Source organism: Ceratotherium simum, chromosome 21, assembly GCF_057802395.1.
Source record: "Ceratotherium simum simum isolate JZ-2026a chromosome 21, ASM5780239v1, whole genome shotgun sequence".
Lineage (NCBI taxonomy): Eukaryota > Metazoa > Chordata > Mammalia > Perissodactyla > Rhinocerotidae > Ceratotherium > Ceratotherium simum.
In genome coordinates, this window is record NC_141920.1 from 929,637 (window position 1) to 992,189 (window position 62,553).

Below are 62,553 nucleotides of genomic sequence, written 5' to 3' on the forward strand. Positions count from 1 at the left end.
ACCGCAAAACACAGCGCAATCAAGTCTGGGGCTGAGAGCGCTCCTGGTCAGCCGGGGGCCTGAGAGCTGGTAGCCCAGGTGGGGCATGCTGTGCTTACTATCCTGTGTTCCTGCCTCCTGGGCACGTGCCAGCTGCGAAGTCACGTCACACAGGGAGCCTGCGGGGCAGCCGCCGGCTGTGCTGACTGTCCCGAGATCCACCTCCTGGGCACCCTGGACTGTTCCTCCCAGGCGGGGCGAGAGGCGACTCCCAAGCCCCGGGCCCCTGAGCCCCTTCCCTGGAGGCAGGAGACCTGGCGTCACATCCCGCCTCTGCCATTCTTGAGCCGCAGGACAGCCACTTAACACGTCTGCGCTTCAGTGTCTGCGTCTGTAAAATGGGAGCATCGATGGTCCCTCCCTCCAAGGTTCTTGTCAAATTCATCGAGATGATAGGAGGAGGATGGGGGACGGAAAGAGGCCACTGCCACAGCTCCTTGTTAGTGCAGGGAGGGGCCCCCAGGCCTCCCTGTCACTGACCACCCCCCCACAGAGACAGAGAAGCAGAGTCTTCTGGATGGGGCATTGCCGTTTCTTCCTCAAGCAAAATAAAACTAACTATGGAAGAACATGTCAGCTGCCAGACGTTTCCTGTGCTTCCAAAGCCGAGGGTGCAGTCAGAGGGGTCATTTCTGAGTCCTTCCCGGTGCTGCCCGAACAGCAGCTTGATGTGATGTCCATGTGCCAGCTGGGGATCATAACGCCACACTGGGGCCCCCGTCGAGAGAGACAGAGACAGAGAGAGACAGAGACAGAGATAGTGAGGGAGAGAGACAGAGAGAGAGAGACAGAGAGAGGGACAGAGAGAGAGGGAGAGAACCAGCAGAGGACCCAGCAGAGGGAGGGCAGCGCACGGGCCTGCGGACCGCTTCCCTCGCCCTCCGGTTTTTGCAGTGTGTTTAATGCACCAAGTGCTTAAGAAAGAAACCGCATGGGGCCGGCCCGGTGGCACAGTTAAGTGTGTGCACTCCACTGCGGCGGCCCAGGATTCGCAGGTTCGGATCCTGGGCACACCCTGACGCCTGCTTGTCAAGCCCTGCTGTGGTGGCGTCCCATATAAAGTGGAGGAAGACGGGCACGGATGTTAGCCCAGGGCCAGTCTTCCTCGGCAAAAAGAGAAGGGTTGGCATCGGATGTTAGCTCAGGGCTGATCCTCCTCACAAAAAAGAAAGAAGCTGCAGCCCCATCTCCACTTGGCTTTCCTCTTTGGTCCCTGAGTTGCTGAGAGTAATGATGAGGTCGCTAAAGAGACCTGCCGACTGTCCCCTGGATGGCTGCCCACCCCTGCGCTCCCCTTGAGAGGGTCTCGGAGCTCCAGGCCGAGCCTGGACTGCTGGAGCTCTGCATCTGGATCAGGGCAGTGGGCCGTCTCCTCCCTCTGAGCGCCTCACATGGGGGTCACGGGCTCTCTAGGGCCTGCGGTGGGAGCTCCTGAGGCTTAATGCCTCGTCTGTCACCCGTCCTGCTGACCGGCACCCTTGTGAGGCACTAAAGTGTCTGTCACTTGACTGAGAAAATAGAGGAACCAGTTTGGTGTCTGTTTCCATCCATGACGCTGGCCAGCGCTGACCGGTGGTCTCCACTCCCTGCGCTGTGCAGCCTGTGGCGCTGAGTTTGCTCCTGGAAGGGAACCCCAGGGGGGCCTGAGGCCTGCTGCTCAGTCCTTTGCAACTTGCATGACTCTAGTGATGGCAGACGGCCGCCTGAAGGTGCAGCTGAAGATGTAGGGACTTGTTCCCGGCTGTCATCCTCTCCCAGCTATGGGACCTCGGCTGCTGGTCCCCCCTGAGGCTGAGCCTCCTCCTGGAACGAGGGTCACGTCGCCTCCCTGGCCTGGGCTGTAGGAAAGCAATAGACAGAGCAGAGAGCCAGTGTGCTAGCCCCTTACTGGGGCGCTAGACCTGGGGGTCCACATTAGCCCAGCTGTTAATAACCGTGGGCATTGTTACCCCTCGTAACGATGGCCTGTGATGATGTGACAATGGCGCCCGGGCCAGGGAAGGCTGGGATGGGACTTGCAGGGCTGGGGCCATGCTGTGGGGCAGACAAGAGGAGCCGAGCAGGCCCCGGGCTCTGAGCTTCCCCTGTTCTTTCAGTGCCCAGGGGGTCTGAGCCCCAGATCGGTAGGTGTGGCCCAGAGCCCACCCTGCACCGGGCCGAGGGAGGAGACCACAGGGCCTTGCCGTCCCTGGGCCACTGCATGTCTCAGCAAAGCCCTCTGTTCACGTCTGTGCCCCTCTTGGCCGTAGCTCCCCTCTGCCCAAAGGCTGAACGCCAGAGGGCAGGGCGGCTCGGGGCTGTGTGGGATCACCAGAGACGGAGGGCGTCTTGGCTTTCTGCTGTCCCTCAGTACAGCTGTGAGGGACACAGGTGGGGGCGCCCGCCAGCCTGAGGCCCGGAGAGCAGGCTCAGAGAGCAGACAGCTCGGCGAGGACGGGGGCAACGTTCCCCTCTGCATCCTGGTGCCACAGACTCGGGCTGGAGAGGGGAAGGAGGCGGGTTCCACAGCATGAGACAGCTGTCAGCGCACGGGCTCCCCTTGGAGACTGTGGCGGATGGAGAAGGAAGTCAGCAGAGGCCTGAGGGGGAGGGGTGGCCGTGTGCCAGCAGCTGCAGGGGCTTCCCAAATTCACAGCCACTTAGCACTTTTGGGGAGAGACGACCCACGTGTGCGTGCAAACCACTGTGATCTTGTTAGTCGAGGTCCCGTGGAAGCCACACGAGGAGGAGAGGTGTGGATCTGCTGGAGGGGTGCGGGACAAGCTGCTCTGAGACGGGGAGGGCAGACCCATGGAAAGGAAGAACGGAGAGCCCTGCTCAGGGGCTCTGCGGTTGCCAGCAACAGGAACCCGCTTGGCCACCTGAAGCTCAGAGGGAATTCATGGAGAGGACACGGGAGCATGGAGAACAGGCTGGGGAGACAGACCAGCTGGCTACAGGGCTCCTGCACTAGAGCTGCTGGCTGCTGGGACCATGGGGTCATCTCAAGACCCACAGTGCCAGGCGAGAGCCCAACTGGCCTCACTTGGCCCAGCGCAGCCCCTTGTCTGGACCAGCCCAGAGAGAGTGGTCTGTACTGCCAGCCCCAGGGGCACCATCGATGTCACGTTCTCCTTGAGATTGTGTGTGCAGCCCGTGTGGCCTCATGGAAGGCCTGTCTCTACGACCCATATGAGGAGCGGTGATTCCCCAAAAGGAAATCAGGGTGCTGTTGGGAAAGAAGGCCCCAAAACTGAAGTGTGTCTGCCTCAGGGAACAGATGGCTGTGGCGGGAACAGGGATTTTGGGCTAAAGAACCATCAGAAGTGGTGAGGGGGACACGGTGTGTGCTGTGGGGTCAGGAGTGGGGCCAGGCTGGATGGGGGTGGTTGGGTCTGGTGGGTCCAGAATTCCAAGGGTCCTGCGTCTACTCTGAGGCTCCAGGGAACAGGAAGCTGGCCCCAGCGAATCTGGGATGCAGCCCGCCTGGGCGCCCTGAGGTTCAGGGGCACAAGCCCTTCCTTGTGAGAAACATGTTTGACTGCTGCTGTTGGGGGTGGGGACTGTCCCTCAGGATGGGATGGTGGGCTGACCCAGGCCAGAAAGGGGCTCCTCCTCTTCGCTTTTCTGCAGTAACTGGAAACCCGCCAGCGCTATTTTCTTTCAAAGGAAGAATAGGATCGAAGGTGCCGCTGGCAGGCGCCTTTCATCCGGTCGGGATGAAGGGGTCAGGCTGTGCTCTCCGCGCAGTTCTGGGGATTGGCCTATGTTTTTCTGGGAGTGTTTGTTGATCGTTAGAGATTTCTCCCAATTTCATCTGAAAATATTTGTGCACAGGGAAGTTTCTGTTGCTCTTGGCACGCAGGGACCTTGAGGCGTTTTGATAGTGGAGAGGCTGTGAGCTGACCCCTCACAGGCCCTGTGGACACAGTGCCCTGGCCGACAAGGGGGCTTTTCCTGTTGTTTCTGCTGTGAGGGGCCGGGATCTGCAGCAGAGCACCCCAGAACCTCAATCCTGCCTCTGCAAGTGCAGTGGTTGATGGTGGCCCCCAAAAGATACATTCCTAATGGCTGGAACCTGTGAATATCACCTTATCTGGAAAAAGCGTCTTTGTAGATGTGACTGAGTTAAGGATCTCCACATGAGATGATCCTGGATGACCTGGTGGACCCTAAATGCTGTCACAAGTGTCCTTGTAAGAGATACGCAGGGGAGAGACAGACGGAGAGGAGGAGCCCTGTGAAGATGGAGGCAGAGACTGGAGTGATGCGGCCATAAGCCCAGGGATGCCTGGAGCCATGAGAGCTGAAGTTGAGAATGGATCCTTCCCAGGAGCCTGCAGATGGAGCAGGGCCCTGCCAACACCTTGATTTTGGACTTCTGGCCTCCAGAATTGAGAAGACAAACCTGTTGTTTAAGCCACCCAGTTTGTAGTAAATTGTTACAGCTGCCACAGCAAATTAATACATGAGGTTTATTAAGGAAGAAAAAAGAAAGAACACAAAAGTCTGGCCTGAAGGAGCTCTGGTGTCCTGTGGCCCTCCCCCTGGGGCGTTCTCCAAGCAGATTGCTCCCCCAGGAAGAAATGGCCCCACATGCCTCCATGGGAACGTCCGCTTTCACCCTCTGGAAATCAGGGGCATTGTCCAGTTGTCCCCGCTCTGCCCCGCAGACCCCAGGGCAGGGCTCCTCCTGATCTGTGTCCGTGTAAGCCTGTGGCCGTGTGCACATTCCCAGCCTCATTTTGAGGACTGAAGCAGCCTTGTCCAGGGGTCAGGCTCCTGCCCATTCCCCCAGCCCCTGGACTGTCTGTCTGGGGCCTGGAGACAGCCCACCTCTGCTCTCTGGTTGTGACTCACAACACTGCGATCTCCTGCTGCCCCGGAGCCGGCTCGGGTGAGGGCGAAGCAGCTCTGACTGGTGTCTCGCCTTGTGAGAGTTGATACAGAAGGGAGATGTGGCACCATTCAGCTTTCAGGAACCGTAATGCTCAGCCAGAAGGAATGCGAAAGGAGGTGCTAGGTAAAATCTCACCGCCTAGAGGCGGCCGGGTCCCAACACTGCTCTGTGTCTCCCACCATGTGACCTGGGACGAGTCACAGCCTTGTCACCCGTAAAATGGGCACTCTGCGTGCACCCCAGGGGTCCCACTGCCTGGCCACAGCTGTGAGCACGCCCCAGGACAGGTGGGGTGTGGGAGTATGAGTGCTCTTGACCCTGTGCAGAGCCCCGCATATACGAGGTCAACGTCCGAGCTGCTCTGGTTGACCCCTGACCCCTCCATTCCTGGAACAGGTGATGCCCAGGCTGGCAGCCAACTCTGATCCTCCGTGGTGCAGCAAGGGGAGGCTAACCTGGTCCATGCTCACCTGGCATTTGCTTTCAAGAGCAAGAGCAGACAGCCTCCGATGACATATTTCACTTAGTGTGATGTTTTCAATGTTCATCCATGGTGTAGTATCCATCAGTGCTTGGTTTTATAGCTGCTTTTTATAGCTGCATAATATTCCATTGCGTGGATACACCATATTTTAAACAATCTATTCATCCACTCAGGGACACTTGGGTTGTTTCCACTTTGGGCTGTGATAAATAATGCTGCTAAAAACATTCGTGCACAAGTTTTCATGTGGGCGTTTTCATTTTGGGGGGTCTATACCAGGAGTAGAATTGCTAGGTCCTATGGTGACTTTATACTCAACCTCCTGAGGATCTGCCAGGCAGCTTCCACAGCAGTGGCACCATTTCACACCCAGCAGCCGTGTGTGAGGGTTCTGGTTTCTCCACGTCTGTGCCGACACCTGCTCCTGTCTGTCTCTTGGATCCCCGCCGCCCTGGGGTGTGAAGTGGTGTCTCACATGGTTTTGATTCACACTTCCCTTTCCAGGTGCTGGTTGGGAACCATAGCAACTCAGTCTGTCTCCCATGAGGGCATTGGACCGTCCGTCTTCTGTCTGCAGACAGTGCAGTGACAGCCATCGCCCATGCACCCCAGCACAGGGGGCGAATGTACCTTGGGGGACATTCCCGGAGTGACGCCGAGGAACCCAAGGGCTTTCACACTGCTGATTGGTGGCCGGAGCTGCCGCCCCACCCCCTGACCCGTGCCACCCAGGAGTCTCCACGGCACTTCCCTTTTGATAAAATTGAGACCACACTGTACAGTGCGAGGGGCTGTCCCAGGGGACATGTGTGCATGTCTGGAAGCATTTTTGATTGTCGTGACTGTTGGGGGTGCCACTGGCATTTAGTGGGAAGAGCCCAGAGCTCTTCAACCCCCTCAACACACAAGAACCCCCCAGCAGAGAGTCACCGGCCCCACATCTATGTGATGCTGCTGTTGAGAGACCCCATGGCACATAATATTTTGTCACCTGTTCTTTTCACTGAATAATTTTTCACAGACATCTTCCTGTGAAGTTCCAGCATCTTCACTCAGCCTGTTCTGAAGGTCAAGACCTTGGGCGGTGAGTCCAAGCTTCCCGTGTGAGGTCCTGTCTCTGGAGCCCCACCCCCCCACCCCCAGGCCTGCCGAGTCACCTGTCAAGAACGGCACCTCACACTCAGGGGCTTCAGAGGCCCCTCTGCTCCCCTGGCACAGCCCCCCAAGGCTGTCCTGAGTGGTCTCCAGGGCCCTCCCTGGGCCCCACCCCGCATGCTCCCACCCTCACTCCCATCAGCAAACAGCCTGAGGACCCCCCACTCACCAAACCTTTCCAATTTGCTGGGTCTGGGAGTTGCGCCCCTGACAGAGTCTGGGTTAGGGGTCTGGGGCAGCTTCCTCCCCAATTCGCAGAAGACCTCATGAGAACTTGACCTTGTTCTTCGCTAAATGGACTGATAACCTTTGCCCCGCCCACTCCGAGGGACTGTGGGACAGTCAACCAACATCATGCAGGCAAAAACTCTTGGTGGTTTGTAAAATCTTGTGAGTGGGGTCAGGAACGCGGCTGTGGGGGAAGTTGACCTCAGCTCACCCCTCTGTGAAGGAAGCTGGTGATGACACGGCGGCCAGAGCTCCAAGTAGTGGATGTTCGGAGAGCGCTCTGCAGGGGCCCCCGCCTCGTGGTGCTGCTCAGCCACGGAAGGGCACTCCTGTCACCGGTCACTGCCGTCACAGCAGGGTGGGACCCTCTGGCCCTGGACTGCTGGAGCCAAGAGCAGCGGCCCCGGGTGGAAGTGCCACGGGCTGGGATGCCCCGGAAGCAGAAGTGCTTCCTGTGTCCTCACCTGGTGTGGACCTTCCTTCCCCCACCCCCATGTGCCCCTCTGTTGGGGCCCTGCCCCTCTCGGGGGCCTGACCAGGACCACCTCCTGTTCCCAGCACAAGATCCACTTCCTGATCAAGGGCAGGTCTGACCATGCTCACTCTGATCTAGAACCCCAGCAGCTCCCGGTGACCCACGGGATGAAGTCCAACCCAGCCTGTGTGCAAAGCCTCTGGGCCTGACCTCACCTGCCTCCCCTGTGCCATCGGCCCCACACCTTGCTCAGTCCCACCGCCACACCTTTGCACAGCGGAGTCCTCCCCCAGGCTCCCTCCACCACACACACAAGCCATGTCTCCAGGCTGCCTGCAACCCCAGGGTCTCCCCAGGATCCCTCCCCCTCACACCTGACCCTGCCCTGGCCCAGTCATAGTCAGAGCAGACCTGTCCTCTAGGTCCCCCACATTCCCTGGGCAGGTGAGCTCCTAGTAGGCCAGCCAGCCCCTCCTCCTACTCTGCGGACCTCATTCATCCCCAGAAGGGGGACCTCTGAGCTCTTGACCTAGGTCCAAAATACCCGGGAACGGGGTGCTCCCCAGGCCCACTAAGAAAGGGGTTGATGGGGGGGAGGGTCACACCTAGGGCCAGGGGCAGGCACAGTGCTGCCTAGGCAGGAGGTTATCCTGGGGGGACGGAGCTGTCGCTGGTTAACCTGGACTGTGTGGGATGGTCTATCTGGGGGCCACTGGTGTGGCCCCTCGCTACTCTACGCCGCCTGAGAAGCCACGTCATCGCCCCTTTAAGAAGGGGTCCCACGCTCCCACCCCAGCTGGCGCGAAGCCCCCAGAGGCCTCGAGCTGGGGGTGGTGGGGAGTGGTGGGGGGGGGGGGGTGGCGCGGGAAGAGAGACGCGGCGCAGCTGTTACTCGGAGTGGCGGAGCTGGGCCGGGGGACCAGCCTGGGCTGCCGGGCGGAGCGGGGCGGCGGAGCGGGGGCTGCAGGGCGGGGCGGGGCGGCGGGCCCAGGCGCTGGGCGCCTCGCGTGCGGGCGGCTGTGGGTCCAGACTGGCAGAGGCGGCGCCAGCGGGCCGGGCCGACAGCATGGGCTGCTGCTCCGGCCGCTGCACGCTCATCTTCCTCTGCACTTTCCAGCTGGTGAGTGGCGACCCCTCCTCGGGTCCCGCAGTCCCCGCGCACTGGGGGATCCGGGCCACATCCCCTGCCCCCAGCCCTGCCCGCTGGGTCCGCTCCAGGGGACTCCCGGCAGGAGAAGCCTGAGGACCCACCCACTCGCCAAACCTTTCCTATTTGCTGGGGTCTCCTGGCAGGGAACGGCTGGGACCCGCGAGCTTCTGCCGCTGAAGTTCGCCGCCGCCCCAGGGGGCGTGGGGAGCCAGCGCCCTGTGCGCGACCCCGACGGCCCCTCCGTGTGCGCGCGCTGGAGGCGGCCGCGGGGTCCCGAGCTGCGAGGACAGATGCCGGGGAGCGGCTGCAAGGGGCCCGCGCTGAACAAAAGCCTTCGTGGGGGGCGGGGCGCGTGGACCCTGCTCTCGCCGCGCCTCAGGCTGGGGGCGTCCCTGGGCGCGGGGGGAGCCTGGCCTGCGCTCAACAAGTCCGGTGGGCGGCGCTGTCGGGAAGGGGCACTGCTGCGCGCAGTGTCCACGCGTGTTGGAAAGCCTGTGTGGCCCCAAGTATGCGCGCACGGAGCGTGTGCGAGTGTGTGCGAGTGTGCTTCCTTTCCGAAGCCAGCACCGGGCGCCGAATGAGCGGCGGAGTTCCGTTTCTGAGACCTGACAGCCCCTTGGGGCTGTGAGTTTGGGAATGATTGTGTGTGTTGGGGTGTGTGAGCCCGGCCCTGCCCGTGCCTGTTGCCTCCCAAGCTGGAGGAGGTGGTCCCTCCCCCTTCACCCGGGCCTGGAAAGATGGGGAGCCAGAGGGGGTTGGAGAAGGGGATGGGGGCCAGCCCAGGGCTGCACTTATCTCTTTTGTGGGGGCATTACCTGGGCCTCCTGGATGCAGAGCTTTGTAAGAGAAGTTGGGCATCCACCTCCCCCCCACTCCCCCGCAAGTTTCCATTCTGCCCTTGGATGGAGCTCCAGGGGAGGCCAGGTCGTTCCGGTTCCCAGGACCCTCTGGGGGAGAGGGGTACAAATGTCTCTGCTGGGCTGGAGAGAGATGATGATGGCTCCTGGTCTCTGGTCTTAAAAAGGAAATGCTGCTTTGTTGATGCCACACCAGGTGTTCTTCTGGGCTCAGCTGGGCAGGGTGCCTCCTCCTCCTGAAGCTAGAGGGCCCAGAGAGGAGGAGGAAGGGCTGCCTCAAAGAAATCTGAGGTAGAACGTCCTCCTGCACCCGTGGCTGTGCAGGCTGGTATCCTGTCCTCTGCCTGGGGCAGGGCTTGCTGGCCAAGCTGGCAGGAGGCCAGGATACACAGGCCGGCTTGTCCTGCCTGGAGGGAGGAAGGACCTGCCCGAGCTTCCCCGTGGGGTGCTCAGTGCTGCTGAAGCGTGAGGGGCAGGGGTGTTGGGGAGCTTGGAGGGAGGTGGGTGGTCTGCAGGGCTTGTGCTGGACAGATGAGGCTGGGAGATAGCCCGGGCCCGGCACAAGGCTATGAGGCCCAAGGACTGTTACACCAGCAGTAGGGAGCTATTGCAAACTCTGGAGCAGTGGTGTCACTTTTTGGTGGGAGGCTCTCTCCGTGGCGGGAATCCCTTAGGAGGCTCCTGGGAGTGGAGTGGGGAAGCTGAAAGGGGTGGAAGGGATGATGGGGTGACGGACAGTGAGGATCCCAGGCTGGCCGGGTGGTTTGCAGCATGGTGACGGACAGCTGGCAGCAGTCTGGACGTCAGGAGGCAGAGCTGCTCTTGGGGTGCTGTGACTTTGGTTTCGATGAGTTGAGTTTGGTGTGTGGGATGCACTCGGGGTGACACGTGGGCTGGAATTCTGAGCAGGGGAAATAGATGTATTGGGTGAGGGGTGTGGTCTCAGGGCTCAGAAGGGTCAGATCAGGTCCTGTTGCCTGTTTAGCCTCTGCAGTGGGCAGTGCACAGATGGGCGCCCCTGCAGGCCCCTGGAATTTGGCTGCAAGAGCAAGTGTTAGCTCGGCTTGAGGGCAGCAGGGTTTCCCTGGACCAAGGGCTCCTCGAAGTCTCTCCGTCTCAGCCAGGCAAGCCAGAGGGCTGGGACTGTGTCCCCAGGCAGCTGGCCAGGCCTTGGCTGACGTGTAGCAGGGAACTTCGAAAAGCCCTTTGTTCTGGCTGTCCACCTGTCCCTCCTCTGCCGGGTGGGGGGGTGGCAGAGCAGGAAGAGGCCTGACACCCCCACTGCTCTGTCACTGAGTGGGGATGGGGGGGAGCTGAGGACGATGCCGTGTGCGGGAGCCCTGTGTCTTTTCTTTTCTCTTTTTGACGAGCCTGAGAGCTTTCTGTTATCAAGCTACAGGACAAAGGCCGGAGCATCTCTCCTCGGAGCCTTCTCCCTGAGGAGCAGCGTGAACTTTGCCTGCTGGGAGCCAGTGGGAGCCAGCCAGAGTGCCCTGCGGTGGTTTCCCAGGCTGTGCCCCAGCGCAGTGACGAGAGAGGAGGGAGAGCTCAGCAAGGGGCATGGGGCGGCTCATCTCCTCCTGGCCTCCTGACTGTGGCCACAGGGCCAGAGCACTGAGCCTTGCGGTGCTGTGGCTTATAAAGGAAAAAGACGCCCCACAGGGCCTCCACGTGCTGGCCACCCTGCCCCGGTTGCAGGTCTCTCTCCTGGGAGTGGATCCTGGGAGCCGCCCTCAGACTAGAGAGCCCTCAGCGAGGGCACGCGTCCAGGCCATGAGCCTCGGCCCCACAAGACAGAGCCTGGTGGCAGGTGACATGAGGCAGGGGGTGAAGAGGGGTCTTGGGGGCCATCTTCACTCTGCCACCACCTCCGTGCGTGGTGCTCAGGGCTTCGATAGGGCAGGCGTCCGTGCCCATTGGTTAGGGTCTTCTGGGCACCACGGGGAGGCCTGGGGCTCAGAGTATAATTTTATTCTGTGTCTAGAACAGATGCTGTTGACTAGCTCTGCCCACGAGGGCTGTGTGTGTGCACGTGGATGTGTGTGTCTCTTCTTCCCTGCCCTACGGGCCGCCCACCACAGCGCAGGCCCTTCAGACTGGGGCCCCACCCCTCCCCCTCTCCTACTCCTCTCCCAGCCACCCCCAGAGCGTTGCCCCCATCTGGTGGGATGGCAGTGAGTGGTCTGAGAGGTCAGATGGCAGGGCCTGATGACCCCTGGCCCACGTGAGGGGCTCAGCCTTCGTCTCAAGGGCACACACTGAGAGAACCATGTCCCCAAAGGCTAGCGCCCCACCCTGTGGGGGACCAGGCTTCTTGGCAACAGCCAAGGGCAGACTGGGGAGGGAGCTTCATTTCTGCTTGTCCTTGTCCCCTGGAACTGACCCCAGCTGCGGCGAGGTCCATGTTCTGGGCTGTGATCTGCACGTGCATCCTGCCTCCGGGGAGTCCTGGTGCTGCTTCCTGCGGGGTCCCTGCCCACGGTAGATCTCTAATTCCTATTCGGCTTCTGTGAGCTGTGATTCTTCTGCAGAAGCGTCTCCTCATGATTCCGACGGCGGAAGGAGAAAGACTCCTGGGCCTGATGCTTCCTTGTATTCCCCGAGTTCGAGGTGATGGCAAGGCAGGTCCCAGGACCCTTCAGGGTGAAGTGTCGCTAGGAGTTCCTGTCAGAGGTGTCACTGGCATGTTCTCTCTGCTCTGTGTGTGGGCTTCGGTGATGTTAGCGGTTCTGTGCTGAGGTCCATCCTTTTCAAGCTGTGACAGTCCAGAGTGCTGACCCACCCCAGCCGTCCCTTGCCATGGGGTTGATCTGACTCTCATCAAGGCAGAGGTGGCCCTCTGGGCGGTGCCCCTGTCCTGGCCTGTGAGGGGGTCCTGGGCTGGCCTCTCTGTCCCTCTGACCCAGCCTTGAACTGAAGACCAGGTGCTGAGGACTCAGATTGGGACCTGGAGACACGGGTCCAGACTTCAGCACTGAGGGGTCTCTGACAGAGAAAGAGGAGGGAGGGAGGGTCTTTCCAAGTGGTCGTGGGGTCAGACCTTCTAGGGGGAGATGTTGGGTTTTCTCTCCAAATAGGGCTGTTGCTTCCCGAAGAGCGGATGGCAAGGGGACTGTCCACCAAGCCACTGACTACCCCTTCCTGGTGTCACAGAGACTCTGTGGTCACCCTTGTGGCACAGGCAGTGTGGGAGCTGGACAGCGTGTGGGGAGAGGGGCGTGTGGAGGCCTCATCAGAGGAAGCTGTCCTGGGGCTTCATCATTCCAAAAGCCCACTGCAGCCCGTGTGCTGTGCTTGGCCCCTCTTCCACGTCAGGAGACCCGGGTGAGACCCCCAGGCCCCCAACCCCTTGATTTCAGTCTGGTGGGACCCTGAGCAGAGGAGCCAGCTAAGCAGTGCCTGGACCCCTGGCCTGCAGAAATTGCAAGACAAACATGGATGTTGTTTAAAGGCCCAAGTTGGTGGCAGCTCGTTACACAGCCATAGCTCACTGACACACCCTCCATCGCCCCCATGGCTCAGACCCATCTTGGTCCGTCCAGCACTGTGGCCGGAACCTTCACTTCGGCCGGAGCATATCTGCTCACCCAGAGGGTTGCCCACGGTCCCTCCCTTTCTCTGTGTAAACGGCTGGCCAAGGGCGCCGGGCAGCTCTCTGTCCACCGCACCCGCTGGCCGGCGGAGAGCTATGAGAATAGACGCGAAGGGCCTCCTGCTGGGGGCCGCTCCAGCTTCCCCGGCGCGTAATGGAAGGGCTCTCCTTGCACGTGAGAGGCCTTTGCCAAATGCAGGTAGGGGTTACCTTTGGTGGTGGGACCTCGGGTGAGCAGCTGGTAACCCCAGTTATGCCCCTGAGCACCGTCTCAGGCTCGACCTGACGTGGCCGCCGCTCGCCGGAGGCTCCAGGCAATCCTCGAGGGGGCCCTGGTGCCCTGTGCTCCAGCTTCAGGAGCGGTTTCTGTTTGTTGCACTTGTGTTTATGGAGCACCTAGTGTGTGCCAGGTGCTGGGCCCTGGGAGTAAAGGTCGGGTAGAGGTCAAACAGCCAGGAGTGTCGGGGTTCCCCACAGCCGGTGGAGGGTAGTGCTGTGCAGCTGGCCTCCAAGGACGGGACTGGCTGCCCCAAGGTGACCTCGAGGTACTGGGGGGGACCCTATAAGAGCAGAGGCAGCAAGCCCAGGACTAGTGGGGTCTGCAGACCTGGGAAAGCTGGGCAGAGGCAGACCGCCAGCCTCTCCTGGGTGGGCTCTGGGGGCAGGGCGGGGGGCTGGAGTGCTCCCCGAGGCAGGGGCTTGTGGTCTGTGAGCCACACACACGGGGAACAGTCCACATACGTGTGTGTGCGTGTCGGGGAGGCGGGGCTGAGATTGGGGTGCAGGCAGTGGGGGAAGGGCTGTAAATTTGGGACCCAGTGAAGTGTCTTCTTTTTCCTAAGTTGAAAGGACAGATGGGGGGGAGGTGGGAGGCCTGCCACAGCTTGGGGATAGTGGGCCTGGCCGGGGGGTGAGCCGACTGCGCCTCCTGGGACCACTTTCTGTCTATGGGGAGGGAGAGAGGGCTTGGAGGCCTCAGTGACCGTGAGGGAGGCCCCTGTGAATGGGCTACACTCTGCCCATGGGAGGTGTCTCCCTACCTCCTCTGCTGGCTCTGTGCTGGGGATGGACACCCCGCGGGAGGGACAGACAGACAAACTGCAGTGATCACACGGCCATGGTGGCAGCACCATGACAGCAAAGTCCGGCCGGTGAGGGCATAGCTGTCTCATGGGCAGCTGGGTCTCTGTGTGTCCCACTGGCGTGTCCACAGCACTTGACTGGCCCCCTGTACCCATCCTTGGCCTGTTAGTGCCCTCCAACCCCTGCCCCCTTCCTGAAAAGCCACCAAGCAGGAACTCCCCCACCCCTAGGGATACTCCCTGCTGTTCACGACCTTGGGGATGAAGGACACAGGGCCTGCGGTCAGGGAGGCCGCAGCCCGACAGTGTCCACCTCAGCCTGGAGCGGGTAGGGGAGGTGGTCTTGCCCGAGGCTGCCCAGCCACCTCCCCTCAGCTCCAAGGGGGTTCTGGTAATGGATGAGCCAGGCCCAGGGGTCCCAGCTGCCCGCTGGGGGCTCAGACAACTGACCGAGGCCTTCCCAATAGCAATGACGGTGTGCCAGTTGTTCTAGAACTTTCCCTTTTCTCTACTGAGCGTTCCAGACGGCTGCTGGTAACAGACAGCAGAGCAAACAGCTGGTGCTCACGCTGGGTGTGGAGGCCACGGTAGGAAGCAGGGAGGGGGCTCGCTGGCCCTGGTTCCCCTTGGAGATGGGAGAGGACAAGCCCATCACCTCCTGGCCGAAGTCACCGGCCTCAGGGGGAGTCGCCTGGAGCAGCCCATGGCAGGCCTGGGGGTGGAATGTGCTGTCACAAGAGGGAAAGGGGCTCAGAGTGCCACACTTGTGGGCCAGCCCTGCTCCCCACTCCCTGTTCCCAGCTGTCTCCCAGGGCAGACTCCAGACCCCTGCAGGACATGCTTGGAATGTGCCCCTGCCCCGACCCCTGGAAATAGCTGCCCCACCTCTGGGCCGTGCAGTGGCTGGGCAGTGCCCAGGACGCACCCACAGCAGGTGAATCTAGGGGCTGGTCAGTCCCTTGAGGCTCCAGGCCACTGGGGACAGGAGCCTGGGTGGGCTAAGGGCTGAATGCTCTGGGCGAGGTCGGGGCATCTGTGGCCAGCAGGCCTGGTGACCATGGGTAAATCCACAGAGGCCCACCCTGCCAGGCTCCATTCCCAATCACGGTGCTGGGGGCGTGTGGGAGATGGCAGCTGCCCCTGGTCACCTGATCCCACCCTCCCTGCTCTGCCCCGCTCTTGGTTTCAGCCCGTCCAGTTGTCCAGTCGCAGGGAGGGGTGTGCGTCGACCTCGCCGCCCAGCTGTGAGAAGACTGTCGTCTCTCCCTCTGGTGCCGGGGCTCCATGCCCTCCTTGCCTTCCGGAGCCCTCCCCCTCCCAGGGCTCAGTGGACACCCCCCAGCCCACACACCAGCGGCCCCTGGGTCAGGGAGGCTCTTCCGCCTCCGCAGCTCCTCCAGTGCCGGGGAGCTCGGGGTGCACAGTGGGCCCGCAGGGAAATCGTGGGATGCAGCCAGCCCCTTCCAGCCCCTGCTGGATGCGCCTTCCTTATCCTGAACCCAGATGGGAAGGTGTCTGGATGCGGTGGATGCGGCCGTGTCTTCTCCTGGTGTGTTGTCAACACCAGCATACTTGACGGGCCAGCCCACGGACGGGATGAACGAATGAATGAACGAATGAGTGCTCTCTGCAGCCAGGACTGCGTCCAAGGCCAGTCGGTCTCCCCTGCATAGGAAGCATCAAGTTCCCAGACATCTGATCCCCTCCCGTTGGTCCTGTCGGCCGCGCCTGCAGGGCTGGTGTCTGCAGAGCCGGAGGGGCGAGAATGCCCTGGAAGTGGGGGAGCAGCCTCGCCGCCGCCACCCCCAGAGCTGCGTGTCTCAGCTCTCGCTTCCTGCCGTGTGTTTGTTTGGCCCTACGACCCCGAGAGTCAGAGCAGCCCTGTGTTCCCATTCTCCAGATGGGGAAACTGAGGACTGGGGGGGAGGTGCTTACTCAAAGAGGGCCTTCGGCACAGAAGGAACTCCCTGTGGGGAGGATTCGGGGCGCGTTGGACTGATTGGAGATTTTTGTTGGAAGAGCCAAGACTGTAGCAGGCGCTCAGTGGGGTGACGAGGCAGGAGGGGCAGGCCTGGGCCTCCCTCCCGGGGTCCGCCGCTCCTCACACAGCCCCTGCTCCTAGGTCACCGCCCTGGAGCGGCAGGTGTTCGACTTCCTGGGCTACCAGTGGGCGCCCATTCTGGCCACCTTCGTCCACATTGTCATGGTCATCCTGGGGCTCTTCCGCACCATCCAGTACCGGCCTCGCTACATCGTGGTGGTGAGTCCACTGTACTCTGGCCCTCCTCCTGCAGGCGTGCTGGCCGGGATGACTGACAAGTAGGTCTCCAGCAGCATGTTGTCCTAGAAACAACCAGAACACCCCAGAAAGGCCAGAGTTTCAGCAATACACTATCTACCTAGGCTCCCAGGCTCAAACCTTTCCACAGTCCGGGCGTCTAGAATTCTGACCTGGAAATCGCGGCTTCAGGGATGCTTTGGGAAACTGAGGCACAGAGCCCGTGCCCAGGAGCCCGGGGCAGGATTGGACCCCAGCGTGCCCCGGCTGGTGCCCCTGCGCATGGCTGTCCTGCCTCTGGAGACGCTCGAATGAGGTGCAGAAAATTCTGCTCTGATCAGCACAGCATTTTCATTTGGTGCTGATCAGAGCAGCTGGTCTAGACCGGGGTTTGCGGTAGACTGTTTCTGCAAAGGGCCAGGTGGCAGGCATTTTAGGCCTTGTGGGCCAGTCTCTGTGGGAGGGGCTCAGCCCTGCTGTGGCCCAGACGTGGCCCAGCACTAGTGGACACCAAGTGTGGCTGCATCCCACTGAGACTTCGCAGAGGAGGCGCCACTGCAGGCCTCTGCTCCCGGCGAGCAGCTCAGGGGCGTTCTTCTGGGTGGTTTTGGGGAGCTCTTTTGGGGTGGTTTGGGGGTTCTCCTGGGGTGGTTTTCAGGGGCACTCGGGAGTTCAGGCCACTTATGCTCTTGCTTGTCATTCGTCCACCTCGGATGGGCCAGAGGCATCTCCGGGCCAGGACACTGAGTGCCTCTCAGGTAGCCTCCCCTGGGCTGGCGGTTCCGGCGGCCCCATCTCCTGGGTGCCCCCTCCTTGGGAGCAGGAGCCGTCTCACCCTCTTTGCGCAGCACGGGAAGGCTCCACAGCTGAGACCTGTCCCAGGGTGGGCTCAGGGAAGTCATCCTCCAAACGGAGCATCCTGGGCGCCAGACTTGGGGAGTAGCGCCCCCTGCAGAGGCCTCGTTCGAGCTCCTCCAAGGGCGCCATCCAGAAGCAGGGTGAGCCCCTTGCCCCAAAGAGCTGGGCTCACTTCCCTGCCCCCACCCTCTCTCCTCTCCCTAGTACGCTGTGTGGGCGGCCGTCTGGGTCACCTGGAACGTCTTCATTATCTGCTTCTATCTGGAAGTGGGGGGCCTCTTGAAGGTGAGTAAAGTCGAGGGAAACTTATGCAAACAGAGGGGTTGTGGCCAGGCCACTGTGGGCACTGGATGCTTTTGCTTGTTCATTGCCTGTCTCCCTCCACAGAGGCAGGGGCTGGGTCTGTTCACGCCTCTGTCCCCAACACCCAGAACAGTCTTGGCTCACAACAGTGACTCTGTAAATGTTTGAGGAAAGCCCAGCTATTTGATGGATGGATGAGGGGCTGTGGGCATTGGCGGACAGATGGCCTTTAGCTGGGTGGGGGACACACCAGGGAAGGCTTCCTGGAGGAGGGGGCTTCGGAGCCTGGGCAGCACCTGAAAGGAGAGTTGGGGCTGGGGGCCAGGGAGCAGAGAGACCAGTCCTGGCAGAGGTGTGCAGGTGGGAACACCAGCGAGGGGGCCGGGCACCAGCCAGGCAGAGCAGACACTGCCCTCCTGCCCTGTCCTCCGGGCTGCTCTGCTCTTCCAAACACTGATGAAGTCCGCTGGTGCCTCCTTCGGGGAGGGGTTGGGACCACGTCCGGGATGGGTTTCTCTGGGAGTGTCCTTGGTGAACACATCCTGCCTGAGCGGCAGTTTGGGGCACTTAGGGCGCAGCGTTTTATTTTCTCCTTGCATGAGGCTCAGAGGTCGGTCTTAAGAGCCAGGAGTGGCGGTAGGGTTTGGCTCCAGGTTCCTGGCCCCTGTGGGCAGCCAGGCAGACTGGACCCTGCTCCTGGGCCACACCTGGGGCAGCAGCAGGGAGACAGACATTAGTTCAAACACAACTAAAATGGCAGCATTGGCGAGACATGAAGGAGGGGCCCAGGGGATGTGAGAGCACGTCCTAAGGGTCTGACCTGGGCAGGGAGGCCATCCCGGAGGTGGGGGTGTGAGCCGAGGGCACAGGACAAGCAGAGCGAGGCCTTCCTGGCAGGGCAGCAGCAGGGAGGGCCTTGGTGCCCCTGCCCCCCACGACTGGAGCCCAGGAGGCTGGGGGCAGGGGAGGTGGGAGAGCAGGACATCCCTTGCCCTTCTCAGGGAGCCCATTCTGGGCTACGGTGGGTGGGGGCTAACCTGGTCCACCCCTCGCCCCCAGGACAGCGAGCTCCTGACCTTCAACCTTTCCCGCCACCGCTCCTGGTGGCGTGAACGCGGCCCAGGCTGTCTGCGTGAGGAGCCGGCCGCCAGACTGGGGCCCCCAGATGGCCGGGCCCTGGTGCCGGGTGACGGCTGCGCCCTGGAGCACAGCTATGTGGAGGCCCTGCACAGCGCCCTGCAGATCTTGGTGGCGGTGAGTGCTGGGGAGGGGAGATGGGGGGTGTGGGGGGTGGGGTCATTCTGCTAGGGGACCAGGTCTCAGGCCTTTCCTGCACATGGCGGGACCTGCTGTCCTCTGCCAGGGCAGCATGCCCTTCCTCACCCCCATCCCTGCCCGAGAGGTTAAGGAGTCACACTGCCACCTCCACCTACGTGGCCTGGGCCACCTGAGCCTCAGTGTCCCACTCGGTAAAACGGGCTGAGGACCGACTCCAACCCCAGGGTCCCCGTGAGGATGAAACGTGGGGACAGAGCTGGAAGGCTCTCACGATGCTGCGGGGCCCAGAGGGGACAGTGGGGCCCTCCGTGAGGGGGATCTAGATGAAGGCTCCTGCCATCCCCTCCCAGCCCTGGAGGCAGCGTGGCTGGGGGAGGAACCTCGAGAGCTTCACCCTGGCCTCCGGGAGGCAGAGAGGACTGTTTCCACGCCCGACAGTGGGGCCCGGAGAGGGAGGCGGAGTTGAGCTTGGTCTGCACGCTGCCTTTCTGCTCCTGCCATGTTGAGAGTAGGGGTGCAGATGCCCAGTCAAATTTGAGTTTCAGACACACACAAGTAAGCTTTAGTGTAAGTGTGTCCCATGCCATATTTGGGACATGCGTATACTAAAAAAATGATTTGCTGGGTATCTGAAATTCAAATTTAACTGGGTGTTCTGTATTTTATCTGCATCCTCAGAGAAGAGAAGCGATTTAATGTAAGGGGCTGGGAGTGCGCAAGGGTCTGCAGGGCTCAGGGGATTGAGCGAGCGCCCGACACCCTCACCCCTGCTGGGCCGTGGAGACTAACTTTCCTGGGGACTGGGGCGGCAGCCTGGGCAACTCTCACAATAAACCAGTCACTTCTCCCAGCCTCAGTTTCCCTTCTGCAGCCTAGACAGAGTGAGCCTCGGACGCCGGCCCCGTGTGGGGGACGCTGTGTCGACACATGGCGTGGTCGATCTCACTCATCCTCTCGTTACCTGCCTCGTGTCCCCAGCGTGTGGATGAGGAAAGCAGAGCACAGTGAGGAGACACACTCGAGGACAGGACACTAGCTGGTAGCCATGGCAGCTATCTATTGCTGTGCAACAAAGTATCCCAAAACATCCTGGCTTGAAACAAGACAGCTTTATCTCACAGTTTCTGAGGCTCGGGAATGTGGGGGCAACTTAAATGGCTGGTTCAGGTTCAAGATCATTGATGAGGCTGCAGTGGGGACGTTGGCCGGGGCTCCAGTCATCTGAAGGCTGGACTGGGGCTGGAGGGCCTGCTTCCATGGAGACTCCCTCATGTGGCCATTGGCAGGAGGCCTCAGTTCCTCCCCATGTGGACCCTCCTTGGGGCTGCTTGGGCATCTCTCCCCAGGGTGACTGTCCGAGGGAGAGCCAGAGTCCAGCTGCAGTGCCTTTTGACCTGGCCTTGGACGTCACACTCCGTCCTTTCTGCAGAGTCTTGGTGTTCACGCAGGCCAGCCCTGTTCAGTGTGGAAGACGACTGCACAGGGCGTGAACGTGGGGGAGGCCCACTGGTGGCTTGAGGGACTTCTGCAGGAGCAGAGGCTCCTCATCGCTGTTCTGTCAACACAGATGGGCCCCAGATCCCCATCTTCTGCCAGGGCCCAGGGTCTCTGGATTTGAGCCCTAGGGAGACCCAGAGCTCTCGGCTGCTGCTCTTTTTTTCCATCATCTCCCCCAGGGAGGGGAGGAGTTGTGGACCCATTTGAAGAAGAGGAAGATGGAGGCCCACAGGTTTGACCTAAGACCACACAGTTGGCTGCAAGGAGCTAGAATCTGGATGAGGCCGTGTGTGGGAGTGTTGGCACAAGTCCTTGTTCAGAGACAGGAGGTGGGAAGTGACTGTAACACGCCTTTGTTTGGGGCTTGGGTGGCCTTGGACTCACCACTGCCTGGTCAGCAGAGCCCAGGTTGGCCTTGACTATGAGTCTGTGGCCTCCTCATTCCAGAAAGAGACCCAGGCCCCCTCGTGATGGGGTGTGTTTGAAGCACCGGCCCGTCCCCAGACCCCCTCAAAGCTGGCACCAGGGGAAACCCTCACCTCGCAAGTCCCCAGACCCCTCCTTGCTCTCAAAGCCTCCAGCAGCATCCCTCAGAGCCTGCTCCAGGGCCCAGACTGAGCGTGTGTCCATTCCCCAGGCGCCCACCTCAGCAGGGCACCCCAGGTCCAGCATCAGGGCTGCATTCTGTCACCAGACTTTCTCGTGGTCCGTGGCGGTCTAGAGCGTGTCCGGAGCTCACTCACCACGAGTGGAGCCTGTTATAGGGATGATGTCCTGCCCTGGGATGCCTTTCAGTTGGGGGTCTCGCAGGGAGCCCGTCCTTTCCAGGGGGTGTGCCTTATCCGTGGAGCCACGTGTCAGGAGACATGTCTGGATTTGAGTAGGGGGGCCAGGGGTCGGGGATTGTGGAGGGACCATGAAGAAACTATGTGAACTCACAGACAGTCCTGGCTGCCCAGAGGTCCATGAGGAAAGATGGAGTCATCAAGCGTTTCCAAAGGCCAGCCACGGGGCCTCACCCTGGCCACACTGAGGGCTTTGTCCTGTGCGGGGAGAGGTGCCTGGAGAAGCTGGCCTGGTGCCTGTGGTGCCCTCGGGCCAGAGGTCCCCACGCCGGACTCCTCTCTGAGCAGGATGACCGCTGCCCCACATGCAGCAGGTCTGCGTGAGCCGGGGGAGCCTCCAGGTGTGGCCTTGAGCCAGCCCAGACAGAATTCGGCCTTACAACTGAATAAGTCTCCCAGGGCTGCGGTGACAAAAGACCACAGACAAAAGACCAAGGGCAGCTTGAAACAAAAGAAAGTTATTCTCTCGGTTCTGGAGGCCAGAAGTCCAAAGTCAAGGTGTTGCAGGGCTGGTTCCTTCTGGGCTCTGAGGAGGATCTGCCCCAGCCTCCCCCAGCTCCTGGTGCTGCCGACAGCCCTCGGTGTCCTTGGCTTGTGGATGCCTCACCCCGATCTCTGCCTCCGTCTTCACACGGCCATCTCCCTGTGTATATTTCTGTGTCAAATCTCTTTCTCCTTTTTCTTAAATCGCACCAGTCATTGGCCTTAGGGTCCACCCCAGTCCAGTATGGCATTGTTGTAAATCCATCACATCTACAAAGACCTTGTTTCCAAATGAGGTCACGTTCACTGGTCCTGGGGGTCAGGACGTGGATGCATATCTGGGGACACAGTTCAACTCACAATAGCAGTTGAACAACCTTGGAGATTCTATGTGTGGGTTCCGGCTCCCAGAGGACTGAAGTGGCAAAGCGCTGTCCCCACGGGGCCAACCCAGGCCCTTTCTGAAGCTGCAGTCGGGCTTGTGTGGTGAGCGGCTGTGGGCCAAATCAGGCCTGCGGGGGGCCCCACCTCGGGCTTTGCCGGCCCCGGAGGAGGAGGGGCATATGTCTCTTGACACTTCTATCCAGTGGGGCCGTTTCCATGTGTCCTGACCACTCCCACTGCTCTCTCTGAGCCTGTGTGGTCACAGAAAGCCAAAGGAACCTAAGGCCTGGCAGTGAGGAGCAGCTTTGCCAGGGATTTCGGAGCCTGCGCCCAGGCGAGGCTGGCACCACACAACCAGGTCTGACCTGGCCACAGGTTCTCCAGCCCTGGATGGCGCTGAGGACGTGGGTTCCAGTGATGCCACTTTCCTGCTGTGTTGCCTTGGTGAGCCACTCAACCTCTCTGTGCCTCAACTTCCTCTTCTGTAAAGAGTGGGAAGGTAACAGTGCCTTCCTCAAAGTGTGGGTGGGAGGACTCGACGGGAGAGTGGGTCAGGTGAGTCTGCAGTAGGTGCTCGGTTTGGCACTGGTTTCACGGGCACCCCAAGGATGTGTGCTGCGCTGGGGCTCGTCTGGTGCGGTCACTGGAGGGAACCAGTCAGGTCTGGAGGCTCCTGACTCTCCCTGGTGCACAGTGGGATGACACCAACATGTCTGGGTGGATGTTGGGCTTAGAGGACGGAGGTTCTGCAGCCAGCACTGACGGTGGAGACTGAATTCCAAATCTAGGGACATCCGTGGTGAGAAAATGCAACAGTTCAGGTGGCCCGGCAGACTTCCTGGGTTCCTTCCTCCTGCTCTTGCTGATTTTCCTACAGAAAACCAGACTTCGGGGTGTTTGGGGTGCTGCCCTTCTCTCTGGTGCTGGGACCCTCTTTGAGGCAAAACGAGGGCCCCAGTGACCTGAAAACTCATGAGAACCTGGGTGCGTTCTGCGAAAGGAGAAAGAACCCACTTGCCCAGGATACACATCCAAGCTTCTGAAGTCACTTACGGAATTTGTGAAAAGGTGACAGAAAGGAAACTGGAGACGGACAAATGGAGATTCTGGGGGGCGTCTGCGATGCGCTGCTGGTGGGGCCACTGCTGGAGGGAGGAGAGTGCTGCACATCGATGGGAGGGGGAGGGACCCTTCCTTTGCTTTTCTCCTTCACCCCAGGGGTGGGGATTTCTTTAAGGAAATGCAAGTTTCTAAAGACCAGTCAGCCTTATGTCCTTTGCCTCCCCAGGAGCCAGGCCTCTGCTGTTTGCTCAGAGGGTCTAGGAGAAGCAGACCCTTGGCCCCCCTCTGCAGTCAGGTGGGGAGGAGAGAACCAGCCAGAGGAGGCAGAGCGGCCGGTGCTGGGGGAGCAGCGACTGCAGGTCCTGTGGGTGTCTGGAGAACTTCGTGGAGGAGCTGGGCAGGAGCTGGGAGAATGGACAGGAGGGGCGGTGGGAAGGCAGAGGTGTGGCGGGGGCGTCCTCCCCCAGGACCCCGCCCGAGGAAGAGCAGGGCTGCGGGAGGCATTTCAGCACCACGGCCAGCTCCCGAGCCGGCTCCTTGGGGGAGGGGCGGGAGGAGGCTTCTCCAGTTTGTGTTTGAACAACGAGGAGACAGGCCTGCCCGAGTGGGCACAGAGGAGGCCCTGCCCTGCTGCCCAGAAGGCCTGGGGCTTCCAGAGCAGGGGGCATGGAGCCTGAGCTTTCTTTTCTGGCTCCCCTCCGTGTCAGTGCCGTCCCGTGGGGTCTGTCTCCTCCTTTGATGCACATTGTGGTGTCAAAGGGGGCTGTTGGGCCTATTCGAGGGTGAAGAAACAAGGTCCAGATGTTAAATAAACCCCCTGGGGTCTCGCTGCTGCTGACGGTGGCTGAATTGGGCCAGAAAGGATGCTGGAAGCCCTCTCCTTCCCTTGGCCCCTTGCTCCCAAAACCGTGCCGCTGGCCAACTTCCTGTCTCCTCCATGGCGTTTCTCGCCCCCTCCTGGGCTGTGGTTGCCCCACAGACAGACCTCCGCCCTCTCTCAGGCCTGTGGTTGCCCCACAGACAGACCTCTCCCAGAAGACCCCCTGTAGCTCCTCCGTAGCAGGTGCCCTTGTGAAACATCTGTTTATCCCCTGACCAGTCAGGGTCCCAGCAAGACAGAGATGGTGCACTCAGATTAGGCTAATCCCCGGGGGCTGGTGAAGGGGATGTTCTAAGTCGGGGTGCCCTGTCAGGACCACATGGGATACCCCATTCCCCCCAGGGCGCGTAGCCACAGAGCTGTTGTCACCCTGGCCTGAAGGGAGGAGTTATGATACACGGGCAGAGTCCTGCGGAGCTGTGGCCCCCGCCCCGTGCTGGGAAGGAGCCCTGCAGAGAAGGGGCTGGGGGATGCATGCCCTGCTTTTCCCCCTCCCTCCCTCTCATCTGCTGGGCTCCCTGTTGGCTAACCCAAGCTGGAGGGCATGGGAACCTATGGATACCATCCACACTGTGCAAGGTGGAGAATGTGGAGGGAGGAGTCTGCAGGGGCAGGGGGGCACCTCCGACCCACCACCATCAGAACCTTGCTCTCTGTGCTGCATCCTCGGGGCAGAGACCACTGCGTGGTGTGGGAGGTGCTCAAAGAACAATTGGTGATGCCCCGGAGAGTGCAGGTCTGGGTTCAGAGGCCAGAGAGCGTGACATTGCTGTTCTGGGCTGCCTCTCAGGTTTCCAGCTTCTGTGGAAGAGACTGAATTTGCTTCCTCTGCAGAGCTTCCCAGATGAGCTGGGGTGGAGTGGTCTCTCCAGGGGCCCTGTGAGCACACAGGGCTGTGGGCTTCCACAGAAATCTCAGTAGCTGCCCTTGTGGTGTCGAGATGCATTTTGCTGTCATGTTATAGACGAGCACCTCTGCTTGGGGGCCCCTCCGCGCATCGTCTGTCAGCCGGGTCTGTGAGTTAGGGCCAGTCTCTCTCGTTCTCGTTAAGGAGGATGCAGTACTGATGGCAGTAAATGCCATACTCAGGAGTAGCTCAGCCTTTGGTTAGCGTCGCCGTCGCCGGGGTCTCGTGAGTGTGGAGGGATGGGGCAGTGGGCAGCACCGGTCCCGCCCCCTCTCAGCTGGAGCCCTTTCTCTTGCAATGGCTTTGGTGCCCCAGCGTGCATGGGGCTGGCCCTCTTTCCCCTGAAGTTTTAGCATTCTTCAACGAGCCTGGCTGAAGAACCTCTACCCAGCCGAGCCCCCAGCTGCCGCAGGGCAGCAGCCAGGCCCATCCACTCTGCCCAGAATTACCTGCCAGGCTGAGTCCTTGGTGTGTCTTTCCTGCACTGTCCATTCGAACCATGCAGCTTGGCTAGCTCAAAACGTCTCCAACTGTGGCTGCATGTAGATGGCCCCCTCCCCAAGGAGGAGAAACCTGGTGGTTGGCTGTTTAAGGCCCAAGGCCTCAGGCCCCAGGGAGGATAGCCTGGCTGTAACGGAGGGGGGTCAGCCTGGAGGTCCACCCAGGCTGTGGTCACATGTCTCTGCATTCCATTCCCCCGTTAAAGCAGGGCCTTGGTCATCTTCCTGACTCACTTGTCCACTGGCCAGCCCTCACTGCCTCGAGGCCTTCACTCACGTGTCGCCCCCTCACCCACAGGGGCCAGGCCAGCTCCGCTGGGGAAGTGGACACCATCTGGAACTTGAGAGCCAAAGAGGCCCCGCAGATCAGCTCTCCTTGTTCCATTTTACAGACGAGAAAACTGAGGCCCAGGAGGCGTTATGGCCTCGTGGTTGGGGGCCTCTGTCCCACATCTTGCAAAGCGACAATGCCCCTCAAGCTCGCCTGGAGTCCTCACCCTGGCCTCTTGGTGTCTTTCAGCTCGTGGGCTTCGTCTGTGCCTGCTACGTGGTCAGCATTTTCACTGAGGAGGAAGACAGCTGTAAGTGTGTGGCCGCCAGGCTCCCAAAAAGCCCGTTAGTGACCCGGCCAGGCCCCGCCGGGCAGTGGGGGTGGGAGAGGGAAGCAGAGGGCTGGCCATGGAGGGGGAGGCTTCGATTTCTCCTGCCTGTTGTGGCTGCAGCCTGAGACCTCGCCTCTTAGATGGGCCCCCACGCCCACGGGGGTCCAGCCACCTGAGAAGACATGAGGAAGGGTCCTGGGCTGTGGGCTCCAAGGGTCAGCTCACCCCCAGCCCCCCAGGTCTGTGGGCTCTTGTGCTGGGGGGCAAGCTCCCCACAACCCCCACAGCTGCTGCAGGTGGAAGGCTGAGCCCTCAGACCTACGGAGGAACGGGCCGCTCCCTTCCCTGCACTGAGAGCTGGGCCTGCGGGTTGGCGGCCCATCGGCCCTCAGTATTGGCCCGGGCCCGTCTGGCAGCTTCTCGCTTTCCCTCCATTTGGGACCCCCTTTTGACTTTCCTCTGATCTGCAGCATCAACACTCAGGTGCCCTCGCTGGCCCCGATAGGCCCCGGCGCTGACGTAATCTCGTTGGGAAGACCCCGCAGAGAAGGGCAAAGCAGGGCTGGTGGTGCTGGGCACACCCAGCCGCCCACGGCTGCTGTGAGCAGAACCTTCCTTGGGGTCGGAATCAGAATCCAGAGCCTCTGTTCCCGGCAGTTGGGAGGTCATGGGCTGGGCGGTCCACATGTCCTTCAGAGACCAGGCTCGCTTCTGGAAGAGCCCCCAGCCCCCTTCAGCCTTCGTGCTGCATGACCCCCAAATCATCACTCAGACCACAGCTGGCTGGGAGGAAACAAAACAGGCTTCGTGTGTTGGTTACATGGAAACGTTTTGGGATAAGAGACAGCCCTGAGATCAGAGATGCATTGGCTTTGCCCAGCAAACCCTTGCCTCTCACTGTCGGTGCAGACACAGTTTCAAGGGCAGGTGTGATGTTTATGAACGTCATGGGAGTGATGCCCAGGAGATCCTGGCAGGGCATGGCGCAGCCCCATAACAGGCTCCGGGGGTCTGGCTGTCATGTCTCTGCTCAGTCCCCCCAGGCCACAACCCCGGCTGAGAGCCTCAGCATTTGCTGAAACCTTTCACTCGGAAGTCACTTGTACGATTTATCGTCCAAAGAGAGCTCTGTCTCCAGGTCTGAGCTGGGCCAGGGCCGGTGTCTGCCCTCCCCCGGAGACCCATCAGGCTTGTCCCTGTCCCCCATCACTGCATCACCACGCCCTGGGTCTGTGCTCTCCCGGGCTCACCCCTGTCCCCCATCACTGCATCACCGCGCCCTGTGTCTGCCCTCCCCTGGGCTCGCCCCTGTCCCCCCGTCACCGCATCACCGCGCCCTGTGTCCGTCCTCCCCTGGACTCACCCTTGTCCATCACTACATCACCGCACCCTGTGTCCCTCCTCCCTCGGGCTCACCCCTGTCCCCCATCACTGTGCCCTGTGTCTGTCCTCCCCCGGGCTCACCCCTGTCCCCCCATCATGGCATCACCACGCCCTGTGTCCGCCCCCCCCCAGGCTCACCCCTGTCCCCCCATCACGGCATCACCGCGCCCTCTGTCCCTCCTCCCCCAGGCTCACCCCTGGCCCCATCACTGCATCACTGTGCCCTGTGTCCCTCCTCCCCCGGGCTCACCCCATCCCCCATCGCTGCATCACTGTGCCCTGTGTCCGCCCTCCCCTGGGCTCACCCCTGTCCCCCGTCACTACATCACTGCGCCCTGTGTCCCTCCTCCCCCGGGCTCACCCCATCCCCCATCACTGCATCACTGTGCCCTGTGTCCGCCCTCCCCTGGGCTCACCCCTGTCTCCCGTCACTACATCACTGCGCCCTGTGTCCGCCCTCCCCTGGGATCACCCCTGTCCCCCATCACTGCATCACTGTGCCCTGTGTCCATCCTCCCCCGGGCTCACCCCTGTCCAACGTCACTGAGTCCCTGTGCCCTGTGTCCCTCCTCCCCTGGGCTCGCCCCTGTCCCCCATCACTGCATCACCGTGCCCTGTGTCCGCTTTCCCCCAGGCTCACCCCTGTCCCACATCACTACATCACCACGCCCTCTGTCCGTCCTCCCCCAGGCTCGCCCCGTCCCCTTTCACTGCATCACCGCGCCCTCTGTCCATCCTCCCCTGGGCTCGCCCCTGTTCCCCGTCACTGCATCACCACGCCCTGTGTCCCCCCTCCCCTGGGCTCACCCCTGTCTTCTTGTCACTGCATGAGGGTCTCTGGTGGGCATGTTCTCCATTCCTCCATCTTTTCCATTGCCTGGGTTTTGTTTTATTTGGGTCTTGATTTCTTTCAGTTGATTTCATTGGTGGATTTGATCCATTTCCTCTCTACTGTGTCAGTGAAAATCCTCCCGGCCTCTTGTCCAAGCAGGCTTCTTTGTAAGTATGGCCGGCAAAGCCTGTCCCCGACAGACTGGGCCTGGCCAGTTGGGTTAGCACAGCCACAAAGCTCCTCTCCTTGGGGAGGCCTCACCAGGCATTCGTCTGTCTGTCTATCTGTCCATCATCCATCCATCCATCCACCCACCACTTTTCAGAGGTCTGCTCCATACTGGCTCTGTGCTGGGTATGGGGGTGCAGAGCCTCTGGAGCTTGGTCCCTACCCTAGGGGCTCCAAGCCACCAGGGTGTAGGAGTTGTGTCTAAGCAGGTTTTGTGCCAGAGGGCTGAGGGGGCACCAAGAGGCCACCTCCCAGGCCGGCGATGTGAGACCTCTCCAGGGGTCTCACTATGGCAGGAAATTTGAGATGTCAGTTTCCTGTCTTTGGAGGATCAGACTTCTTCCCTCTTGAAGAACGGTGTCCACAGCTCTGCACACCTCTGGCCTGGGGAGGGGGGCCTGGGCTGTTCTGCAGCAGCTTTTGCCAGCAGTCCTGCCCCACATGTAATCCTGAAATTTGGGGTCAGAAGAAGAGGCTGTAGTCCTTCTCTTGGTAGAGTTGTACTTCCTCCATCCTGCCCAGGCCCTCAGAGACCAGCCTGCCCTTCAGGGCTACACTTACAGCTAACCCCTGGAGACCCTGGCCCTCTTGGCTGTCCCCAGCCCTTCTACCGTATAAGTGAAGGCCTGTCACAGCCAAGGGCCATCAGAGGTAGAGGTGTCCAGCTCCTGTGACAGGGGAGAGGCCTCGTGCAGGCCCACGTGCTGGGGAGAGTATGTGAGGGTTGATCTCCAGGATGCATGTGGCTCTGACAGGGCCCTCCAGGCTGGGCAGGCATCTGGGGCTCTCCCTCCAGCTGTGGAGCCTGAGGGCCAGAAGGACCCAGGGGGAGCCCCTCGCTTCACTCCCAGCCCCCTAGCCACACCCCACTGAGATGTCTGCAGCCAGAGCCAGCTCTACAGGGACAAGGCCTGACCTACCCCGGGGAAGCCCGAGGCCTGGGCTGGGAACCTCACCCCCGACCCCTTTGCCAAAGGCCAGGAAGCTCTCCCCTTCTTGGGTTTTGTCCCCTTTTCATTTCAAGCTCCCCAGGGGAAGAGGGCACGGCAGCCCCTGCTGACCACTGACCGCCTGAGCCTTCCTTCCCTGGCCTGGAACCGCTCCTCAGGGGTTCTCCAACCCCCGCCCACCCCCGCCTCGCCCCCATAGGCCTGCGTAAGTGAAGAAGCACGATCCCACTCCTGTGACCTCCAGCCTCAGTGACCCACGGAGGATGGCGAGGAGACTCACGGGCCTCCCTGCCCCCAGGGCCCTGCAGGTGGACCGAGCACCTGCCCCAGGGCCGACTGACTGGACACCAGCCAGGGTGGCAGGGCCAACGCCTGGCCAGGATGGCTGCAACTTCAGGAGAGTTTGCTGTTTCCTTTTTCTGAAAACAGAAAAGACACAAAAGAAAACCACATCCCCCGTCTCCAGCAGCACCGGGGGATCAGGCTTCACCACAGCAGAGCTGGGACTGTTGTCCAGGAGTGCCTTCCCTGGGGCCGCCGGACCCCCGCAGGCTGCACCACTGCTGTGGGGAGGGGCTGGCCACGGGGACCGTGAGACAGAGAAAGTGTTACCCCACCACGAAGGTCAGCGTAAGCCCACGGTGCCCCCCAGGGAGCGGTGGGGTTCCCGATTAAACACTGTGCACACTGGCTGGCAGCGAGTTCTCTTCCAGGCAAAGCCCCCCACCCAGCACCAGGTGCCATGGCTGATGGTGCCTGGGGTGGGGGGCTGGGCTCAACTGGGAGGTCATAGGCCGGTGACACCACCCCTGAAAAGGAATCTTAGGCAAAGGTCTATAGTATCCCCAAGGTACTCCCAAGTAGATGGTAAAAAGGACCACCTTCCCTAAGACGCAGGGGCTTGATGGATGATTACAAGTTCAGTCTCAGAAGGACTTGAAAAGTCCTTAAAATGCTGAGAAGATAAGAACAAGGTAAGGGGGTGCCCTCGAACTGAGGGAGCCCTTGGGGGAATGGCCTGGAATGGGCCTGGCGGGCAGGTGCTGCCCTGCTGGTGAGGAGGCCGTAGGGGCTGCTGGGACCGTTTGGGGCAGGGTAGTGGGAGGGGCCGGCGGTTCTGGAGCAGAGGCTGCTGAGTGCCATCCAGGGAAAACCTACCACTTTATTATGACTCTTCAAAAGCAACCAAAGTAGGTAAAACCACCCCCCCCCCCCAGGCCAAGCCTCCCCAGCTCCCTCCTTCACCCTGGGCTATGGTCCAGAATCGGGGCTGGCCAGGGCTGGACGCCAGCTCAGCAGGCCCACCTCGTGGTCAGAGAGACAGGCCTGGCCAGTCAGGGAGCTCACAGTGCCTGGACAGGAGGAGGGATGAGTCAGCAGCTCCCTGTCGGCTTATCCTCCCAGGGGACTCTTAGCCCCCAGGGAGTTCCCTTCCCTGCCACTTCCACCCCCCAGGAGTCCTGGGAAGATCTTGGGGCACAGGCTTTGAGGATCCTGAGGAGGCCATGGTTCCCACCCCCTTCCATGACAATCAAATGTTCATGCACCCCTCCCCACCCATCACGCATTTCCTCCAGCCTCAGCTCCCAGGTTAAGATCCCCCTTGGTGGGCCCAGGCCCTTCCTCATGACAGGGCGCCGTGTATGTCCCCACATGCCTCCAAAGGCGTCCTTTCTTTGGCTTGGCTGGAGCCCTGTACCCTCAGCCGGTCAGGAGGCATTGTCTCCCTGACCACTCAGGAAATCAAGGCAGAGATGTGCTCAGCAGGTATGGTTTAATGCACCCAAGCAGGTGGTCGTGGCCTCCCAGGGTGCTTGCTGAGGACCCAGAGCGAGTATCTGAGCGTGGAGGGAGGGTCATGGGCGATTAGCAATGTCGACCAGAACCAGAGCCGGGGAGAAGTAAGGGATGCTGCCCCCTGCCGTCCCTGCTCCCTGCAATGCCTGCGTCCCCAGTGTTGGGATCAAGGGGGACAGCGTGTGCTCAGGGTCGCTGTCCAGGCCCGTTCTGACGTCTCCCAGGCCCGCATGGGGAAATGCCTGAGTCAGGCCAGGCTGGGGCCTGCCTACGGGTGTCCCAGTAGTGCTCACCCAGCCCGGGCCGGGAAGGTGGGCTCACCTGGCCTAGCACAGGAAGGTGCGCACGCAGCTGCGGATGTGGGCCCTGCAGATGGGCATAGCTGCAGGACGGGCGCACACTCTGCACAGACCGGGCGGCCGCAGGGCACAAAGATGACGGACACACGCGGTCCAGGCACACCTTGCACGTCTGCTGCTCCTGCAGGCGCTGCAGCTGCTCCTCCACACTCTGGGCTCCTGGGGGCTCAAGAACCCCCCGGCACCCTCTGGGCCTGGGCTTCACCTGGTCCTCCAAGGGGAGTGGGCTTGTGACACCATCCCACACCCTGACCTCCACACGCTGTACTGGGCTGATGGGGGAGGTGGGCTGGGGCCAGACCAAGAGTATCTGGCACCAACCAGCCCAGGAGAGCCACCACTCCCACCCCAGGATACAGGAGAGCTGGCCCCTGGTGGGTCCCCACCTTCACCTGGCTCCCCAGCACCCAGGTGGACCTCTCTTCTGAGTGTGGATAGGTCAGGACCCGGGTGGACGGGAGTTGTGGGCAGTTAGGGATAGACTCTTGGCCTAGGCCCCCAGGGGAAAGCGAGGCTGGGCCCAGAGACAGGGCCGGCCAAGGGCGAGGTCCAGTTCTGACAAGAGAGCGCGGCAGGACCAGCCCAGGCTCCCTGACCCCTTTTCTCCCGCTCCGTCCCACAGCAGGCCAGAATCTCCAGAGCCTACCCCTTTGCCAGGACACTGCGCATCCAGCCCCCCGTGCAGTGGCCACGGACGCTGTGTGCCGGGCACTATGGGCGCAGTGAGGGAGGGCTGTGCCCAGAGGGATGAGCAAGGAGAAGTGGGAGGTGGGCAGCGTCCAGAGAGGCGGAGGTACCTCTGGCCCCCAGCGCCTGGCCTCCTTCCTCTTCCTGAAGCAAGTCGGCCACCAGCTGGGACGCGGACACGCTGGTGGGCACCGCCCAGCGGTACTTGTGCAGCACCAGCCGCTGCACCTGGCTCCGCCCGAAGCCCATTTGGAGCACGGCCCATACCGCCGGGCACTGGCTCCACGCAGACCACTCCTGGCCACCCCTGGCATCTGCAAGGCAGGGGGAGGGGCGCTGGACCGAAGGCAGGGAGGGGCTGGGGCCTCCGGGTGATGAGAGAGAGGCAGATGGCCCCACACTGTGGCCATCACCAGGGCCACCCTAACATGAGGGGCTTTTGTGGCCATCACGGCCGCTCTGTCCATGTCCGAGTGGGCTGTGGTCCACTGAGGCGCAGCAGACGGTCAGACCCTCTCGGCGGAGGGGCTGTGTTCCCCGAGCCTTTGTTCAGAGGTGCCACCGTGGGGGAAAGGTGGTAAACCTGTCCACCAAAGCCACCACGGACGCCCCGGGTGCCAGGCGCTGCTCCCACAGTGTCCCTTGGACCCCATTTAACCCCAAATGGGGTTGGCACCGTCCCGTTTCACAGCTCAGGGCACTAAAGCTCAGAGAGCAAAAGTCTCTTGCTCCAAAGTTGGATAGAAGAGCCGGATCTGAACCCGGGAGCCCCTAGTGCCCCTCGGACCCTGCCCACAAAGCCCTGGCATGGGCATAGAGCAGAGCTCGGCCCCTCTGTGGGCTCGTGACTACAGCCAGGTCGGCTCGCGGGCCAGCAAAGGCCACCTCTGCTCTCCACGCCCTCGTTGCCCAGCCCAGGATTGGCCATGCCCTCGGTGGCCTGCTCGGTGGTAGCAGGGGACAGCTTCGGCCTCACTCGGAGCCCTGGACACACACACAGTGCCTGCATGCAGCCCCCCATGAAGCAAGCCGAGGCAGCACCCTCGTGCCTGGTCAAGCAGCCTTCGCTCTCCCTGCTGGCCCATGGGGGCACACCCAATGGCCACAGTGCAGGCTGCAGGGGCCCGGGGAGCAGAGCACAGGCCATATGTCATGGCTCACCTGAGGGGGCGGCATCTTCTGGTTCTCCCGATTGGTCCTGGAAGGAGGCAGAGAACACCTGTGCCCTGAGGCAGGGGTGGGGAGGGACCCTCAGCCCCCGCCCTCATAGCTCTAAGGAGAGGGGGGACTCACCCAGGAGTCGACCTGGTTACAACAAGACTCCTGGACGCTGCAGACGAAGTCCCTCCCTTTCGTCTGGAGCAGGAATTCACACCTGAAGAAAACGAGTTCAGAAGCCCATTGGCAGTGGGCTTGGGCTGTCGGAGCCCCTCACTGTCAAGTTCAAGCCCTGGGGAGCTCCTCAGGCCAGAGTCTGTCTTCTGCTCCCGGGGCACCCACAACACCCTGCAGGGGGTGGGGAGGGGCCTGAGTGGTAGGCATTCGCTGGGAAGGCTATTTTGGAATCAGCCCCTGTTGAGCATCAAGGAAGAACCAAGAAGAATGCTGTCCTCAGAGGGGCACTCCATCCCCGAGACTCATCCCCCCACGCCCATGCCCAGCCCTGGCCTCTGTGAGCAACCCCAGGACTGCCCGCAGGACCCCTACCTGGGGAACCACTTTGCGTGCTCGGTCCAGGGGTCGTCCCCTTGCTCCCAGCTCTGCAGACCCCCGTGGCAGAAGAAGCACCTCACCTTGTCCTGCTGGCCTGGGGGGAGCAGAGATGCTGGCCCTGCCCATGCCTGGCCCCTTGGCACAGCCAGGAGCCCCCCACCCACTGGGCCAGGTGTGTCCCCAAGGCTGGGGGCTCCCAGGTGGCTGTTCCTTGGGGGTGGGGGCCATCTGGGGTGGCTCACAAGCAGAGTGGGGGCTCTCACTGGCCTCGGCCACACCCTTTGCCCTGTGTTCCCCTCGGGTTTCATGTGCTCCCATTTTCTTAAAGGAGAAATGGGCTTCCGTTGCCTGGGGCACCTGCCAGGCCTGAGGAGAGCAGAGGAGAGGAGGGCATTGCCTCGTTCACAGAAAGGCAGGCGGGTCAGTGGGGGGCCATGGTGGGGCCGTGGGCGATCAAGTACCCCCGCACCTCTCCCTGAGGTGCCACCTCCCCAGGACAGATTCCCAGTGACAGAGAGAAGGGGACTGTCTGCTGCTAGGCTCACGCCTCCATTTGGGGGTGGGGGCCCCTCGTCTCTCCACACCCTGGCGGCCCTCACCTTCGCCACCCCATGAACATTTTTGTCATTTGGTGCAGAGACTGCAGATCGGGGGCTGCCACAGGCACATCCCACCCCAGACCTCTGAGAGCCTGTCCCTGGACCCCCAGGGGCCCCGCAGATGAGCCGCTCACCCCCATTCCTTCTCCCGGCTCCACCTGCCCCAGCCACTGACCTTCCCCAGGGTCCATCTGTCCTGTGCTGTTCTGGCCCCTCCCTGGTGCACTTGTCGCTATCTGAAGCACACGCTCAGGAGACTCCAGGGCTACGGGACCCCCAACCCCTCTTCATCAGGCCTGGACCCTCCCTGCTGTGGGGGCTGGGCTCCACGGAGAAGGGAGAGCCCCAATCCAGAAGGGTCCCTAATGGCCCCCAGGACTCACTGGTGTGGAAGAAGCCGGCGGCAGCCAGCAGCTCAGGCCGCACCATGGCGGTCAGCGGCCAGTCATAGAAGGAGGCCAGCTGTAGCTCCTCGGAGCCCATCCCGGGGAAGGCAGTCCTCGCAGATGGGACAGCCACGGCCCCGGCCCCCTCCTCCTCCTCTGCCAGGGGGCGCAGCTGGCCCAGGATCTGCCCGTCCGTGTGGTCCTGGCCTCCCCAGGACAGGGCGCTGCCAGTGTCCTGGCCCAGGATGTAGCCACACAGAGAGTGGGGTCCATGGTGCCCCTGTGCGGGGCTGCCACCGGCTGTCCGGCAGCTCCAGTGTGGGCCATGGCCCCAGCTCTTGGCCCTGTCCTCGGGCCCCATAGTTCTGCGGGGCCTGACCAGTTCTGCAGCAGTGACGGGCCCCCAGGTGGCCAGTCCTGAAATGTGCACAGTCAGCTCGCCTCAGGGCTTCTGACCCCGGGCCCAGCCTGGGGACAGCAGTGGCCTTTACCTCCAACAGCTGGGAGATGACAGCAGGCACGATCCTGCCCCCAAGACGCCCCAGGTTGGGGAGTGGCCAGGGGGCCGGGAGGCAGCTGGGGCCCACTGCTTTCTGGAAGGGGCCAGCCTGGCAGCTGGTGTCACATGTTCTCCGCAGCAGGGATGTGTCACGTGGCTCCCTGGCAGGGGCTGCACTGGTGGGGTCCGTGGGTCTCCCTCTGCTCCACAGGGGCAGGGGTGTCTCTCGGGACAAGGGGGTGAGGAGCGGGAGCACAGAGACCCCTCCTGAGGCGGCAGAGGGCTAGGGCTGGCGCTGCCTCCAGGACCTCGGGAGAGGGGGCAGACAGGAGCGGTCCAGGATGCTGTCGGTCAGCTCCCTGTCTCTGGGCCTGGCGCCAGGCATGGCCTCTGGAAACAGAAGGTTCCAGGCAATCTGAACTATGCAGTTAGTGCTGCGGGGAGGGTAGGGCAACCCCCCTCTTGCAGGGATGACCTGGGGTGGCCGAGGATGCAGGGGTGCCTAGTAAAGGGCTGGGCCCGGGCCCTGGAGCCCTTGACCTGGAAGGTCTCCTGCTGGGAACCATGGAGCCACAAGGGGCTTGAGACGTGCCTTTGCCCAGCCCAGCCGAGCAGCAGGGCCTCAGCAGGTCCCTGAGCAGCTCTTGTCCTCAGGTCATGAAGATGGGGGGACATCTTCATGCGCCCTGCCCTAGGTTCCTGAGGTTCTGGGGAGGCGCTGGGCCTGAGCTCGCCTCTGTCACCTCCCTCACCTCCCTCAGCCTCAGAGGGAGGATCTTTGTGACTAGGCTACCAGGAACTAGGCTTTGGGACTAGGCCACCACACACCTTGAGGTCAGTTTTCCCGTTTGAATTAGAATCCCTGAGGCCGCAGTGACCCAGACACCAGGGACCTTTGGGGAGGGTTGGAAATTCCAACTACTTGTACCTGCTGCATCGGGCTAGTCCCACGGCTCAGGGATGACGGGACCACCCCTGCCATAGCCTCCCTGGGGTGCCACTCTGCTCTGCCTCAGAGCTGGCCCACCTCCCCAGGCCCAGCTCTGGGACACACCCTCCCTGCCACGTATGCTGGGGCCCCGTCTGCCGGAGGTGCCCTGGCTCCTGGTCTGGAGGGGCCCGGGGTTCGGGACTGCACATGCTCCAGGCCCAGGTTACAGCCGCTGGCCACATGGGGTGCCCCCTTCCCTGGACAAGCTTCCCTCAAACCTGGTCACAGCCGCATGGTCTCCACCAACCAGCCCAAATGCAGGGTCCTGGCGCCCCTAAACCTGACAGCTAGGGAACACGGAGGCAGGGCTATAACCCGGGGAAGCTGGAGCTCCCCAGTGAGCGAGTCGGAGCCCAAGGACACAGAGGCTCTGGGGTGGAAGGGACAAGAGAGGAAGACTGGTGGGGAAGGGGCCCACCCCCAGCTTCCCCCGAAGCCTCCTCATCCCCAGGAGCACAAACCTCCTCCCGCTTCCCAGAGCAGACGTGGCTCGTCCGCCTGCTCAGGCCCAAACCCTCTCTCATCCCAAGACCTCTGCCTCACTGTTTCCATCCGGGTGTGGGCACGTGCCTGCTCTCAACGCGTCAGCCTTTGAAAACAAGTTCGTTAAGATTAAAAAGAGGAAGCTCACTGTGCTGGGTAGGCCCATTGCTTACAGTGGGGGCCCGGAGTGGGGCTAACTGCCCAGGGTTGGCCGTGAGAACATGGCCAGGGCCAGGCAGGCAGGGTAGGCCACGCCACAGTGAAGGTCACAAGGAGGAGCTGGGTGGAGGGGGGTCCTAACCCAAGCCTGGAGGCCCGACCTGCCTGCTGGCCTGGCCTGGCGTCCGCCCCAGCTGCCCTCCCTCACCTCCCACACGGAGCGGCATGAACCCAGCACAGACGGAGCAGCCCGGTGACCACGTTCCTATATACCAGCCACACCTGCGCCTCACTCCTGGGGGGACGGGGGTTGCTGTCTCACCCTCGAGGAGACCCCATCACTGTCCTGGCTGTACTAGCCGCTCAGCCCCGATGTTGCCGGGGTCCCAGCGAGTCCTGGAAACCCTCTCCTATCAGATGCCCGAAGCCACCTGGTTTCCTGCAGGAAATCTCGGTAAAGGGTGTGGCCTGGAAACCAGGCAGCAATTAGCATCTCCCCTGCGCCCCTCCTCTGCCCACTCCTGGGCTCCTGAGGCTGAATCCAGGGCCTGGTGGGTGATGGTGCTCAGGGCAAGCTACCCCAGGAGGCACCACTCTGGTATGCAGATTATTTCGAGCTGAAGACAATAAGGACTCAGAGAACTCAGGAAGAATATTTGAGTTTCCCCTCCCAAACTGCCTAAAGAATTTAAAACAAAAGATCTGTTTCAGGAAGGAGTTATTATCATGACGCTATAAAGATAATGTAGGATAGAGGTTACAATAGAAAAGGCACCAAGCCTCTTTTATCAAAAACTCTGTCTCTCCCTGACCACATTATCTATAGATGACCCTGAAAAAAATTGTCTTCCTGCCCTCTGAAGTCCCAGGCCACTACCCACCCCCAACACGTTCCTCGCCTTTAGCTGCAATACTTAAGCAAGCAGCTTAGACAAAGGGACGAGTTGCTCATTTCTGAGTTTCTCCCATGTACACATGTTATTAAACTTGGTATTATTTTCTCCTGCTAACCTGTCTTGTTACTTATTTGGCCAGTCATAAGAACCTTAAGGAAAAGGGCAGAGGGAGATTCTCCCTCTCTCCCGACATGGGCAACTGAGGGAGGGACACCCGGACAGCTTCGGAGTTGTGGGAGCAGTGGGTCACGTCTCCCAGGAGAAGGTCTCGTGGGCCAGTGAAGGAGGCCAGACCCCAAAGGGGTCTTCCCGATGTGTTGGTCTCAGGATGTCTGGGCCGTCACCTACTCTCTGCTCTGGTGCCCCCTCAGCACCGTGCCCGGGACGCGGAAATACTGGTGATCTTTGGCCCCTTCAGCAACCCTCAAGTGTGCCCATCCCTGGGGCCCTTTTGGAAGTTTCCTTGGGCAGCAATCCTCTGCCCCTGTTCCACCCCCACCCTTGGGCAGACAGGGAGGTGGATGAGAGTCTCCAGGCAGCAGGGCGGCATCCCCTGGGGGCACCTCTGTGATCTGTTCCCTCAGATCCCAAAGCTTTGGGGCTGGGAGGGGAAAAGCAGTCTCCCTCACTTCTGGAAATTCCAAACACGCATTGTTTTGCTAATTACAAAGTGGTAGGAAGGAAATAGCCTCCTGTCCATTGTGGGGGGCGGGGAGTGGCGGAGACACTAAGCCCCAGGAGGAATCTGAGAGCAGACTCCCTGGAAGGGGGTCTGCGCCTGAGCTGGGTGACCGCCCACGAGAGCAGCTGTCACCTCGCAGAAGGACCAGCCTCGGCCTCTACTCCTCGGCAGCCACCTTGGAAATTCTTGAGATGAGGAATTACCCGTGTGTTGCTTATATAATTAAATAAAGAGAAATAGGGAGCTAAAAATAACTATCATGTGCTTATTCCGGAAATTTTGAGAATACCAAAAAGACAAAGAAAACAAAAGTCACCGTCTGAACCAGCCCTGTGGCACCATCAGGGCCAGTTTCCGGATTTGACCTTGCCTCGCTCCATGCGAAACGTCACCATGGGGAGGGGTACACTGGGCCTCATACGTTTCTTTGCAACTCTCTGTGAATCTATAATTATTTCAAAATAAGCAACTGGAAAAACCGCCAGCCTTCTCTCCGGTGAGAGGTAAGCTGTTGCTGCTCTGTTTCCTCCAGTCTCGCTCTGTCTGCCCATTTTTCTCACTTAACATCGTGTGTCAGCTTTTAAGCTTGAACGAACATCTGTCAGTGCCTCGGACGGCTCACCTCCAAGACCTTGGGGTCACTGTGAGTCTTTATGATGAAATCTCCTGGTAAGATGATGCCAAATGGGAGATGGGGGGGGGAGACCTCCAGGTCAGCCCGATCTGTTTACAGACGGGACCCTGAAGACCAACCACCCAGGAGCCAGACCAGATCCCCACCCTCCCTGCAAGATTCAGAACCAAACTGAGAGCTCCCTCCTACCACTGTGGTGGGGCACGCCCCGTCAGGGCCATTGCTTTGGGCACCCCCGCCGGGGGCCTTGGAGCCTGTGGACCCCAGGGCCCGCTGGGCATGTGGACTCTGGCTGGCCAGGGGGCTGGAGAGAGCTGCGGGCAGAGCCACGAGAGGCCAGCAGAGGGCGCGTGGGCCCTACCGTGGGCCTTTCCCCACCCGCTGAGGCTGGACAGGCTGGACCTTAACCTAGCTGTGGGCTGAGCGCAGTGGTCTGGACCACGGCTTCAGGGCTGCCTTGGCGGCCCAGCCTGCATCTCCTTGGGCTTGTTAAATCAGATTATTTCCTGGCATGAGTGGCCCTAGGCCTGGGCGGGACAATTGGCTTCTCCTTGAAGACGATTCAGCACAGCTGAGGCTAGCTCCTTCCTGCCCCTTCCCCAAGCCCAGGCGCCCCTCCAAGCTGAGCCAGGAGGCTGAGGGATGGACCCAAGGCATGGTGTGGGGCTTGAAGGGGAAGGAGGGAGGGTGAGCAGCAGCCTTCTGGTCCCACAGCCCTGCTGAGCCTGGAACATCCACCAGCTGGACATCCACAGGCCGGCCCTGCCTGTCGGTGCATCATCTGGAAACTTGAGAGGTCCCATCTCTGGCCCTAGATCTTAGCTAGGAATCCAGGGGATTGTTGGGTTCAGCTTAAGGAAGGGCTAGATCAGGGAGGTCACCAACCATGATGCGGGGTTCCAGGGAAATCGGAACTAATCGGCTGCAAGGGCAAACCGATACTGCATTTCCCAACTCCGTGCAAGCAGAGTTTGAGGGGTGAGCAGATTATAGGGGTTCAAACCTCTGTACTTCTGTCTCCCCCTCACACTCTGGATTTTCAAGCCCATAAGGAGGCACTGTTTGGGGTAGGGGTCTCATGCATGGGTTGAGCGTGGGTCCTGCAGAGAAGTGATGCCCGGGCTGGGCCCCCAGTGCCCTCAGAGTGAACATGAGGCTCAGAGGAGCCACCGGAGGGAGGGACAGACCACCAGGGGCTTCAAGGGAGGCTTGGGAGAGGAGCTGAGTATGCCGGGCAGAGAGTGGGGAAGGGTGTCCTGGGCAGAGGGAACAGCATGGTGGAGGTGCGTGGGGAACATGTGTGTGTTGGTCCTTGTGGGGACTGGAGGTGGACAAAGGTGCAGGGCTGTATGGGGCAGGTCATGGGGACCCTGGAACCAGCCAAGAGGTGCTAGCTGAGCAGTGCTGGGCTTACAAGCACACCTTGGGCCCCCGACGCCCTCCCTTGTGGGTCTGCAGTTTGGGCCTGAGGTTTGCATGTCGTGCATCGTCATGGTGGCAGGACTCTCAGCTGCAGATGACAGAAACTCAGAGCTGCAGCAAAGAGGAAATGTCTTGCTTCATGGGACCAGAAGCACGGAGGGGACTGCTTTGGCTATGCCGGGCCTCAGGCTCCTCCCTTGCTGGTCTGCCCTCCAGCTGCATCATTTCCAGGCCCAGGTGGCCCCTGACAGCTCCTGCGCTCACAGCAGCATCTCATCCCCAGAGACCCAGCTGCCGTCTGGCCTGGGGCTCACAGGCTCTGATCAGGCCAGGTGAGGCCCGCCCTCAAACCACAGGGACCGAGGGGGTCTCCCCAAAAGAACAGCAGGATATGTCACTCTACAGAATGGGGCAAGATGATGGCATGAAAAGGAGCAGGCCAGTGCCTAATGGGGACAGCCAGGCGAGACTTCCCAGTCCCAGGACAGTCGCTCCAGGCCCCAGGTGCTCCCTTTGTCTTCGAGGGCTGTGATGTCCAGCACCACTCTCCTCACTGGCCCCCAGGCCCCTCCAGGTGCCAGTGCTCTCTCCGGGGCTGCCCCTGCTCACCCTCATTCCTGTCCCACCTGCCTGCCTCCCCGGGCACCTGGCCCAGCCATCGAGGCCCCTCCCTTTCAGGGCCACCTGCAGCTCTTGCTGTTGGCCCCTCTCCGCCCCTCCTCTTGGGGCTGACCCCCCCCCACCGTTTCCTAGCCACATTGGCTCCTGTGGTCCCCCCTCTTTGTGAACCTCTGGTGGAGAGTCCTTGTGGCATCCTGGGGCCCCGTGACGCAGGATCAGCCTCATGGCATTCCATACCCTCAGATGGGCTAGCTGGCGCTTGGGGTTTAAAGTTCTGCAGTCACCATCTTAACAGTCTTAATACTTTTGTCTTCGAATCTGTGTTTTCTAAGGTGATGTCCGATGGGACAATGGGGCATGTGTCAGGGGTTTGGGGCCTCCCTGTACCTCTTCCCCTAGGACCGATTCTTGGTGGCTCACTCCCCCATCCCCCACCCAGTGACCTTGGCCACCCAGAGACCTCGGCCACCCCTCACCCCAGCAGGGGTCTGGGTGTGAACATGGAGGAGCACCGAGTCACAGGGATGGGCTCAGGATGTCTATGAGGGTCTGTGCTCCGCCTGTGAGCACCCTCTGCCCAAGGGAGCATGACTTTAACTAGCAAATAATAAACACCATGACAGGTCCAGAGAGAGAGAGTGGAAGGAAGGAAAAAGCCTCTTCCTGCTTTTTGAACAAGGCCCCACATTTTCACCCAGCACTGCCCCAGCCTGCTGGGCCCTCCTGGGCTGGGAGCTGCCCTCCTGGTTGCCGGGCGAGGCGCCTCTCCTCGCCTGAGCAGCACGGGGTGCTTTTGCAGCCGCATCACCTCATTGTCAAGGCCAACACCAACTGAGTTGGGACAGCGCTGCAGAGCAACCCAGTCCCCACTGTTGCATCAACCACCGGGCAGGGCGCATCCATGTCCTGCTCCCACAGCAGTGAGACGGCTGGGCCCCAGACCACCTGGCACTGTCTTTGGGGCAGACGACAGTTCACTGCTGAGGCAGAGGATGCCCTTGGCAAAGTGGAGTTAAGACACTGCAAGTGCGACTCCTGGAGAAGCAGGGAGGGGCCGACTGGCTGTAGACTAGCATCTGGAGGTTGGGGGCTGCTGGGCCCCTCGGGGAAGTCACACAGGGTCAGAGCTGAGGGGTGCCCACCGAGGACAGGGCAGGCTGCCGGGCACCAGGAGCTGGTTAAAGTCCTCCAGCTGGCCACGGATTAGCTGCGCGGCTGAGGCAAGCTCTTTAACTTCTGGGAGGCTTAGCTGTTCCAGGAACCCAGAACCGCTTCTAACTCACTAGTTTGCTCTCTACCTATTAGACCATGCTCCTCCCACACCCTGAGCTGTCTTCCCACCACGGTGCTCAGCAGTGGACACCAGTGTGGCCCAGCCACCGGGAGCTCCCTTCCAGTGGGCAGGCAGCTGCCTCTGTGCCCGGGCTCTGGGTCCTAGCTGGCGAGCGTCTGCCCATCCTGAGCCTCAGTGCGGGGACAGGCCTCAGAGGCCTTCCAGAGGCCAGGCTGGCGCCTCTCCTGGCTCTGTCTCCGCCTGATCCAAGGTGCCCTGTTTACCCGTCTTTCTCCCCACCAGGCCACGGGGCAGCATCTGGCGCATTCTGTCACCCTGCCTGCCTGGTTCTTGGTGCACAGCGGGTACTCAGTGAATGCTGATCCAGCCGAGCCACTGCGCAGGCTGTGTAGGCGTCCCCCCTACAGGGGGAGCTCCACAGTGCAGGACGGCCTATGTACCCCAGCGCTCCACATAGAGCTTGTAGTAGGTGCTCAGTTAACACTTACGGAATGAAGGACCCAGTGATGTATTTAAAGAGAAGAGATTTTAGACCTCCCCATAGGAATCGTGGGAGGCTTGTCAAGGTTACTCCCGGGGCGGGGTTGGGGGGATAGGGAGAGCAGGAGGAGCCCGGAGAACACGAGCAGGTTTTGTCGGGATGAAGAAGCTCAGCAGAAAGCACAGGCGGGAGGTTTCTGGAAGGAGGCTGCTGACCCGGGCCGATCCCTGATTTAGCTGAGGAGGTGACCGGGGACCCGAGAAAGGGTTAATGGGGGAAGGAGGGCGCTGAGCGTGAGTGGCTGCTCCGGCTTCTTCACCTGTCCGCGATCAGCACGCGGGTGCCGTCGGCGCCCACACCTGGCCGACCAGCGCCTGCATGCGCCCCCGGGGCCTGCCTACCCGCGCGCCCCCCCCCCGAGCGCACCATCACTGCAGCTGCCATGGCGCAGGCTCGAAGCCGGGCAGGTGCACAGCCAGGCAAGTGCACATCTGCGGCCGCAGCCCACCCGCCGCTTCCTGCTCGACCCCCGCGGCGCCACGGGACACACCCACGTGACTTCCTGGGCTCGCCCCGGCCCCGCCCCCGCCGCGCGAGATTGGGACCCGGGCGCGAGATCCGTGCCGTCGGGCGGCGGCGCGCAGGCGCGGCGCGTGACGGCCTGTCGACACTCCCGGCCTGCCCCGCGCGCGCAGACGTCGCGCAGCCTCGTCCCCACCGCCTCCGCCGCCGCCGCCATTGGAGTCGGCGCCCCGTCAGTGCGTCCCGTCCCGGCTCTGCCCCCGCGCCGCGCCCGCGAGCGGCCCGCGTGCCCAGCAGCCGCCGCCGCCGCCGCCGCCCGGCCGGCGCCCGGGGAGGAGGCGGCGGGCCTGGGGCCGCGAGAGCGCGGCGACAGGCCTGGCCGCGGGGAGGCCCGAGCCGGCGGGCGCCCCGGCCCCGCGCCGCGCCGCGCCGCGCCGCGCCGGGCTGTTCATGAAGCATGTCGGCCACCAGCGTGGACCCCCAGGTAGGGGCCGGGCCGGGGTCGTGGGGCTGGGGGGCCGGGGTCGCGGGGCCGGGCTCATGGTGTCGAGGGCCGGGGGTCGCGGGGCCGGGGTCACGGGGTCGGGGGCCGGGGTCACGGTGTCGGGGGCCGGGGTCACGGGGCCGGGCCGGGGTCGCGTGTGACCGCACCGACCCCGCCCGCCCGGGAGGGGTCCTGGTGGATAACTTTGTGCCTCCCTCTCCCCGGGTTTGTCTGCTCGCACGTCCCGGCCCGCGGCGGTGCAGAGAACAAAAGGACAGGATAATAAAGGTGAGCAAAGGGGGACGTCGCGCAGGCCCCGGCGTGGAGGCGGAAGCAGGAGCCGGGGACGGCGGACCCTGGGCGGGGAGGAAAGGTCTAGGAAGCGGCGTCTAGAGCCGGAGACTTCCTCCCTCGGCTCCTGGGAGATGAGACGAGGTTGTGATATTCGGGGAGATTTGACGGGTCGGAAACAGGGAGTTTTCAAGAAGTAGGGAATGAATGGGCGGTTAGAGGAATTGCATCCTTCCTCCTGCCGCGGAGTGGTTGATTTGCCCGGGGAAGGGAAGGAGGCTCGGGCTGGCGACCGGCCTGTGCGCCCACAGGTGTGCGGGGCTGGCCCTGCGAGCTGGCTCCACACCCCAGAAGTTATAGCCGTGTTGTTTTTCTCTTATGGTCTCTTATGATATTCTGGTTTGGGGTAAACCCCAAAAACGCACTCTTGTGAGAACCCGTTAAGGGACACTTCATGTGTACTGGGAAGACTGTCTTGAACCCGTGTGTGTTACTTGGGTGTAACCAAATATGTTGTATGGTGTTTTAAGATTGGAGAAGGCTCAGCACTGTGTTTGCCTTTCTCCTCCCTTTCTGGCTGAGCGTTGTAACAGTGGAAGATAAGTGGACAGCCAGATGCTAGTGAGCTCAGAATGTCCTTCAGTTTCTGCAACACTGCGCTGAGCTTCCCGGTCCCCTCTCCCCGACATGTGCAGTTTGGCTTTTGGGAGTGCCACCCTCTGTTTGGCAGGCACAGGTCTTCCCAGACCACAGCATCTTGACCAAAACCCAGTTACAAGTTCTTTTCATTGTTTTGTTTGTACTTTTATTTTGTCGACATTTACCAAGTTATGATTAAGTCTTCATCTAAAACTTAACCTAAATTATTGAAGGTTCTGCATCGCCGTTATAATTAGTTGTGTAAATATCAGTTCTAATCTGATTGTGTCCATTTTTAAATAAAAGCGTTTTCTCCTAGAAATTGATGGACATAGACTTTACTATCTTTAATTTCCATGCTTAAAACTAATTTTTTAAAATTCAAAGATAATATTTTGTAACTTCTTGTTCTAGCACAAAATGGTTCTTTGCATCAGAAGGACACGGTTCATGACAATGACTTTGAGCCCTACCTTTCTGGACAGTCAAATCAGGTGAGTTCATTTTCTAACGTGTGTTTTTACATTAGTTTTGTAATACACCTCAGCTGCCATATTTCTGACCTTATTATGCTGACTGACAAAGAGGCACACTATAAAGCACTAGAAATAGTAGAAAGTGCTAACGAAGACTTGCTGTGAAGACTAGCCTCGTGTTAACCGTGGGGCGTGAGTGCAGTGAAGCTGGGTTTTCCTCTAGAGGAGATGACCCCCCGCCCCCAACCCCAGAGCTGGCATGCAGGTGAATTCTAGTTGGCCTCAGCATTGGGGGGTCAGTGATGCGCTGCCTTTGGTGGAGTGGCCGTGCCCTTAGTTCCCAAAGACTGTCCACTGAGTTATTTTTAGCTCTGAACGATTGGAATTGTGGTCTGGAAGAGCAGCTGAGAGCTGGACTCCGGAGCTTGGCTCTGGCCTTGGGTTCGAGTCTTAACTCCACCACTACTGTGTGACACGGTCTCAGCTGGCTGGCTCTCTCTGTGCCTCTGTTTCCTTTTATATAAAACAGATAGTGGTAACTCTTCATAGAATCGTTGGGAGGATGGTACCTGATACACGGCCGTTGTAGCTGCCCCGTTTTCTTAGGTATTTCAGGGTTTCTCAGCCTTGGTATTATGGACATTTAGGACTGAAGCATTCTTTGTTTTGGTGGCTGTCCAGTGCATTGTAGGATGTTTAGCAGCTTCCCTGGCCTTCATCCGCTAGATGCCATTAGTAACTGCTCCTCCCTCCCCCCACACCACGTGACAACCAAAAATGTCTCGGCAAATGTCTCCTGGGGGGCTAAATTGCCCTGGTTAAAACCACTAGGCTAGTAGAAGTTCAGGTTTAAGCATAATATCTACCACTTTTAAAATGTACTGTGCATGTTTGCTTCAGAATAAAACCAGGCTTTGCATCTTCCCTGTGGTGGAATAAAGCTAATCTGCCTCTTTTTTTTGCTAATCTGCCCTTCTCTAAAGCATCTTAGAAGTTCTTAGAACCTTTCTGTCCTCCTCCTTCCTGTTGCTCTCGGCAAGTCAGCAGCTGAAAGTTCCTGAGCATCTGCCCGTCTGGGCAGGACGGGGTGCTGCAGAGTAGAACTGACCTGGCCTCAGTGATGGGCTTCCGGCCAGAGGTAGTGGCAGGGAGTTAAATGGACTTATTTTTTTGACAATCTTATTTTTTCTTACATGACTTGAATACTATAGCAGTATTGTGTATTGGATTTTAAACAAAAAAGGGAGAATTTGCTTCACTACACTTGAAATATACTTTCATAAAGTAGAAGCTTTTGTGTCACTTGGGAGGATTTCTTTAAAAATGGAGTAGATGATTTTCTTTTTCTGTGTGTGAGGAAGATCAGCCCTGAGCTAACATCCATGCCAATCCTCTTTTTTTTCCTTTGCTGAGGAAGACTGACCCTGAGCTAACTAACATCTAACAGCCCACTTGATGGGCGGGGGGGGTGTGTTTTACGAGTGTAGAATGTCATGGGCTTTTGCGTGACATCTCTTTGATACCTTGTATGCCATCTCTCAAATGTTGTCTTATGTGGTTAAGTTGAAATTTGTACCTCTTCCCTCTCTTTGCAAGGGGCTTCTGTCTGGCCTCGAGAAGTGTTTCAGTTTAAAGGCAAGCTCGTCTTGAAAATTGCACTCAGCTGTCTTGCAGGGTTTCTGTCACCGTTTGGGGTGGTTTTTCACCCAGCAGCACAAAGCCAGGCTAAATCGATGCCTTGTTAGGGTGTCTGTTCCATGCAAAGAGCCTCGGAGAAACTTGGCACTTGGCTTATTGCTGTGCTGGGCAGTCCTGGTGGGCCCCAGGCCAAGCAAGGGGTCAGCGAGGAGCGCTTGGTCACGTAGGCATTGGCCTGGCATAGGCTTCTTGCAGTTGCATCTGAAGGCTATGGGCATCCTTTTTTTTTTTTGTGAGGAAGATCGGCCCAGGGCTAACATCCGTGCCCAACTTCCTCCACTTTATATGGGATGCCGCCACGGCGTGGCTTGACAAGCAGTGCGTCGGCGTGTGCGTGGGATCTGAACCCCAGGCCGCTGCAGTGGAGCGCACGCACTTAACTGCTATGCCACCGGGCTGGCCCCTATGGGCATCCTTAAAACACAGCAATGGTGCCCACTCAGAAGGGACGAAATGCAGCTAGCAGGACCAAGTGGAATCTTAACATACTTCTTGTCCTCAGGTTGCTCACAAGTACGCACCTCGAGGCACGAAACAACAGCAGAAATTCTGTGGCTGTCAGAAACTGCATCTTGCATATGACCTCACCAGCTGAGGGGCTGAAACTGCAGCCTTGAGCATGTGAAGCCACCTCTGCATCCCCCAGGGCTTCTCCCAGGAACGGTGGGGCGGGCCTGGGCTCAGAGCTGGTTTCCCAGGAGTCTGTGTCACTTTGTCACTGTTTTCATAATTGCCCCTGACACTTTTCTTTCTACATAATTTATTGAAGGTTTTTTTTTCCTTTTTAAGTAGATGCTTCTCAACATCTCTGAAAGTGTTCTGTTTGCCTTGGGCTTTTGAAGGGTCCTTTCTGTTTCTCCCTCCCGTCCTTCCTCTTGGCCACTCACTTTAGTGGCTGAGTCACTTTATTGTTTGTGAAACTTAAAGCATTTGAGTAATTTCAGATTCTTTCCTTTTCGGAAAAATGGATATAGGAAGCAAACATTTCAACTTTAAAATAAATGGTTCTGATCATTCAGAATGAGAGTTTCTTTTTTTTTTTTTTAATACTTTTATTTATTTTTCCCCCAAAGCCCTAGTAGATAGTTGTATGTCATAGTTGCACATCCTTCTAGTTGCTGTATGTGGGACGTGGCCTCAGCATGGCTGGAGAAGCGGTGCATCGGTGCGCGCCCAGGATCCGAACCCGGGCCGCCAGCAGCGGAGTGTGCGCACTTAACCACTAAGCCACGGGGCCGGCTCGAGAGTTTCTTTTTTTTAATGTGGTTAAATTTCAGTATGGAAAGCTCTTCATTCTAAAATAGATTATGACTTTATTGTGTTTTACTCTTTGGTTTTTCAAAGAAAATGACCTAGGATGATGGTCACTCCACATTTGATGTTGATTTTGTTTGCAGTGCTCACTGTGTTGATCGTTTTCAGCTTAGTCACCCGAGAGTCCAGCGTTTGGGGTGTCTTTCCAGCCTCACTGGGCTCATTTTGCCTTGAAGAGCTGTCAGCCTGCCTTCTCCGAGGCCCTCGGTTGTACTGCAGGCTGTAGTGAGCAGGCTCGCCTGGGAGAGCGTTCGTCAGGGAGGTGGTTTACCTGCCTTGTCCTTAAGAGGGTTCATACTGTGCTGCTCCTTTCACTGCCCAGTTAACATGCTGAGAGAGAGCTCGGAATTCGTGTTCATCACTTGGGTTTGTGCGTCCATCTCTCTGGTAAATAAACTTTCATAGTCGTGACCTGGAGCACAGTTGACTCAGTAGGGCACTTGTTTGGTGTCACATGAGCCACACTGGGGAGTGTCTGGATTGCAGTGCATCTTGTCTGGGGAGCAGTTCCTGGTGAGCACCCCGAGTTGTGCCCCACCGTGCCCGGGGCGAAGGGGGTGAAGGTTCTGGGAGGCTCCGTGCTTCGCGAGCAGCCCAAGCTCTGCGTTTTCAGTTGGTGGGGGTTGCACTGCGGTTCACATTTGAAGTCAGTTTAGTTTTAGTTTCACTATATGTTCAGGCCCAACAGTCCCCCGTGTACTACAGGCTGTGACCCACAGGCTGACCAGAACTGCTTCCCTCAAGGCGAGGAGAGGAGGGGTGAGGTGCAGACTGCAGCCCAGCTGCGGGGGCATCATGTCTCTGGGGTTTCTTACTGTACGAAATGCCTTCTTTCAAAGAGCTGTGCAAGTTAATTTGCTGCTTAACTTTCAGAGTTTTGATGTAGGAAATAGGCTGCCAGTAAGATCAGGGTAAAAATGGAAATTAGGCTCCCTACCCTCGAGGTCACCCTGCTGTGCGGCCGGTGAGGACGGACAGCGTGGGCAGCAGCTGGGCAGGGCTGCTTTAGAGCCCTGCTCTCCCGTGTTGACAGTCGGCACCTCCGGTTGCCCTGAGCCCTGTGCTTGGGGGACCCTGAGAATGGCAGTGTGAGGTGGGACCTGGTGCCCGTGAGGACAGCCTCTGGTGCCCCTGCAGCCACTTCTCAGGAAGCTGTTATTAAACTGCAGTTTCTTCATCTGGGAACTTGAAGTGAGGAGTCTTTGTTCCTTTTCTCGTATGAATTTAGGTTTTTAAGAAAGATCTGTGGTCCAGATAGGTGTACGATATTTTAGTAAGCTGCAGCTTTCCTGGTGCTCACCTCACAGTGACCTGCCTGCATTGACAAATCACAGGAGCAGAGGGTTGAGAACTTCCCAGGGTTGCCACCGCCAGGCAGCCTGCCCAGGTCTCCCCTGCATGCCTCCCTGCCTTGGTCTTACCCCTGTGACTGGGGATGAAGATTCAGATGATACTGGCTGAGTTGCCCTGTGTTTCTCCCAGGCAGTCCTGGCTGGAAGCAGCTGAGAACCGCCTGTCTGCAGAGTGGTCGGTGTGACTGGGATGCTAGGTTGTCCATCTGACAGTAAACTTGAGATGGATTTTGAGGGACATTAAACAGTTAATGTAATGTATGTCGTCTCATGTTCTGAATTCTGTCCTGTTATGGTTAAGGCTCAAGTGTCAATCAGAAGTGTGGTGCTGGCCTCGGGGGTCTTGTGTAGAACACAGCGCTCTGTGGCTGCACTCCCCTTGCTCTGGCTGGTTTTGTGACCACGTGGTTGGAATGCCACACAACCACTTAGGTCTCCTCTTCTCCCAAGTGCCCCCCTCAAGGGTGAGGAAGCATATGTTGATGTGAACGCAGCCCTGGCGAGGAAAGAGTGTGCCCAGCTGACGGGAGGAGGGCAGGTCTCCCTTTGGAAGGACCATCCCCATTGTCCTATTGAACCTTCCATGGGGCACCGAGGTCCGAGACTTAAGCCCCTGGGGCTGCCTCTTGCAGAGCAGAGCAAGTCCTCTGCCCAAACCTCCCAGATGGTTAGCCTTCCTTCCCGTCTCTGGCCCGCTGGAGAGGCTGCCTTGAGGCTCAGGTTGGGCGGAGGCAAATTGAGGGAGAGGTTATAATAAAGGGGCCAGAATCACTGAAATCTTTTCAAGGGAGGGTAGCTCAGTCTATTCCCATGCTTAGAGAACATCGATGGTACCCATTTGTCATTTTTTTTTTTTTTTTTTTAATCCCGTGAGAATCTCAAGGATTTTTGATAGGGGGAAAGTTATTGCATTTTAAAAGGCAATTCTGGAATAGTCTGCTGTGAATTGGAGCAGCCACCAGGAAGAAAGTTGGATTCCTGAAGCCTCAAGAATCCTAGGATGGGACAGGGAGGCAGGAGGGGGCCGTGGAAACTGGCAAGCAGGTGGCTGGGTCCCCCCGGTCCCCATGGTCATGTGTAGGGCTGGGATATGCTGAGGGACCGGCCTGTTCTCCACAGGGTTTCTAGGGGGTCCGGGGAGTTAGTGCCCGTCTCATTCCAGTGAAGCAGAGCAGCTTTGCTGTCTGGTATTCCAAACCCTTGCCGGCTGCCTCAGCTCAGCTCCCCTCTCGGGCACTGAGACTGGAGGTTGCACCCAGGACACCGGCCACCCTCCGTGGCTGGAGAGGAGGTCTCTAGCCAGTGCTCTCCATGCAGAACTTCCTGGTGGCTTGGGAGACGGGGGGGAGGGGACAGGGACCATTAAGAGATCAGAAGACGGCCTCACGGAGTGGAGGGCTTGACGTTTGCCCCCACTCTCGTTTGCCTTCACAGCCTTTCCACTCTTAGACAAGCTGCCCTGGGTGGAAGCCTCCTCACCCTCACTTCCTGCTCCTCAGCACCCTGCCTCCTGCTCACACTCCCCAGGAGCAGGTTTAAGTGACCCCAGACAGCAGCAGTTCTGACCAGACCTCCCGGGTGAGTCTCTTTCCAAGGAGACGCCTTCCCAGAACTGCGGACATTGGGTCTCGGTCCCCGCCCTGGGCAGCTTTCTGGAGGCCCCTGAGATGAGGCCCTGCTGCCTCGGGGTCCAGCTGCTTGACACCCCCTCTCCGAGTTTCTGGCCGCCACAGAGAGGTGTGTTCTCACTAAGGGAGCCCAGGTGAGGTTGGAGGCTGAAGTGAGGGCTTCTCCAGCCCAGAGCAGAGTGGGAGGCTTACTCTTGGCGAAGGAGCTGGAGCCAGCCAGGGCCTCCATGCTGCCAGGCGCATTCCAGAGCCTGGCTGTGCCCAGGATACCATGGGATGTGGAGTGGCAAGACCCCTTTGCACTTGGAGATGGGGGCGGGCTGTTCAGAAAGGCGTGTGCAAGGGGCCTCTGAAGTGGCCCTTGGCGGGTGGTGTGGAGGCCTGTGGGTCAGCAGTGGGAAAGGGGGTTCCAGATGAGGTGGGGCGCCCACCAGTAATCAGCTTGAAATCAGTTTGTGGGGTAAATGCCCTGTGTCCCTGAATGTCGCGGCTTGCTGTTGGAAATAGCAATAGCATACTGCCTCTTTAAAGCCGTTCTCAGGTTCTTCTGTGCTGCCCGTGCTGTCAGTGTCCATTGTGAGCACGATTGCCAGTGGGTCAGAGATTTTGTTCCTTTAAATGGATGGCTTCTTGAAGGGGAAGTGGGAGGGATTGCTGAGCAGATTGCCACCCTGCCAGGTCTGGAGTAGCCGCGCTCAGTCACTTCACTGAGTTCAGGCCATCGCAGATGTGCTCTGTATTTGGCGATGACCACCTGGGTTGTGTTTGTTATTAGCTTCTCCCAGTCTGTTCCAGCGATCTTAGCTTTCCTCATGGAAGTGATGGCCAGTGCTATACAAGTCTTGTTTCCCATCAGCCTGCACTTAAGCAGGGGGTAGTTGTCGTTTTCCGTGTCTCCTCGTGTCGTGAAAGCTGTTTAACTGGTCACATGCTTGTTTCCGCAGAGTAACAGTTACCCCTCCATGGCCGATCCCTACCTGTCCAGCTATTACCCACCATCCATCGGATTTCCTTACTCCGTCAATGAGGCGCCGTGGTCTACTGGAGGGGACCCTCCCATCCCATACCTCACCACCTATGGACAGCTCAGTAATGGAGACCATCATTTTATGCACGATGCTGTTTTTGGGCAGCCTGGGGGCCTGGGGAACAACATCTATCAGCACAGGTTTAATTTTTTCCCTGAAAACCCTGCCTTCTCAGCCTGGGGGACGAGTGGGTCTCAAGGGCAGCAGGCTCAGAGTTCAGCTTACGGGAGCAGCTACACCTACCCACCCAGCTCCCTGGGTGGCACGATCGTGGATGGGCAGACGGGCTTTCACAGTGATACCCTCAACAAGGCCCCTGGAATGAACAGCCTGGAGCAGGGCATGGTGGGCCTGAAGATCGGAGATGTCACCACCTCTGCAGTCAAAACGGTGGGGTCGGTCGTCAGCAGTGTAGCGATGACTGGTGTCCTTTCCGGCAGTGGTGGGACAAATATAAATATGCCAGTTTCGAAGCCGACCTCATGGGCTGCCATTGCCAGCAAGCCGGCAAAACCACAGCCGAAAATGAAAGCTAAGAGCGGACCGGTAATCGGGGGCACGCTGCCCCCTCCGCCTATAAAGCATAACATGGACATTGGCACGTGGGATAACAAAGGGCCCGTGCCCAAGGCCCCAGCTCCTCAGCGGGCGCCCTCCCCCCAGGCGGCCCCACAGCCCCAGCCGGTTGTGCAGCCTCTTCCTGCCCAGCCTCCTGCTTTGGCCCAGCCACAGTATCAGAGCCCTCAGCAGCCACCCCAAACCCGCTGGGTCGCCCCTCGCAATAGAAACGTGACATTTGGGCAGAGCGGAGGGACTGGTGGTGATAGTAACTCTTCTGGTAATACCCAGCCAAATTCTGCCCCAAGTGTAGAATCCCACCCCGTCCTTGAAAAACTGAAGGCTGCCCACAGCTATAATCCTAAAGAGTTTGATTGGAATCTTAAAAGTGGACGTGTGTTCATAATAAAGAGCTACTCCGAGGATGACATCCACCGCTCCATCAAGTACTCCATTTGGTGTAGCACGGAGCACGGCAACAAGCGCCTGGACAGCGCCTTCCGCTCCATGAGCAGCAAGGGGCCTGTCTACCTGCTCTTCAGCGTCAACGGGAGTGGGCACTTCTGCGGGGTGGCCGAGATGAAGTCGCCCGTGGACTATGGCACGAGTGCTGGGGTCTGGTCTCAGGACAAGTGGAAGGGCAAGTTTGACGTGAAGTGGCTTTTTGTTAAGGATGTGCCCAATAACCAGCTGCGGCACATCAGACTGGAGAATAATGACAACAAGCCAGTCACAAACTCCCGAGATACCCAGGAGGTGCCCTTAGAAAAAGCAAAGCAAGTGCTGAAAATCATCGCTTCCTACAGGCACACGACCTCCATCTTCGACGACTTTTCTCACTACGAGAAGCGCCAGGAGGAGGAGGAAGTGGTGCGCAAGGTGAGTCTGCTTTTTCCAGGCACTTGCTTGAGACGGGGTGTCGGCCGGGGCGCCGTCTGGGGGTCGTGGGCAGGGAGGCGTGCAGGCAGCATTCCCCGGGCTTCCCCAAGTGTGGTCACCGGGAGTAACCAGAGGTGGCATTGCAGTAGCCGTCAGTACGCCACTTGTGATCCTTTTTCAATTTTCAGGAAACATAACAATGAGACCACAGTGCACAAATTCTGTTATCAAGAACTTGAGGGTCATTTACTCTTTTTTCTTCGTGAATCATGGTCTTTCCTAGAACAGTGCTTCCTAGTCTTTGTCAAGTCAGAAACATTTAGAAATAATGTCCTACAGCACTGGGGTAGACAAGTGAGGCTGGGGCTGGGCCTGGGGGCTGTGGGGCCCCACTCACCAAGGGGTCCCAGGGCACTGCCCTCAGCAGTTGGGAAGCTCTGGGGTTGGTGGGGAGGTTTGGAATGCAGACTTTTTTTTAACAGTGAATATGAGCATGTGGAACCAATGGAGAAAACCTTTAGTTGGGTCTCTGAGATAGTCCTAATTTCCTGTTACACTACAGAGAAACTGCCAGAGACTGGAGTGAATCTGTCTGCTCTGTAGGAGAACGGGGCTCTGATGCCCATAAACTGGCCCAGAAATGGGAAAATAAGGACAGTATAACACACTTTGTAAAGCTGCTTTGAGAGAGTTCAGCCTGAGATTTTCTCCTCTCTTTTGGTGTTAAAATGTCCTTTCTTTCATGAATTGTCAGTTGATGATGGGTTTTCAGTCCTTTCTTAGTCTTCCGTATTAAATAAGTAGCATTACCATGTGTGAGCTTCAGGTGTCCTGAAGCATTATGAGCAGAAAGTCATGTAGATGGGGCATGTAGGTAATGCACAGTACTGTGAGCAGTTGTGAAAGTTACACAGACTAACAACTCAGGGTTTGCAAAACTGTGAAAACGGTCCCTCTTACTGTTGTGCGGAAAAGAGAAGGGTTTGTCATTTATTTTCAGTTACTGAAATTCTATATTTTAGCTCTTTTAGGTATAAAATAAAATAATTGCTGAATTTACAGGGCTAGAACAGAGATCATTGGTCATGAAATTTGAGGTCTTGAGTTGACTTTAAGCTGGCAGCTGGCTGTGTGTGTGTAGTTTCTCTTAAATACTATAATACTTGGGTCTTTTCCTAAGCCCACTGGGTTCTGAAGGTTGTGATGAGCTTAGGGATACATTTCTGTCCCTAAACCAGTTGGTGTTTTTAAGATTCTCTTGTCCTACAACTTCCATTGTAGCAACTAGATCCTTAGATGACCGCGTTAGCAGGCAGGCTGTTGGGAAGTGCAAGTCTCCAGGTGGCGGCGTCCACGGGGCATCTGCCTGCAGTCAGACCCGTGGGGCTCTCGGCTTTGAGGTCTTCCTCCAGGGAGCTTGAGAGAGAGTTGGAGTTCTCCCAGAACATTAACAGTTCAGGGTTCTCCTCTGTCACTTTCCTGTGATGCTTCTTTGGGCACTGCTCATCCGTCCTCCACCCTCTCCCCCAGGAATGCTCTGGAGGTGAGGCGAAGCATCACAGGAAAGACTCTGGTAACTCTCCCAAACCATGAGTTAGCCAGGCTGAAAAGCCCTTACGTATCAGTGTTACATTAATTCTTATTATTGAAGGTGACAGGTAGAAACCCAGACTTGTTAACATTCTGGTTAACTGTTTTGAGCCCACTAGGCTGTGTAGAGGAGTATAGGGGTTTCTCAGCCTGGTCCCCAGTACCTTCGGGCAGAGCACTCTGGTCTCCGTGGTTATCAGTTCATTCAGGAGTCGGAATCCGGGACTCTGGGTTTCTAATAATTTCTCCTCTGGATTTCCAGGGAGGGTTTGGTGTGTTCTTAACGAATGCAGTGTGCTGAGCTGAAGTCAGGAAGGGACTCCTGCAAACTCTGAGCTTGCTGGTGAGGCCGCCCAGCAGTTTGCGCGGGAGACTATCCCAGGACATCTGGGAACACACGCACCTTTAGTTTATCCTTTAGAGTTGGACTCCACTGTTTTCAAATGACTATGCACACAGTGTTTAAAGACGTTAGTGTTTAGAAAGTAAAATGTAGCTGACATTCTGCAGGATTGCCATACTGTCCTACGCCTCAGCCGTTGATTTGAAAACATGCTGATTCCCTCGGGAGGCACTAACTCTTAATGGCAGCCTGTCAGACCAGGTCCTTAAGGGTGTGGCTTTTAATCTAGCAGCAGTCTTTCCTTAGGGTGCTTAAAATAGTGCAGGTTCTGAGTGACACTGAGAGTCAAGTGGAGGAGTTCCTTGTAACAGTTCGGCCCTGGCCCCGGCCCAGCATCCTCTCTGCACAGACATCGGCGACTCAGCAGAAAACCGAGTTAAGACAGAATGTGAAGAATTAGCCTTTCCTGGAATATTTGCTGTTGAGCGTTCTTCTAAAGAATGAGCCATACGTACTTCCTTTGTTAAGTTTGTTTTTTGAGAAGAGGATATTTAACAGTTTTAGGACTAATAGTATTTTTTAAAGAGCACGCAGTGCACCTTGTAGTTATTTATGTAATGGCTGAAGGGAGCCAGGGCACCAGCCGGTGTCCTCATCTGAGTTGCTTCAGCAGCAGCCATGTGGAACTCAAGAGGGATTGGCATCTGCTCTCCGGGAGGTGCAGCACCTGTGATTTTTTTAAAGAGAATGCATAATACAGAGTTCTTAATTTTTCCAGCTTTTGAGTTCAGGGTAGAGAGGAAATGTTCATTCTCAGAGTAGTGGCTGTCGGTTAATCCAAATACCTGGGAGCTGGCTCAGGACAGGGGCCCAGCTTGAAAAGCACTCAAGGTGCTTCTGCCCTGGGTGATGTGGGGGAGGGAACTGGTGTGTTTTGTTAACCTGAAGACACATTCAGTCCATTTTTAGCAGAAGAGAGGGATTCAATTTGTTACATTATGCCTCAAATGTCTACTAATCTGGTCTGTTTGGGAATCGTGCCATTGACCAGCCCTGCACAGCAGTGTCCTTTACTAGCTTCGTCTTGGTAGAAAGGGGCAGGCTGGGGGTGCTCATGCAGTGACGTGAGGGTGCGCGTGCAGGGACATGCACTCAGTGTGTGGTGAGCACTCCTTCCTGGGCCTGGCGTTTCCGTGTGTCGAGCAGAATTTAGCTGCAGCGTTGTAAGGAAAGACTGAGATGGCTTCTGACTCGACTAGTGAGAAGCTGGTAGGCAGACTAGGGGAAAGATTCAGCTGTGAGTCACAGGCTTGACAGCAAGATGGTTCTCTTTATGGTTGGAGACAAATCTGGCCAGAGGAGCCTTGCCTAGAACAGGTGGACACCGTGGGTGGCTGGTTATCAGAGGCCCATCTGTGTGCCCAGGACCCTGAAGCTGCCGTGGCAGAGGGAAGTACTATGTGCTGGTGTCGCCAGTCCCAGTGGGGAGCGGGGGTCCAGATCTATGGCCGCAGCCCACAGGGTGGCCTGGGACCTCACTTTTTTTTTGTGAGGAAGAGTAGCCCTGAGTTAACATTTGTTGCCAATCCTCCTCTTTTTGCTGAAGAAGATTGGCCCTGAGCTAACATCCGTGCCCGTCTTCCTCTGTTTTATATGTGGGGCGCCTGCCACAGCATGGCTTAAGTGGTGCATAGGTCTGTGCCTAAGATCCAAACCCGTGAACCCTGGGCCGCCAAAGCAGAGCACACGCGCTTCACCACCATACCACCGGGCTGGCCCCTGGGACCTCACTTTGAGGGAATTTGTCTGCGAGGCATGTCCACTCAAGGCATTAAGCTTTTTTTCTCCTTCTTTTTGCAGGAACGGCAGAATCGGAACAAACAGTAAAGATGAACTGGTTTCTTACCTGTTCTCGCGTTTGACTGAGAATCCGTTTCAGAGCAGTGTGCTTGGTGCTGTCTCCTGGCGTGGCCCTGGCTGTCCTCCTGTGCCCTGCTCTCCCGCGCCCCGTCCTCCTGCGCACCGTCCTCCTGCGCAGGCTTGGCGAGCGCGTCGTCACCTTCTCCGTGGTTCGTTTCTGCCCAGATGGATCTGCACTCGTTGTATTTTTCTATGTATTATAGTGTTGCAGAACTCACTAATAAAGGAGTGTTTTGTCAGCTTGTCACTCAGACTGACCTAATGTGAAATAGAAGTATCCTTAAAAACAAAAAAAAGCGAAACAAACGTAATCATCCCCCAATTTTTTTTTTTTTTTGGTAGAAATTATGTTCTTAGTCTCATATTCACAGTCATTTAGCATCTTTATGTGAGACTGCTCATTTCTCACCCCTCTGTTGCTTTATGGCGAGCATAAACTGTGGGTGGTTTTGTCGTGGACCATATTCTCTTAAAATGCTTCTCTTCCAAATGCTGGAATCAGCAGGTTAAGGATCACCTCGTTTGACTGGTTTTTTTAAATCTCCATTTTTATTATCTGTTTTCTAAAATGCTACTCTGTCCATTGGATTTTTCTACTAGACAGAACGACAAATTTTAGTTTTCCAGATCTGGGAAACATGCTGTTTCCTTGGAACATGCCCTCCTGCAGTCTCGGTGCCCAGAGCGGCCGCTTCGTCTCTCACCGCTCTGCTCTTTGCCCCGGCACAATGGTGACAGGGCCCGGCGTGCGCAGGGGGTGGCATCTGTGTTCAGGTGTCCTTAGTTGTGTGCGGGTCATTTTAATTCCCCCTTTTTCTTGACTTAAGAATCTTAATGCCATTTAAGTTTTTATGTCAATAATGCTGAGCTTTAAATGTAGGATCTGATAGTGTGACAGTGATGGATGATGCCACTGATTGTAAATTTTACCACGTGTCTGATTTCTTTTTCCTGTTGAATGGGTTAAGAAAAAAACCTTTCAGAAACTGAATTTGCTGTCATGTTTTGTGGAATGAGGGACTGTTGAACTCACCACCACCTGGAGTTTGAGTTTAAGCATGAAAATGGTGCTCATGCCTGTAGCTCTCGCACACTGAATCTGCACGTGCCCATTGTAGAGGATCTTACTGTTTAGAGAGCAGATACCTTCTGAAAACTATTTACTCCAAAAGACCCTCTGAGTTCAAGTTTAAGCTGTATTATTTAGACTTGTATTTAGAACATGTCACTTTCTCTGAGCTGTTACTGCCTGTGTGGTGTCACGGACACCATGGGATAACTTTCCCTAGGAGAATACAAGCCTTAATAAACAAGACCTATTTAGCAAGTCTGCTGTCGTTTCATTCTTCAGCCCCTCTCACAGGTTAATGTTTTTAACTGCAAAGCCAGTTAAAAGGGCCACTACCCAAAAGCCCGTGTGTATTTCTCAGCATCTGAGGTTCTCCCTCTGTTGTCTCTGCTGCAGAGGATCCAACAACCCCAGACTGTAAATTATAGCGTGACTTCACTTGCCCCTCGCTACAGTCTGTCAGAAAGATAGAGGAACTTTTTAAAGCTCCTGTTACAACTCAGAATTTCTAGTCCCCCCAACATTTTAAGCCTTTTCAGACAGCAGTTACAAGAGTTCTGCTGTGAGCGTCCTATGCCCCCCACCCACACTCCAGCACTGCTGCCTCCTAACCTGCTCCCCACCTCCTTCCTCTCTCCCTTCTTCAGTCTGTCTTCACACTGCAGACAGCGGTACCTCCCGCTGAGCAACTCTGTGTGCGTTTAGTAAGAGCTGAATGTCTCTTCATGGTTTGTTTCCCCTTTGAGGTAGAATTTACACACATGCACAAACCTTAAGTGTACGGCTACAGTTTTGACAAGTGTGAGATAACGGATAAAGATACAGAACACGAGCATCGTCCCAGGAGATGCCCTCATGTGCTTTCCCAGGCAGCCATGCCCCTGCCGGAACTTAGTCCTTGGTGTGAGGAAATGCGAAAACGGACACAGGAAAACGTCCTGTACTCTGACAGGTCGAAGGGGGGTGTTTGTCCTGTGCCTGCTGAGTCTCCTGCCAGTGAAAATGCGGCTCCGCATTTGCTCAACGTTGCTTCTATGAATTTGTTTTGGGAAGTGCGTTTTAGCCCCTTCTGTCTGCCTGTTGTTTTCTTATGTGTGTGGTCCAGGGCTCCCTTGAAGATGAAGTGATTCCTGGCCTGTGATGGGCTGAGCGATGCACTGAGAGGTCGTGCCCCCTACAGCGGGTGTCCCCCTCTCAGTGTGAGTGGGGGCACTCACAGGCGTGGGGAAGGGCCGTGCACTGGTTTCCAAGGAGCAGAGGCCGTGACACCAGCTCGTCTTGTTACTGACTGGCCTGTGTACCCAGCCCTCAAATGTCACCTGCTCTAAAGGCATCGTCCCAACCCTGCCAGCTCATACCCACCCCTTGGAGCAGAGTCGGGCTGCGTTGCTTGCACCCTGGCACTCGAGTGCCTGGTCTCAAGGGACCAAGTGCACCTGAGGAAGGAAAGACGAGGTTGTGGTGTGGAAGAACTAGACGGACTTTATGTAATTCTAAGCATGTCAGGTTTTGCTTATAAAGGGCTGCTCATTGTTAGTATTTCTCCCAGAAATCCAGCAGCGTCAGCCTTTCTTGTTCCCTCCGTCCCGCCGGAGATAGTGAGTTCTGTTAGCCTGATGTGCTCTTTGAGGTCCCTCTGGCTCTAGAAGCTTCTTCAGAGAGTCTGATGGTAGCTGTGCAAACAGCATCCTCGTAGGCTGGCTGGTGCATCACTGGCTGGGTTTGCAGGCGGCTCTTCTGTGCCGGGCGTTAAGCTGTCCGGTGAGAGAAGCGTGTGGAGAATGCTGGCTTCGGGGGCTTCTCCCTCGGTTGGGATCCGGTCCTGTGGGTTCCTCGCTGTCTAGGGCTGAGGAACTCTACTCTGATAGGACGAAGGCAGCCGCGAGCTGGGCCCACGACCCACTAGCCTTGTTCCCTGGCTCTCAGCAGAGAGCGGGGTGCTCCCTGTGCCTGTCTCTGTGAGTGATGGGGGCCGCCCGCAGAGTGTGCCTGGGCCTTTCTAGCCGTGTGTGCAGATAACTTATTGCTTCCCCTTCCTGCTCTTGCCCTGCACTACCCACACGGCCGCTGCCTCTGCGGTCTTGAGCCGCTTTTGAGGTTTGCATGTTCAGCTTTTTTCTGAAGCCAGTTATGTTAGAAAAGGTATTTGAATCATTGTCCTGCATCATATTTTTCTATAATAATTCTGTTGATGAGAGTCACATGGTGAAATTTTTTGAGCTAAAAGAACACCCACTGGACTGTCTCTTCTCTGAGTTCATCTTTATTTACTGGAAAGGACTCTGAGAAGAGGATCCAGGTCTAGATGTGACAGGGAGAGCGGCCACACCCTGGAAAGTGACTGTTCAGATGCCTCTTTCCTGGAGCAGGCACAGGCTTAGGGGACTCTTGGGCACGGGACGGAGTCCTCAGCAGAGAGATGGGCTCCTGCTTGCGACACCCACCCTAGTGCGGGGAGAGCCAGTAATGGGCCGGGCTTCGCCCCTGAGAAGTGGCTGTCCTGAAGGGCAGCTCCGGGAGCGACCAGAGAGGTGCCCCGACCTGCTGGCGCTCGTGGTGGCACAGAGCGTTAAGGGTCTCAGGACAAACTTGAAGCCCCTCTGCCTTTGGCAAGTTCACGGGGCCTCCCACAGCCATGCTCTGGATTGCCTGCAGAGGTGTCTGTGGTCACCCATCCCCCAAGTGTCCAGTCCACCCTGAGTCAAAGATTGACCAAGCTCTATCAACAACTGGATGGAGCTCGAGGCACACGGTGACGTCCAGTGTGCTCTGGACACAGATGCTGAGTGCCACCAGTGTGCGGCTGTGACCCTAGCTCCTCAGTTTCTTCCTTTGAGCTCTGAGGCCTCAGGGACTTGGGCTGTCCGAGCTCAATGTGTCAGCTGTGAGCAGAAAGGCTCTGAAGAGGGACAGGGTGCCCGAGGCTGTGAAGTCCTGTGCAAGAGTTGACCCAAGCACCCAAGGGCCACGCCCATGGGGAGAGACATTCCAGCCAGGTGGAGGGCACCCGTACTGACGGACGTGGGAGGCTGGACCCGAGTGCCTGGCCAGCTCAGTGCGGGTGCAGGAGCTGGGAGGCTGCAGGATTTCCTCCTCCAGATGGAGAATGGCTCGACCGTTCACCATGGACAGCTCTGGGCTGTTGCAGGCTGACGGCCTGGGAGGCGATTTCTGCCCTCTGCACCCTGAGTCCAGGAGGGGGAGGGAGGTGAGGGGACGGTGGGCGGCCCCTGTTGTGAGGACAGGGGCATGTCCTCTCAGCCCTGCTTAACTGCCTCGGAAATTTGGGGTTTTCTGTAGGTTGAGGGGAGAGGAAGGGGAGAGCTGCTCTCCCCAGGGCAGCACCCTGGTCAGGCCCAGGTCTGACGTAGCCACATCAGGGGTCCAGGGCGCAGTGCCTCTGGGCAGGAACTGTCCTGGAGCTGGCATCCAGCCCAGACAGTGTCGGGCAGGAGGAGACCCAAAGCTGTCCCTCTGTCCAAACTGTCAGTTTGCTTGGATTGGGTTAGTGGTGCCTGCAGCCATCTCCAGGGGCTGGTGGGAGGGGTTGGCAGGTGCAGCCAGCTTGGCACTGTGTCTTGATGGAGAGACTGAGAAGGGAGCAGGCGCCATTTCTCAGTCTAGGTAGAGAGGTTGGGAGGGTGGGCTTCATGGGCCCCAAGAACATCCAGGTCCCTGAGTGGAGCTGCTCCACGCGGGGAGGGCCTCACTCCCCCCTGACTATTTTGGGAGACCCGCCACACCCTAGGGACTGGGCTTAGACACCCGGAGATGGGGAACGGAAGTCTCTGGCCTCAGTGTGGGCATCACAGCTCTGGAAAGGTCCTAGGTGCCCGGAGAGGGGCCCT

General features: G+C 58.6%; 3 protein-coding genes across 5 annotated transcripts; 2 read left to right on the forward strand and 1 right to left on the reverse strand.

Annotated features, from left to right (window-relative positions):
- The first annotated feature begins 8,326 nt into the window (after positions 1 to 8,326).
- NKAIN4 (sodium/potassium transporting ATPase interacting 4) lies at positions 8,327 to 29,328 on the forward strand. Its single transcript, XM_004430513.2, has 7 exons — positions 8,327 to 8,380; positions 16,064 to 16,201; positions 17,282 to 17,362; positions 18,440 to 18,634; positions 25,737 to 25,797; positions 28,116 to 28,200; positions 29,286 to 29,328. The coding sequence occupies exons 1-7, from the start codon at positions 8,327 to 8,329 to the stop codon at positions 29,326 to 29,328; spliced, it is 657 nt and encodes a 218-aa protein (XP_004430570.1).
- Positions 29,329 to 31,334: 2,006 nt separating this feature from the next.
- On the reverse strand, positions 31,335 to 35,113 carry BIRC7 (baculoviral IAP repeat containing 7). The gene is given in 9 exon segments (XM_087444856.1): positions 31,335 to 31,381; positions 31,384 to 31,455; positions 31,458 to 31,656; positions 31,754 to 31,857; positions 32,165 to 32,368; positions 33,216 to 33,273; positions 33,348 to 33,429; positions 33,762 to 33,861; positions 34,750 to 35,113. Coding segments are annotated over 9 exon segments (1,230 nt in total).
- An 8,551-nt stretch (positions 35,114 to 43,664) lies between these two features.
- On the forward strand, positions 43,665 to 57,883 carry YTHDF1 (YTH N6-methyladenosine RNA binding protein F1). Of its 3 annotated transcripts, none has more exons than XM_087444990.1 (5): positions 43,665 to 43,920; positions 44,184 to 44,208; positions 45,265 to 45,344; positions 52,263 to 53,783; positions 56,110 to 57,553. In XM_087444990.1, the coding sequence occupies exons 1-5, from the start codon at positions 43,894 to 43,896 to the stop codon at positions 56,218 to 56,220; spliced, it is 1,764 nt and encodes a 587-aa protein (XP_087301116.1). In that variant the 5' UTR covers positions 43,665 to 43,893; the 3' UTR covers positions 56,221 to 57,553. The 3 variants fall into 3 exon arrangements, with proteins under 3 accessions (XP_087301116.1, XP_087301117.1, XP_087301118.1); XM_087444992.1 differs by lacking the exon at positions 56,110 to 57,553 and adding an exon at positions 57,577 to 57,883 and having other exon boundaries at positions 43,668 to 43,920; XM_087444991.1 differs by lacking the exon at positions 44,184 to 44,208 and having other exon boundaries at positions 43,666 to 43,920; positions 56,110 to 57,552.
- The last annotated feature ends 4,670 nt before the right edge of the window (positions 57,884 to 62,553 follow it).

Excerpts from the sequence above, each read along its gene's own strand:
- NKAIN4 (XM_004430513.2), top strand. The coding sequence starts at position 8,327 with ATGGGCTGCTGCTCCGGCCGCTGCACGCTCATCTTCCTCTGCACTTTC. Across the intron at positions 17,363-18,439 it reads AAGTGGGGGGCCTCTTGAAG|GACAGCGAGCTCCTGACCTT; the intron begins GTGAGTAAAGTC and ends CCTCGCCCCCAG. Across the intron at positions 18,635-25,736 it reads CCCTGCAGATCTTGGTGGCG|CTCGTGGGCTTCGTCTGTGC; the intron begins GTGAGTGCTGGG and ends GGTGTCTTTCAG.
- YTHDF1 (XM_087444990.1), top strand. The coding sequence starts at position 43,894 with ATGTCGGCCACCAGCGTGGACCCCCAG. Across the intron at positions 45,345-52,262 it reads TTTCTGGACAGTCAAATCAG|AGTAACAGTTACCCCTCCAT; the intron begins GTGAGTTCATTT and ends TTGTTTCCGCAG. Across the intron at positions 53,784-56,109 it reads AGGAGGAAGTGGTGCGCAAG|CATCCTCTCTGCACAGACAT; the intron begins GTGAGTCTGCTT and ends GCCCCGGCCCAG.